General features: G+C 35.5%; 3 protein-coding genes and 1 pseudogene across 3 annotated transcripts; all 4 read left to right on the forward strand.

The window, feature by feature from the left end:
• The window catches only part of LOC142644471 (L-type lectin-domain containing receptor kinase IX.1-like), a 1,892-nt pseudogene extending 556 nt beyond the window's left edge, over positions 1-1,336 (forward strand).
• Positions 1,337-4,132: 2,796 nt separating this feature from the next.
• On the forward strand, positions 4,133-5,080 carry LOC142644472 (uncharacterized). Its single transcript, XM_075819076.1, has 2 exons — positions 4,133-4,509; positions 4,612-5,080. The coding sequence occupies exons 1-2, from the start codon at positions 4,133-4,135 to the stop codon at positions 5,078-5,080; spliced, it is 846 nt and encodes a 281-aa protein (XP_075675191.1).
• A 16,744-nt stretch (positions 5,081-21,824) lies between these two features.
• LOC142644473 (L-type lectin-domain containing receptor kinase IX.1-like) lies at positions 21,825-25,224 on the forward strand. The gene is made up of 2 exons (XM_075819077.1): positions 21,825-22,037; positions 23,224-25,224. The coding sequence occupies exons 1-2, from the start codon at positions 21,996-21,998 to the stop codon at positions 25,222-25,224; spliced, it is 2,043 nt and encodes a 680-aa protein (XP_075675192.1). The 5' UTR covers positions 21,825-21,995.
• A 43,440-nt stretch (positions 25,225-68,664) lies between these two features.
• Positions 68,665-71,532, forward strand: LOC142642087 (L-type lectin-domain containing receptor kinase IX.1-like). The gene is made up of 2 exons (XM_075816442.1): positions 68,665-69,195; positions 70,066-71,532. Exons 1-2 carry the CDS (start codon positions 68,683-68,685, stop codon positions 71,530-71,532), a joined length of 1,980 nt encoding a protein of 659 aa, XP_075672557.1. The 5' UTR covers positions 68,665-68,682.
• The last annotated feature ends 557 nt before the right edge of the window (positions 71,533-72,089 follow it).

The following is a 72,089-nucleotide window of genomic DNA, read 5'->3' on the forward strand; positions in this document are numbered from 1 at the left end:
CTAATAAGGGAGAACGAAAGAAGCTTGGACTAGTTATAATTCTAGTTCTCATAATTTGAGTGTTGTCTTCACTGTTAATGGTGATAAACCATATAGGAATTAAGTTCCTTTCCCAAGTTATTGATTTGAGACATTTCCTATCTGAATGGGTTACATTTGGATTCTCAGCCGCGACAGAGAAGACTACAACTCATACCCTTTGTTCATGGGAATTTAATTCAAGTTTGGAAACTGGTTCCAACCTAGAAGCTCCCGACCATTGGAAAAACAAGAAGTTCTGGTTACTCATGGCGTTTGATGCTGTTGGATTTGTTTTCGCTGGTGGCTTGGTTTTTGTTCTTTTTGCCTTGTGGAAGAGCAAAAGGAGGGAGAAAGAATGTGATCATGTCCTTGATGACTACATGGATAAAGATTTTGAAAAGGGAACAGGACCTAGAAAGTTTACGTCCAATGAATTGGCTCGTGTAACAAACAATTTTAACGATAAAGAAAAGTTAGACCAAGGAGGATTTGGTGGGGTTTACAAAGGATTTTTAAGGGACTCAAACTCCTTTGTTGCTGTTAAGAAACTATCAAAATGGTCCAAGCAAGGGATAAAGGAGTACACAACCGAAGTAAAAGTTACCAGTCAATTGAGACATAGAAATTAAGTGCAACTCATTGGTTGGTGCCATGAAAGGAGAACTTTTACTTGTTTATGATTTCATGGCCAATGGAAACTTAGATGCACATCTTTTTAAAGAAGAAAATGTATTAGCATGGGAAATGAGGTATAAAGTTGCTCAAGGTGTCGCCTCAGCCTTACTTTACTTGCATGAAGAATGGGAACAATGCTTGTTGCATAGGGACATAAAATCAAGCAATGTTACAAAATCAAGCAATGTTATGCTTGATTCAAACTTTGATGCTGAACTTGGGGATTTTGGGCTTGCTAGGCTTGTGGACCATGCCAAAGGGTCACAAACTACTAATTTGGCAGGCACTATGGGTTATATGGCTCCAGAATATTTCAAAACAGGTAAAGCTTTCAAGGAGTCAGATGTCTATAGTTTTGGAATTGTTGCACTGAAGATAGCTTGCAGAAGAAAACCAATCAAGCCCATGGCCCCCCGAAGATCAGGAGGTTATGCTGGACTGGGTTTGGGAGCTCCATGGAAGACAAGAGTCACTTGAAGCTGCTGACAAAAGACTGTGTGGACATTATGATGAGCAACAAATGCGAAGATTGCTTATTGTTGGGCTTTGGTGTGCTAATCCTGACTACAAGCTTAGGCCTTCGAAAAGGCAAGCAACTCGTGTGCTTAATTTTGAAGCTCCCTTACCACTTCTCCCATAAAATTTTCCTAGGCCAACTTATAAATCTTGCTCCAAGAAGTAATATATCTATGTCTTCGCTCTCTATGCGTGTCCTATGATGGTACTGATTCTGGGATGACATATCCATTCTTCAATTATAGTTACGGCCACTCCATTTCCTCATAGTTTACCTCACCCTATGCTACTTCTCCGTCAGATTGCATTTGTTGTTAAGGTTTAAATTTGTTTCAATTATAATATCATTTACTACATTATATAATTTGGGGTCCTAAAAGCCATTGCTGCACTAAGTGGATATTTGATTTAATTGTCACATTGTTGTGCCAAGTGCATATACAATATTCAATCGACACATATCCTTTATCATATTTTTGGATAGAAACATCAACTTAATTATATTTATCAACTTTTCTTCTATTGTTTATATATATTTTTCTTGGATAGAAGCACAAGTTTAGTGGTTGTAATCAACTTTTAGACTCAATATTCCTTTCAATATACTATTTTCTTATAGCACATAAAAGCTTTTGAAGTTCACATGAATTAGCAAAACAAAAGTTAATTGTCTGATACCAGTTTTTTATTTTATATTTTTTAAATTTTAGAATAAGGATATAATTGTGATTCCTTGCTGAGATTCTAAAAAATATTATACAAACTATGGCAACCAGTAATAGGGGCGGTTTGATATATTTGGGGGTCTAAGGCAAAAAATGAAATTGAGACCTTTTATATATATATATATATATATATGACTTAAAAAAAATTAAATATTATTTAAACTCCATTATCTTTTTTCTAGATGCAAAATTATTACTAATTAACATGAACCATGTAGAATTTTTTGTTTTTTATATAGAAAGTCTGTAGATACAAAAAATTTGACAAAACTTTTCACACATGTTGATGTGATAGAATGATAGTAGTAAATAAAAGAGTGATGTTAGCATGGAGGGCGATACCGTACCGTACCGGCTAGTGCACCGGTATAGGTACACCCCATATTTCATATAAGAAAAAATATCAGCTGTACTGGCGAATTTCAGCCATACCGGCTGGTAAATGAATATCGGACCAAAATTTCATATTGCTGTGTGTTTTTTTTTTTTTTTTTTGTGTGTGAGTGTGGTAATTGTGGCAGTTTTTAAAGGGCAGGATGGTAATTTAAATTCCTAATTCTAACCCTAAACACTACCCACCCAAGCAGCAACCCTCACTCTCTCTTCTCCCTCACTCTCTCGTTCTCACTCTCTCTTTTGCAACAAAAAATCCCAGCTCTCTCATCAGTACTCTCATGCCATTACTTCATTCACACATTCATGTATATAAGTTTGCTACCTTTGTTTTAATCAAAATATAAGTTTGCTGCCTGAGTGTTTGAAATTCAAGTGTTGCAATTAGAATCTATCTTGGTGGAGTCACTTAATGCATAAGGTGTTCTGATGTTCAATTGTGTTATTGGTTTTCTCAACATATTATAAGAAACCAATCGTACCCGTTATTTTTCGTGCTTTTTAATTTTTACAATCGCATTACAGATGATTAATTCATTTGTGCAGTCTATTATGGTAATTTTCTGTATCTAATAGAATTCTCATTTAGTTTCTTTCTTTTTTTTTTTCTTTTTTTTTCTTATTTTGTATGCAGCTGTGTTTGCTCTTGGTGATCTTTTTCTCTCTCAGCTGCTTTGTGTCTCTTTGTCTCTCGGCCAGTCTGTCTCTCACTCTTAGGTAAAATTTTGCCTTAATTTTTGCTATGTGGAATTATATTTCATGTGGAATGTAGATTCAGATGATGTGATAAATAACAAATTGATTACTGTGTTCATGAATTGGGTTACTGTGTTCATGAATTGTTGTTTCATTCTTGATTTTGGTTAGCTTGAGATATTGGGTTAGTATTAGTAATTTACAACTTAGTATTATTATTAATAAAAAGGTAACTTAGAATTATTAACAAATAATTGTTGGTATATATGCAGTGTGAATTATGACTAAAAATCAATCAAGTGTAGCATCTGGCTCGATTGTAAGATCTGAGGATCCAGCATGGGCTTATGGCCGTATTGTGCCGGATGCGAGAAATAACACCCAGTGTACTTTTTGTTCTAAAATAATAAGGGGGGGGAGGAATTACTAGGCTTTGGTATCATTTAGCTGGGATTCCAGGTAATGTTGAAGCATGTAAAAAAGTATCTGAAGATGCAAAATGGAAAATGAAATAGTTGCTTGAAGATTTAAAGAAAAGTAAACAGGAAAAAAGAAGAATGAGTAAACAAATTGCAAATCCCTATGATTTAGAGGAGGATGATGATGATCATGATGATGATGAAGGTAATAATGATAATGAGAGAGGGGGTTCAAAGAGTATTCATCAGTTAGTAATTATAACACCAAAGGGAAAGAAAAGGTTGGAGAAAGGTCCAACATTAAATCCTTTTTTACTCCAAGAACAACTCCTGGTTCTTAACCATCCATAAAATCTTCTTTGACCTCAAAGCAAATGGTTGAGAAGGCAAGAATGAATTTTGCAAGGTGGTGGTACCATGCTAATATACCTTTCCATGCAACTCGCTCTGTGTATTATCAAGAAGCTTTAGATAGTATAGCAACTATTGGGCCTGGTTTTAAGGGACCTTCTTATCATGACTTGAGGGGGCCTTTATAAAAAATACATGTGGCTGAAATAAATGATTATCTCTTAGATGTGAAAAATGATTGGAAAGTTTATGGGTGTTCAATAATGTCAGATGGGTGGACAAATCAAAAGAACTCTCCAATCATTAATTTTTTTAGTGCATTGTCCAAGAGGTACCATGTTTCTTAAATCTCTTGATGTGTCAAGCTTAACAAGGGATGCAGATACATTGTTTAAGTTGTTTGATAAAATTGTTCAAGAAGTTGGGGTTGAGCACATTGTGCAGTTCATTACAGATAATGATTCTGCTTACAAGTCTGCAGGAAAGAAGCTAATCCAGAAATATGGGTCATTCTATTGGCCTCTTTATGCAGCCCATTGCATTGATTTAATGTTGGAAATTTTTTCAGATAGTAAATTTTTTCCTATCATTCATGAAACCATTCAAAAGGCTAAAAAGATTACCAAATTCATATACAACCATGACAAGGTTTTATCTTTGATGAGAAGTGACTTCACTAATGGTAGGGATTTGATTCGTCCAGCCATCACAAGGTTTGCAACTGAGTTTTTAAGTCTTCAATGCTTGACTAAGTTCAAGAAAGAACTTAGGCAAATGTTTACTTGTGATCAATGGGTTGAATCTTGATATGCTAGAGATGTCATGGAAAAGGAGGTGGCTGCAATTGTTTTGGAAGATAAAGAGTTTTGGTTACAATGTCAACAAATAGTGAAGATTAGTGAGCCTTTGGTTAGATTACTACGTCTTGTAAATAGGGATGAAAAACCATCAATGGGATATTTGTATGAGGCAATGGATAAAGCAAAAGAGAATACAGAAGCAAGGTTAAAGAATAAAATTTCTGCATATATACCATTTACTAGTGTCATTGATGCTAGGTGGGATAAACAACTCCAGAGTCCATTACATGCAGCAGGTAGTTATCTCAACCTTGGAATCTTCTTTAGGCCTTCATTTAAGAAGCAAAAAGAAATTACAGAAGGCATACTTAGTACCATTACAAGGTTGGTTCCTGATCCTAATGAGCAAGATAGTCTTAGTTCTCAAATTGAAGCATACAAAAACTCTTTAGGTGACTTTGGAATGCCTATGGCAATCCACTAATGTGAAAAACTAAATCTAGGTATACTATATGTATCTATACATACATATATATATATGTGTGTGTGTGTGTGTGTGTGTGTGTGTGTGTTTCATTTGAAAGTTTGTTATTTGTTTTGTACTAAATTAATAGTTTCTTCTATTTTTGGAAGTTGCTTGGTGGAAACAATTTGGAAATGACACTCAAGAATTACAAAAGTTTGCAATTCGATTGCTAAGTCAGTGTTGTAGTGCAACTGGTTGTGAAAGAGCTTGGACCACATTTGAGTTTATCCATTCCAAGAGGAGAAATAAGCTTGAGTATAAACGTTTGAATGATTTAGTATATGTTCGTTATAATCTATTGTTACGAGAAAGCTATGTTCTTAAATATATTCAATTTTTATTTTGAATGATTAGAAAATGTCATTAATATATGATATTGATTTTGGTAGGAACATTAGAAGGATAAAGGATTACTTGGATCCTATAAGCCTTGATAATATTGGTTTAATGGAGGATTGGGTAGCTGAGGAATCTAAATTTCTGTTACTAACTGAGGAAGATGTGAATTAGGCTAGCATTGAAGAACCATTAGCAACAATAACTTTGGAAGATGATGATAATGATGATGATGTTGTTGTTCTTGATGAGGATGATGGTGACAATGATGTTGTGTTGACAAATGCTAATACTCATGTATATTATGGTACTGATGTAGATCATTTTGATGATGGGAGTAGATGATCCTATGTAATTTGTGTTAACTTGATTATTTGTATTTTTTTTTTTGTATGCAATGAACAATTCATGTTTTATTTTTTTATTTTAAATGTCAATGAACAATTGAAGTAATGTTTTATTGTAAACAGGAGGTAATGTTTTATGGTAAATAGTTTTATGGTAAATAGAGATTTTGTGTGTGTGTGTGTGTGTGTGTGTATTAAATATACAAAATAGTGGTAAACCCGAAACGGTATACCGGTATTGACCGATACCAGAAATAAATCGTATCGGTGGCCAAACCAGTACAGCCTCCGGTACGATATTGACTTCCTTGTGCCCAACACACAAATCGACCATCCATTGCCTAAGTTTGGCACCCAAGAAAACTTCGTAGAGAGAAAAAATGTAAATGAAAGATTATATATATATATACACACACACACACATATATCCTTCTTCTCTACTCCATTACTATCTATAATAATGAAAACAAATAATGGAGTTGGATAGGAGTTTCATATTTAAACAGTATTAGAAGATTGGGACTAATTAACAAAGGTAAAACTCTTGACCTAATTTGAAGTAGGATTTGTCATAATATATTAAAGTAAAAGTTCAATAAGTGATCCAATTAATATGTCATATAATTTAGTAGGTTTATATTAACAATTTATCTTCCCTTCTTGCTAATGACATGTATAAATATGTAATGTAGTATAACTAAAACTATTTCTCCACATATTATAACACGAATTATATATATGGAACATAAATATCTTTTTTTCAAAATTTTAACTTATAGCTAGCATATTAGCACATCGTGCAAGACACCAAATAATTCCTATAGAAAGAATGAAAGCTACTGCTTGTTTGGTCCAATAATTTAGATGTACAAAACAAACTATAAAAAGTCTGGAAGATATGTAATAGTTTCATGGGTTACAATTGAATGTTATACTGTCGAGTTTCATCACCTCCACAGAGAGAGAATGTTGAATTTGCCCTTCTATTACCGTATTTGACACTCTCTTTATATTCTCCTAAGAGCACTTGTAGTAGTGGAGCTAAATATAGTTATTTTAGCTCCACCAAAACACAAAAATTAGTCATACAGTAGTAGAGCTAAAGGTTTTTTTTTTACCTTCATTGCTACAGTGCATAGCTATCTATGGCTGTGCACTGTAGCTGAGAGCTATTTTTTTTTTTTTTTAATTCTCACTTCCTATTAAAATATTATTTATTTATTTGTTTTTTTTTCCTTTTCTTTATCGTTCAGAACTCTCAACTCTCACCTCTCTCTCTCTCTCTCTCTCTCTCTCTCTCTCTCTCTCTTAACTCTCTCTCAACTTCCTCTCACAGCTGGCAGCCCACCCCTATGCTATCGACCCACGCCACTGGCTCATGCCGCAGATCCACGCCGCCGATCCATGCTGCCGACCCATCTTGCCCTTACTTGGTTGCTTTTTTTTTCCCCCTCTTCTTCTTGCTGTGGGCTGTAGGCTGTGGTGTGGTGATGGTTGTGGTTGTGTGGGTAGATTGGTGTCAATGGGTGGCTAGGTTCGTCGGCATCAGTGGGCTGTGGTGTGGTTGAATAGTCGGCGTCGGTTGGGTTCATCGGCGTTGGTGGGTTGTGGTGTGGTTGGTGTGCTGTGGTGGGTCAGTGTGGTTCATGAGTGGGTCGCTGGGTTAAATACGGTGTCTGTCTATGTGGGTGAGTTTGTGGGTAGATTGGTGTGTTCGTGGTGGTGGCTCGGGTGGGTTTTGTGGTGGTGGGTGTGGGTGTTACCTAGTGGGTCTGGTGGGTGTGGGCTTGCTTGATTTTTTTTCTTTGTTGTGGGCTGTGGTGGTGGTGGTGGTGGTGGTTGTGGTTGTGTGTATGGCTGTGATGGTTGTGTGCAGTGGTGGTTTGCAGTGGATATATTATTTTATTATAGTAGATATATTATTTTATTGTAGTAGATATCTTATTTTATTGTGATGTTTATATTATTTTATTGTGTTAAAAGCTAAAATAGATCCACTGCTGCAGCATGTGTGTAGGTAAAATAAATAAAGTAACTTTTTGTGGTGCCAAATAACTAAATTTTTAGCTCCATTGCTGTGGATGCTCTAAGAGCATCCACAGCAAAAAGTTACTTTATCTATTTTAGCTACTCATTTTACAAAACATGCTGCAGCAGTGGATCTATTTTAACTTTCAACGCAATAAAATAATATAAACATCACAATAAAATAATACATCTCCTATAATAAAATAATACAAATCCACAGCCACCACAAACCAAACCCAGGAACCCGAAAATCCAGCAACCCAAAACTGAAACTCACCTCGCCGGTACGCCGAAACCCACCACACCGATACACCGGAACCCACACCGAGACGCCGAAACCCACCACGCCGAGACACCGGAACCCACGTCGAGACGCCGAAACCCACCACGAAGCCCACCACGCCGATACGCCGAAACCCACGCCGGTATGCCGAAACCCACCACTCCGATCCACAAGCAAGCACTTCAGTCCACGGAAAGCCACTTCGATCCATGAGGCCGGAGCACAATCCACAACCCAGCGGCGGAGTGGAGTGGCGGAGTGGAGGCACCGAGATCCTCACTGAAATCATCAATACTGTGAGATGATCTCTCCATGGAGGGAGAGAAGGAAAAAAGAAAAAGAAAAAGGGAGAAGAGCAGACGTACGGGTAAATTTTATTTAATTGAAAAGATAAATAAAATAATATTATTTTGGTATAGATGTGAGCTACAGTGCACATTTATCTTTAGATGTGCACTGTAGCTCAAAAGCTAAAATTTTTAGATATGCCTCCACTGCTGTAGCTCTAATTTTTCAGTTTGTAGCTATAAAAATAACTTTTTAGCTTTTTACAACCAATGCTGTAAGTGCTCTAAGAAGCCATAAAAGCTATAGGAACCACGATCGTCAGTTTGAGCTTGTACCTTCCTTGTTTGCCATTCTTAATGTAGCTTGTCAACCACGTCTCCAGCAGGCAAAAATTGTGGGGGTGTTTGGTACACCCACTTAAACACACATTTTTAGTTTTAAACAATATTACACGCATTTTCATACACTTTTTCATCAACACGTATTTTCACACATGTTTTCATACAACAAAACACATGTTTTTAAACACATTTACAAAACACCCCCCAATGGTTACACCCAAGGGAGTCAATCTCGTATCGGAGGCTGTACCAATTTGACCAGTGGAACGATATATTTCGGTAGCGGTCAATATCAGTGAATCGTTTCAGGTTTACCGTTATTTTTTATATTTTTATATATATATATATATATATATATATATATATGTGTGTGTGTGTGTGTGTGTGTGTGTGTGTGTGTATTATAATAAATATAAAAGTTTACCATAAAACATTACCTCAATTCAAAACAAATTATTCATGGTTTTAGACTTTAGCATCAATTAAAAGAAAAAAAAACACAATATAAAAAATAGAAAGCTTAATTGTTCATTGCATACTAAGAAAACAAATAATACTAATAAGTTAATGCAAATAAGTTATCATCATGCCTTTACAAAAATTCAAAAATTACAAAACTAAAAAAAAAAAGTTTTTTTTTTTTTTTTAGTACCAGCCGGTATGCCTGGTACCAGTTGGTATTGCCCGAAATTAGCCGGTATGGCCGGTACGGCCGGTACATGACCGGTACGGCCGGTATTTAAACTGGTACGAAACATTGGTGTTTCGATACCGGTATACGTACTAGTGCGACATCGACTACATTGGTTACACCAATTAGGATGAAGTGCGATCCGAAGCATTATTCCATTCATAGAAGGATGCAAAAAGCCTTCTCTCAGAGTCTTAGTATTTCTTCTAAGAATCTAAGTAAATAGCCTACCTTTACATAACAACAGCAACAAAATCCTTAGTCAATTAGGGGCACATTCATTCACCGTTATATTCCTAAAATTAATTGTATCCAATGGGAAAATTTTGTAGCTTGGACTATAATCAAAGTATCAAACCACCCTTTTATCAACCAAAAAAAAAAAAAAAAAAAGCATCAAACCAAAACTAGGCCTCTCCATCTCTTGTATCTTGGATTGGGGTCTTCTCATATGTAGACAGAGATAGATCAAAACCTTAGGCCATTTTTGTAGTGTATGTTCACTTACAACAACATCTAGGCCTTATTTCCAAATATATATTCTGTTAGGTTCTAAAGATTTATATTAAATGTTTAGAATTATGGTTGTAATGTATTGGTAAACTAAGAGCAAAACTAGTCTAGTCTAAGTGTTTTAAGTGTGCTTAAATAGGCGTGTTTCAAGATTTCAAAGTCCAGCTGATTGTAGAAAAGAGAAGTAAAGTTCTTCCTTTCTTGACCGATCGAGAAATAGACCCGACCGATCGAAAATCGCAGATAGGGTTTTTTGCAGAAGGCTATTTCAGTCCAATCACAACAAAAACGTTTAGGGCTTCACTTAAACTTGTACACATATAAAAAGAAAACCCTAGCTACATTTTGAAGAATTTTGGAGAGACTTATGTGTTACTTTTTGTGAGATTTGAGAGGTTTTGTACCTTCTAACTACACAAGGTTCTACCTGAGCTTAAACTACAATTAAGGATTGGTAGAACTAGTTGCTGCATTCAAGATCAACTACTGATGGTGATCTGAAACCTTTGAGTGGAGTCTTAAAGTCACAAGCAAGGGTGTGCTTGTGTTGCTGTTAATCTAAGAAGAGAAGGAGTCTGTGGATTCGAAGCTTGCATGTGGTTATGTTAGTAAGTTACTACATGAGGTAGTATTCAATTTAGGGTTAAATCTTTTGTAAAAAGTTCAATTCTCTTATAGTAGATTTGGTTTACCTTAAGGATAGTTAGGTTAAATCCTTCCCAGGTTTTTACCTTGAAACGGGTTAGTTTCATTAGTTTTCCTGAGTAATCATATCGTGGTGTTATTTACTTTTCCGCAACTTTGCATGTTATGATTTATTTGTTTTAACCTAGATCTGAAAATTAATCTAAGTAATCATCTGGTTAATAAATTAGGTTAAACAATCTGTTTTAGGGGTCTAAACAAACTCTCATATTCACTTAGCCGAATAAAAACAAAAGCAAATAATTTTATATTAAGCACGACAAATAGTGGGTTTCACTATTTCAGTTAACTCAATTAGTAAAGTCTGTGATAATTGAATAAAAGATCTAGGGTTTAATCTTCACCTACACCAAAAACTAATTAGTGTCATGGTATGATGATAAAGAGTACAATCATCAGAAGCTTTTGTACTTGCTCCATATGCATTTCAAGATTTTTGCTTACAATGATTGTCTTGTGTTGTTGTTTTCAGGAAAAACTTGCTTGTATGGTTCAAGAGCTTCACAGTTTCTAGAGTTAGGTGTGAGTGAGTTTTGACAACTGTTCCCAGCTCACATGTTAAGTCTAGAGTCTATTTTTTTGTCATGGAATAGCTAAAGGGGGAGATTGTAAGGTTGAATTTAATCAACCATGTGTTGGCTTTATTTTGTGCCAAATTAGCTTGTAATTCAACATGTAGAAATCCTGTATTTAGGTGGGAATTATGTAAGGGTAGTGTGTGAGAGAGTGTGAAGAAAACTCAAGATGTGTACAATTTAAAGGAGTCTCGTAACTGGATCTTGCGAGTGGCTCGCGAGTGGCAAGTCGCCAGAATGGCACACATGTGAAGCATGCAAGGGAGCTGAAGGGTCATGACAGCTGGAGCACTACAGTAAAAAACTTCCAGTTTGGCCAGGCAATTAGCTCGCTACTCATTCCAGTCACGAGGTTGAGTCGCCAAAATGCCCTGTTTTATGAAAACTGACTTTTCGCATTCTTCATACACCCTACTATAAATACCCTTATACCCACGAAATGTAGAGAGCTTCCAGAGAGAATTTCGAGAGAGAAACCTTGGAGAAAACCAAAATTGACTCATCCACAATCTTTATCATTTGATTCTCTGAATTCCTCTACTTTTACCCTTTCCATTAACATATCCTTGAGAGGTACATTTGCCAAATCCCTATCTCACCATACCCATATCAGTGAGGAAGTGTTTTGGTGCTTGGGAAGTAGTTCAGAGAGGACCAATTCATTTGGTTGATGCAATGGACTTATTGCGGGGTCCAATAAGCTAGAGAAGACAAGGTTCGGCATAACCCTGTTGGAGCAAGAAGCTTGGAGGGTCTTCTGCTATTCATGTATCCCAACTTCATTATCTAGTGGATTATTGACCGCTTGGAGGGCGGCGGAGAGGTTTTTCGTCGATTACTTCAGTTTCCTCTTGGATAACACATCGGCGTGTTATTTTTGTGTTTGCATCTCTCTTTCCTTTCTCTTTACCTTTTAATTGCTACTGTGTTTGCAGTTAATTATGGTTTAGAGTATGTTACCATTTTGGTTATAACTTATATTTCATATTCCGCACATAAATTGTTTGTTTATAAGTTTGTGCTGATATTTTTGTAGTTGGGGGTCTAAACGTTCATTGGTGTTTTATACGCTATTTGAACTTTCAGGAATAAATGATGGTCCATAAGTCTCATACTCTACTCCATATGTATATTGGGATATGTTTATTTTGCTGAAAGCACTGTAAATAAAGGTAAAAATTAACTAAAATAGTAGTGAATAGTACCAAAAAGTGCAGTGGGACCCATGAATAATAGAAAAATAAGCTAAATAGTAAAATAAATTAACAAAAATAATCTTTGCCAAACGAATACTTATTTGATAAGGCAGATTGACAGGAATAGTCTTTGCGATTGTAGACCCAAATGGAAAACCTTTTTGAGACTTGCTTTATGTTAATAACTGTCCCTTTCAATCTATATCTATGTTCATCTGAGATGTTGATTGTTACCCCTAGCATGCTTCCTTTGCTGGAAAACAAAAGGTGATGCCCTTAAAATATTGCTAAGAATATTCTTAAGATATGAGTGATGCTAAAGTTACAACAAATTACTATAAGCCTTGATTTTTGTATTTAAAAAAAAAAAAGCACTTAAGAAATATTTGATATGTTATTGATGTGGCACCAATATATCACATTCATTAACAAGTCAGTTTATAAATCTTTCATATTAAAATTTGATAATAGCTTTAAAATTTTCACTAAGATTCTTTGATTTGATGACTCTCCTCGTTTAATCAGTACATAACAATATAGATAAGTAATGACATAACAAGGAAGACTACATGTACTATACTTAATATACCAATGGAAACTGAATTCAAATCTCAGAATATGGCCATTAGTGTGGAAAGAAAACTCCACAATTTCTCTTCTTTTGTCTCCTTGACTATTTACACAGCCTAGAACAAAATTGTGTACTCAACAGTGTTATAATTAATATATTTCTGGCTTATTCTCCATTGCTAGTTGCTCGGTAAATGGCTGTAGTAACGAAGCGAGATTTTTATACTGATTTGCTTATCATCGGAATTCTGTATGATAGACCACAAACGTATTGACCCCTTGTGATGGATTAAGTTGATTAATTAGTCACGTTATTAATTAATCAAATTAACATGCAAAGCGCATGGTGGCACAAACAAATCACCAATTAAACTAAGTATGCAGCGAAAATTAAATGACACGGTGATTTGTTTACTAATGGGCAAAACCTACACGGCGAAAACCCCACTAGGTGATTTTAAGGTCACCACTTCCGAAATTCCACTATTATCACAACAAGCGGTTACAAGTAAATGAATCCAAAGTACCAACCTACAGTTGAACCCTTACCCCAATACCCAATTGGACTTGTTCTGCAGTGACAATTTCTCCTTTCAATGCATGGCTCCCAAGTACGTGACTAGCCAATTGCGCGGATCCTAGTACGCGACTTCAATCACCAACTAGGGAAGGTTGTTGGCTACAAAGTTTTTCAATTCATCCACACGATGAAGATCAAGAAGATGCTTGGTTACAAAACCCTACAGTGCACAGACACAGCAACTCCTTTACAAGAGAGATGAACTAGGGCAAGTACTTTGTCTCTGGTCACAACTTGCTTGAGCAAAGATTTCTCAATGCTTGTGCAACTTGTGTACCTTTGACGGCCCTTAAAATAATCATTTTATATGTCTAGGGTTAGAAGAAAAGAAGGCCCAAAGACACATCCACAGATTGGAATCAAAACAGAACTCAAAATCTGTTTTTCTTAAACCTCAACAGATAGAGGTGTCGAGCATCTATCAAGCAGCTGTCGGGCCACAGGGCTAGAACAGCTCTTAAACCTCGACACATGCTAGCTGTCGAGCTTTAATGAACTTGCACTCTTCAGCTTGTTTCTTGGACAGACTTGATGACTTCAACACTTGATCTTGAAACACAGTTTCTTGAAGCATTAAACACATTCTAAATCTACCCAATTACAAGTAAAGTGCGTTTTGTTAAAGGATTAGCCAATTACATAAACTAATGACATATGTTCTTAATACATGAAACACATATGTCCTAACAATCTCCCCCTTTGGCAATCCGTGACAAAACCACAACAAACAAATGAACATATGAGAGAAGTCATAAATCACTCAACTCATATTCACTTGTTAAATACAATAAAATCTATCCTAACACAAACTCTTGAAAAACTTTGTAAGAAGAGAGTTTATGACAAGTAGACTTTGACAACTTGTATTTCTGAAATACTTTAAACAAAACTCATCAAGGCATCTTAGTGTGAAACAGAATAATAAATTGCATACAAGTAATAAGAACCATGTGTATAAAGAAAGAAAAGAAATAACACATGTAGAGAGAGGTGAAAAATACATACATCATCACATATACCACTCGATAAACATCATGTATGTAAAAATGGTCACAAGACCTCATGTACAATAATAAATGTATCTCAAGTAGAGAGAAGAAAAGATACAAGTAATCCTCACTACATCCCTCAAAACAACAACACTCCCCTTATCAAAAATGTCCTATACAAGCTCTCCCTCTAAGTATGACTACTCTCATAACCCAAAACTACTCCCCCCCTTTTTGTCACGAGTGACAACGTGTAGAGTGTCAAGTAGACATCTCATCGGTAGAGCTAGCATCTCCATCATCATCATCTGAAGCATCATCATCATTACCATCATCATCCTCAGACGTGGAAGCCACAGGAGGTGGTAGAGGAGAAACCTCAGGAGCAAAGCCACCCATGGACGCCTGTCGCCGAGCAATGCGGCCAACACGAACATTCACCTGATACAACTCTGTAGAGAGTGTATCTAGGCGAGCATCCATGCGTTGAAGCTGCGTCATGATGTCTCCTAATGACACATCGCTCGTAGAAGAGGAGAGAGCAGATGTGGCTCGAGCAAATCGAGATGGAGCCGGACGGGAGGAGGGAGGTGCTGAATCTGTCTGTCGCGACCGAAACTGCGCCTCACTACATTTGACGGTAGCGGTGTCAATGGCAACCATGACATGGAAGTGGTCGGACACGGGAAAAGGGACAGAAAAATGGCATAAAATCCTCGTGATAGCAGAAGGAAAGATGAGCTTATCACGGGTAGTCGAATCCCTATAGACATCTATGATAGAAAGAATAAAATGTGAAGGAAAATCAATGGAAAGATCCTTAAGAAGGGATAACAGAAAATGAGCACGAAGCTCTGTGATGGAGTTGTAGTGAGAGAGAGGATACAAAACAAATGTCATTACCATGTTCAAGAACCGAGGACCTTTAGCAAAAGGTTGACATGATGTGTCTTGACACTCACCCTAATCAGAAGGGCGCTCACAAAAAGCAGAAATCATCTCGTCTTTGGACACAGTCCATAGACGCTCACAACCGGGGTAGTCAGGATGCGCAACCCTTGGAACATGAAGCACATCGGATACCAACTCCGGTGTGACTACTATGCGCGTACCTTAAACGTGAGTGTGAAAAAGAGGTACTGAAGTATTAGTTCCATGCATATTGGAGTAAAACTCCTAAATCAGCACGGAAGGACAAGTGACCGGGACATCACACAGTGACGCCCAACCCCGACTGTGAATGACATCGAGTAGGTCAGTGTCGACGAAGTCTGCTAGAACAACTTGGCATTCCGAATGAACACCTCATTGAAAAAAGTTCTCCGAGAAGTCCTTTTGGGCATCCTTATCACAGAACCGAACAGAGGAGGGAGTAGGATCAGAAGACGAAGAGGCCCTAGAACGAAAAGGGTTCTACGGCGGGATGGACTTACATTTTGGTGCCTTAAACACTACTAACGTAAACAGAAAGAGAGGGGGGAGGAAAGAAACACTCTGAAAAGTCCCAAAACAGTTCAAATATAACAAGTATATTGAAAAGATAGAACGTATGCATGGGAAATGCATGAACATGGGACATGCAATAAAACAAAACATCATGGGCTCAGCCCAATCCAATCCTACCTGCACATAATCAATTTGCACACATCTAAATGCATAATAATATAGTTAAAATGCTAATGTGATGCAATGCATGAGATTTAAAACTCATTTAGGCAAAAACCCATCCCAAAATTTCTCAAAAACTCAATCAATTTTGAAAAGCCCCAAAAATTTTCAAAAACCCCAAAACCTAGGTTTCAAGAACATGAAATGCATGTAGAATGAGGGATTAGAAGCTTACCAAGTGAAGAAAAACTTGAGGAAAGGATTTGGAGTGAGAGAGTGAGGTTTGGGAGGAGAAAAATCAAATCTATCGAGAGAGAGATTGAGAGAAATGAACATTTGATCGAACAAAACCTTTAAATAGAGGTTCAGTAATTCTCGATAGATACAGGTATCGAGAGGTGTCGAGCCATCTGTCGAGGTAGGTGTCGAGAAATACAACCTCGACAGATACAGCTATTGAGGAGGTGTCGAGAATCAAGGATCAGACACATAGAAGAAGCTCGATCGGTCCACCAGTTGTCGAGAAGCTATCAAGAAGATAGAAGTTTTCTCGATCGATCCATCAGGTGTCGAGAAGCTGCCGAGATTGCGATAAGAAAAAGCTAAGAAGCTCAACAGATAGCCAGCTATCGAGGAGGTGTCGAGGAAGTGTTGAGCCCGCTTGAAAAAGCAGTTTTTTGAGAAGAGAAAAACACAGACATGAATGCAATCACGCATGCAACTCAACCAATGATTCAATCAACATATTTGACTCTCAACATCATCTCTCAACAACAATTTTAAGCACATGAATCCCAAAACACACACATACACACTAAAAAAGTCTAACCGATTTTATATTTCAAAAACAAGTTAAGACAGTTTAGAGAGCATACATCAATGCATGTAAACCTTGTGATGGCCAAATCACATTGTACCTGCACATGTATCAAGAATAGTAAAGAATATTGCATGTTGTGTGTGAATAACATCGCAAGATTGCATAAGTGTCTCTATGTTATGACGATTTGAGATATGAGAAAATCACTTTAACTCACACATAATTATAACTGTTTGATGGGGACTATCAAATTCGAGGTACATCCTATAACTCCCACATCTCCTAGAAAACACGCTTGCAAACATATTTAAAGCATTTTGTTCTTTTTGCTTTTACTTTCTTTGCATATTTTATTTTATTAAGCAAACCATGCATGGGTATATAAAGAGAGAAAAGAAATACCCAATTATATTAAGCTTTTTGACATTGCACTTTTCCTATACCGAAGCATACAAATGTCATTGACATTGCACTTTTGCTATGCCGAAGCATACAAATGTCATTTCATGATTGACGAGCAACAGTGGTGAGATGGTTATTTATGCCTTTCTCTTAGGATTTTCTAGTCCTACCCGTCAAAAAGAGTGATACGAGTGTTAAGCTCAAGAGATCACTTAACCTTACTCATCACAAACAAAGAGCCACAAAGCTCACTTGCTTAGTTATGCATAAGGATGCTCATCTAAGTTACAAAAGATACAAAGTTTAGAAAACTCTGTTTCAATGGCTATTTTAAGGTTCACAAGAACCAATGTACACAAACACACATTGTTTTTGTATTTTTCAATTTTTTAATATTTTTTTTATTGTTATCTGAAAAACAAAATAAAGCAAAAAAAAAAAAAAAAAAACTGAAAGTAAGCAACCAAAAACATGCTAATTAAAGCAAGAACAATGCATAAAACTAGACTGACTCAAAACAGTAAAGCAAAACATACAAATAATGCAAAACAAAGACAAGAAGGGGAGAGAGAGAAAAGTGATTAAATCACTTGGAACCCTTTTCCTTCCATACCTTGGAATAACCTTTCTTTTTTGCAAACTATTGAACCAGTGACGAGGGGGAAGGATTGAAACCGTTCAAGTTCAAAAGGAACATGAGGGCTTTGAGAAGATCTCCAAGAAGAGCAAGCAAGGTTTGAAGCTGATTCTGGTTCCCAGATGCTATCATGCCATTGCTTTGTTGAGTGGCTAACCACTTATAGCAATTTGGTCGAGTGTGACCGGCAATACCACAATAATGACAGAGATACTGCTACTTCTGTTTAGGCTTTTGAGAGTTAGCCTTCTTAGTCCTAGGGTTTTTAGCTTCCTTCTTCTTAAGCTTAGGGGGTGCTCCTAAGATGGATTTACCCTTGTCTAGGTTTTCATTAGCTAACTCAGTTTTAACATCATTGTTCTCAATTTTAATGTTATTAGCAGGAGGAACAAAAACAGTAGTACTAGCAGAAGCAATATTAGAAGAAGGGAAGTCATACCCTAAACTGGTTCGATCAGAAGCAGATTTCTGAATACTGAGCATCTCATCCAGCTTTGCACTTGATGTCCTCTCCAATTGAGCTCTGACTTGAAACAGCTCCACTTCAAGCTTCTTGGTCTTCTCAGCCTAGAAATTGTTCTCGAATCTCAGTGCCCCAATAGTCTAATTGGCTTCATCAAACTTAGTGGAAAGCTCCTCACGGTCAAGTTCCACATCACTGAACTTCTTGGTGGCCAGCCTGTAGAGTTTCTCATGCTTCTTAGAAAGCTTGTACAGCTTCTCATAGGCTGTATGGATATCATCTTGATCATCCATTTTTTCAAACTTGGATTCCACCAATTCCTCTTCTTCATCCACATCTTCAACAATCCCTTCAGTAGGATTGATAGTGGCAGTGAAGGCATTCAAGATTCTGTTATCCTCATTATCGGAATCATCCTCAGGCTTAGTGTCGCTCAAGGTGGCAGCAAGTACCTTGCTTTTCCCAATGCTCTTGAGATATGTGGGATACTCCTGTTTCATGTGACTGAAGCCTTGACACCCAAAACACTTAGGTCCTGCGGGAACAATGTACTGACCGCCATTCCTAGCATCCTTCTTCCCTTTATCTTGGCTTTTGAATTGAAAAGAACTAGATTGCCTACGGTCCTTGTCGAAGCCTTTTCCATTTGCATTTTTCATGAATTTCTTGAATTGCTTGGTGATGTATGACTTCATCTTAGAATCTTCATCGTCTGAAGACTCATTTGTCTCACTGCTCTTGGCCTTCAGTGCCATGCTCTTGCCTTTACTCGTCTTGCCAATTCTTGTCAATCCTAGCTCGTAGGTTTGAAGATTACCAACCAGCTCAGTCAGAGGAATCTTGTCAATGTCCTTTGATTCCTCTATCGCCGTGATCTTGGCATGGAATCTCTTAGGCAGAGATCTGAGCACTTTTCTCACAATCTTGGGTTCGGGAATGGTTTCCCCAAGATTGAAGGCTGAGTTCACTATGTCCTTGAGCTTGGCATAGACCTCATCGAACGACTCATCTTCCTTCATCTTAATTTCTTCGAAACTTGTAGTGAGCCTTTGTAATTTCGAATCTTTGACATCCTTTGTTCCCTCATAAGTTGTCAGGAGGATGGTCCATGCTTCCTTTGCATTTTCAGTGGAGGATATCTTCTTGAATTCCTCATTTGTGACTGCACTAAACAACGTATTCAATGCCTTGCTGTTGAAGTTTGCCACCTTGATTTTAGCATCATCCCAATCGGCCGGCGCTTCCTTTGGCTTGGTCCAGCCAATCTCTACAGCTTGCCACACCTTCTCATCTAGAGACTGCAAAAAAGTTCTCATGCTTACTTTCCAGTATGCATAGTTAGTACCATCAAATGATGGAGGTATGATAAGAGACTAACCTCTATCCATGACAAATAGGGGTCAATGGATCATACACAAGGATTAACCCCAATCAGAATGTGCCTACTCTGATACCACTTGATAGGCCAAAAATGTATTGACCCCTTGTGATGGATTAAGTTGATTAATTAGTCAAGTTATTAATTAATCAAATTAACATGCAAAGCGCGTGGTAGCACAAACAAATCACAAATTAAACTAAGTATGCAGCGGAAATTAAATGATACGATGATTTTTTTACGAATGGGGGAAAACTTACATGGCAAAAACCCCACCGGGTGATTTTAAGGTCACCACTCCCGAAATTTCACTATTATCACAACAAGCGGTTACAAGTAAAGGAATCTCAAGTACCTTACCAACCTACAGTTGAACCCTTACTCCAATACCCAATTGGACTTGTTCTGTAATGACAATTTCTCCTTTCAATGCATGGCTCCCAAGTACGTGATTAACTAATTGCGTGGATCCCAGTACATGACTTCAATCACCAACTAGAGAAGGTTGTTGGCTGTAAAGTTCTTCAATTCATCTACACGATGAAGATTAAGAAGATGCTTGGTTACAAAACCCTACGGTGCACAAACATAACAACTTCTTCATAAGAGAGATGAACTAGGGCAAGAAATTTGTCTCTGGTCACAACTTGCAAGGATTTCTCAATGCTTGTGCAATTTGTGTACCTTTGACGGCCCTTAAAATAATCATTTTATATGTCTAGGGTTAGAAGAAAAGAAGGCCCAAAGACACATCCACAGATTGGAATCAAAACAGAACTCAAAATCTGTTTTTCTTAAACCTCGACAGATAGAGGTGTCGAGCATCTATCAAGCAGCTATCGAGCCACAGGGCTAGAACAGCTCTTAAACCTCGACACATGCTAGCTGTCGAGCTTTAATGAACTTGCACTCTTCAGCTTGTTTCTTGGACAGACTTGATGACTTCAACACTTGATCTTGAAACACAGTTTCTTGAAGCATTAAACACATTCTAAATCTACCCAATTACAAGCAAAGTGCATTTTGTTAAAGGATTAGCTAATTACATAAACTAATGACATATGTTCTTAATACATGAAACACATATGTCCTAACACTGTACAACCTAACTAATACATAATATGATAAGTGCTAGATTCATACATTTAAATGCTTAATTTTGCTCTTGTACTGTCCTATAGATGAGACACAAGCAGTGTGTCGCTGGCAATATTTTGGAAATCAATAAACCTAGAAACACAAAATTTTTCATAATAATTAACATTGCCACATGTTTGCTATAAGGCCTCAAACAAAATGTATTAGTTACATAGCACTATCCATTATTATAAATAACCTAAGTTATTTATTTATTTTTTTAAAGTTCTTAATAGAACTCAAATATCTTAAACTCAAGTTTCAAATTAGGCTACATAATATGTTTCATTTGATGACGTGTAAACGAATATGTTTCTAAGAACAGAATAATAAACAAATAAAATAAACCCAGGGTATCAACTAGTTTTTTTACAATAATGGCTAGTGCTATGCTCTGTCGTCCTATTTAATTATTTTTGGCATTAATTGTGGCAATGTGGTACAGTATTTTTCTCTTCTATTTTTATAAGCGGCAATTTCAGTCAAATAGAAGTTAGAAGGGCAGTAACTCATACAAGCATCAACAATGGTCCTGGTGGGAGGGAATCTTGAATGAGCCCAATATATGAGACATATGTCTCACTGACACATGGCCCCATGTCATTGAGACATATGTCTTATACGTCAGGCATATTAGATATCACCTTGTATGGAGAAATTATATTTACTAAAACAAAAAGACCAACTAAACGGTATTTTTCTCAATACAAAATTTTTTATTCCACTTTCTGTGTTCCACTTAAGGAATGATCTAGAGTTTTAGACTCACAGCATGCCCCTAGTACACTTTCTTTTTTCTTTTTCTCTTGAAACGTTAATTGACTTTTTCTCTTTCTTTTTCACTGGAAACATTGAATTACTGTTTTTTTCTTCTTTGACTGGAAACGTTGATTTACTTTGCTCTTAGAAGACTTATACTTATTATCACTTTGAATTATAACACCACTGCAATATCTGAATCCAAACCACATCACAAAAATCCATTAATGGGTGTTTACAACCTCAATGCCAAAGTTTCAATCATGGCTGTTTACACCTATGATGCACGGACACGGACACGGACACGGACACGACACGGACACGGACACTCCGATACGGCAATTTTTGAAAAATAAGGACACGACACGGCATGGACACGGCAATTAAATAATTAATTAAAATTTATATGTAGGCATTTTTTAAAATATTTTTAGACATAAAATACATTTATGTCTAAAAATTAAATTATGTAACAACTACAAATAAGCAAATTAATACCCAAAGTAATACAATAATATACATAAAGTGTTTAGAGTACAAACCAAACTACAAAAGTTTAAAGGAGCAACTGCCTCAGTTGATTTTTCACTTTCAATATTCATTTTAGTAAATCACCTACAATATTTAAGTAATTCAACTTTAATAAATAAATTAAACTTATCACAGTAACAACTAACAAGTAACAATATGGCAAATAATGTAACATAATCACAATATGGCAAATAATCTCACAGTCACACACGGTCACTGTGTGACCGTGAGAGTGGGTTTAAAAAAAAAAAAAAAAAAAACGTGAAAAGAGTTAAGATAAATAAACTACCCATCTCATATTCTCATTCACCCAACCAGCTAAACAACTCAAATATCTGAAAGAGCACAACCAAAAAAAAAAAAAAAAAAAGAGAGAGAGAAGCGTCGGACCTGGAGCTCGCCGAGAGAGAGAGAGATCGGAAGGGACAGGCGGACAGGGATGGCGTCGCCGAGAGAGAGAGAGAGAGAGAGCTCGCCGATCGGCCCGATTTAGCTCCGGCGAGAGACAGGTCAGCGGCGGAGATCAGAGGAAGGGTCGGTGGTTCTCAACTGAGAAGGGAGAGGGCCGAGAGGCTGAGAGCTGTGGGTTTCGGGGCAAATGACTGAACGAAGATGTGGGTTTCATCATTTTGGTTTAGGTGTATCATGAGATCAACGGTGGGGGTAAGTCCATATGTCAAAAATCTGTGATTTTCCTTTTTTTTTTTTTTTTTTTCACTGCTGGCGTGTCGGACTGTTGGAGCCGCGTCGGCGCCGTGTCGGAGCCGCGTCGGTGCCGTGTCGGCTCCGTGTCGGAAAAAAGAAAAAAAAAAAAAAAGAGGACACTTCTCGGACACCGGAGTCCAGCGAATCGCGGCGGTTCCGGTGTCCGACACGTGTCGGACACCGACACGTCGCCAAAAACGGCGTGTCGGTGCAACCCAGGTTTACACCCTCACGATCAAACATTTCCGATTTCCACAGCTTTTCATCCTTTTTTCTCTATTTATGATCACCAATCTTTTCTCTGTACTAACCCCATTTACATTTACAAGTGCTTTGTCCTTCAACTTCACTAGTTTTAGCTCTCAGGAACTTAACATATCATACGAGAAAGCTTACGCTGATGAAGACCAAGTAATCCAGCTCACAGGCAGCGCGCTGAAAGAAGGGTTGGCAGGTCGAGCCACTTATTTCAGACCCATGCACCTGTGGAACAAGGCCTCCGGAAATCTCACAGATTTTTCTACCCATTTTACCTTTGTCATTGATTCGCAGAATCAAACAAAGTATGCAGATGGTTTGACCTTCTTCCTCGCACCTAACGGTTCCAAACTTTCTACGGGTGCCTATGGTAAAAATCTGGGTCTCTATAACTACCCACCGTCAAACTCACTGGATAGTTGTTTTGTTGCAGTGGAATTTGATATTTGGAGCAATTTCCAATGGGATCCACCTGGGGCACATGTAGGTATTGATATCAACTCCATGAACTCTGTTGCTAATGTGCCATGGTTGAATAATATTTCTATAATGGAAGGGAAAACAAATGAAGCTTGGATTAGTTACAATTCAAGCTCAAAAAATTTGAGTGTTGTCTTTACTGGTTTTAAAAACAATGTTAATATTTTGCAATCGCTTTCTCGTATTGTTGATTTGAGAAATTACCTACCTGAGTGGGTTACTTTTGGATTCTCAGCCGCAACAGGATATAATAGTTCTGCATTACATACTATTAAATCTTGGGATTTTAGTTCAAGTCTGGAAATTGATAATAACAATACCAACCCAAAAGGTTCCAGTCTGAACCTCCCCGCTAGGAAAAGGAACACGTCCATGTTAGTTGTGGGGTTCATTGTTGGTGGAGTTATTTTGGTTGGTGGGTTGGCCATGATTCTGTTTGTCTTGTGGAAGAGGAATCGGAGGGATAAAGAAGATGATCGTGCCCTTGATGAAGAGTTTAAACGGAAAAAAGGACCTCGGAGGTTTTCATATGATGAATTGGCTCATGCGACAAATGATTTCAATGACAAAGAAAAGCTAGGCCAAGGAGGATTTGGTGGGGTTTACAGGGGATTTTTAAGGGACTTAGATACCATTGTTGCTGTTAAAAGGGTATTAGAAGGGTCTAGACAAGGGATAAGGGAGTATGCATCAGAAGTAAAAATTATCAGTCAATTGAGACACAAGAATTTGGTGCAACTCATTGGATGGTGCCACGAAAGAAGTAAAGGACAGCTATTGCTTGTCTATGATTTCATGCCCAATGGAAGCTTAGATTCACATCTTTTCAGAGAAGAAGCCTTATTGACATGGGAAGTGAGGTACAAAATTATACAAGACTTGGCTTCAGCCTTGCTTTACTTACATGAAGGATGGGAACGTTGTGTGTTGCACAGGGATATAAAATCAAGCAATATTATGCTTGATTCTAATTTCAATGCCAAACTTGGGGATTTTGGATTAGCTAGGCTTGTGGACCATGCTAAAGCATCACGAATTACTGATTTGGCAGGTACCGAGGGCTATATGGACCCAACATGTGTCACAACTCTTAGGGCTAGTAAAGAATCAGATGTCTATAGTTTTGGAATTGTTGCATTGGAGTTAGCCTGTGGAAGAAAGCCAATCAACCATGAGGCCCCAGAAGATCAGGTAGTGATGTTGAACTGGGTTAAGGAGCTCCATGAATTAGGAGAAGTTCTTAATGCAGCTGACCAAAGGTTGGGTGTACGTTTTAATGAGCAACAAATGAAGTGCTTGTTAATTTTAGGCCTTTGGTGTGCTCGCTCCGAACACGATCGTAGGCCTTCAATAAGAGAAGTAATTCAAGTGCTCAATTTTGAAGCTCCATTTCCTCTTCTCCAATTAGATACTCTCGGGTCATCATATCGCACTCCAATGGTGCTACTAATTATATGGGATGGCAACAGCAATTCCTCATAGTTTAAAGCAAACTTTGTTGCTTATCCACCTGCTTTTCTTTTGTTGTTAAAAGTTAAACTTGTTTGAACTGTACTTTCACTTAAAGTATGAGTGTTATATTTTGAATAAGTGTGGAATAAATTGAATGAGTTTACTGAAATTGTGTAATAAATGAAATTGATTTTAGAATTATTTTTGTGGTGATATCACAAGGTACCAGGCCTTTTCATGTCTCGGCACACAATAGTGGCTCCCCTCACACATAAAATGTGAGTGAGGGAATAATATATAAAGAAAATGACATTTAAAGAATATTGATATATTTTTCAGGTTTTTTAAGCAATTTTATCGTATTAAACATTTCACTTAATTTTGTGAGTGAGGGAATATAATATATAAAATTGGAAAATATTGTTTTATACTTGTTGAACACTTTAGCTTTGCAGTGGGAGCTAAAGTTACTAGAATCTTACATTGGTATATAAACTTTGCTTAAAAGGTTAAGTTACTCGATACACAGAGTTCAGAATTAGCTTTAATCAAGGTAATCTTGAACACAAAGGGTTTGTAAATAGTCGTTGATGCTGGTCATTTCTTGGAGGTGGATAAGTTCTACGTTCACCATCTAATTTCTCTATTTATTTCTTCAAACACACACACTGGCACACAAGGACAGTGCCATCCTTAGACAAGTTCTTTAGGGAGTCCATGACACCCATTAAAATTTTTAATTCTTTTATTATTATTATTATTATTATTATTATTATTATTATTATAATATAAATATATATATATATATATATATATATATATATATATATATATATATATATATATATATATATTTGAAAGTTTGGACCTAACACAATTGGCAAAAATCCAATTTACGCCCTTTATGTTTGGATGGGTTGTTATTTTCATCCCTATTGTTATTTTCATTTTTAATTTTCTCAGTCATATCACATTGGTCTTTCCTTTTATTTTCCTCTATAAATTGTTGTTAAGTCCAATAAAACGGCATTGCATCACATGCTATGATTCACACAATTTTATAGACAACAAAGGAAGAAAGAATCAACTTGAAGTTGAAATATAAAAGTACTTTGAAACCGGTCCAGGTCATCCAACCCAATTAACCGGAAACTGCTCCTTGAGAATCTTAAATAATTGTGGCTTGGCTTAGGGTTAAATCACAATTCCAATTTTCACCCCTAATTTCGAAGTTACAGTCCCAAAACAAACTGCAAGTTCAGATTTGTGCTAAAATACAAGAGCTATTTAGACCCCCCAAATTAAAAGTTATGGCTTGGTTGATTTTACTCTAACTTAAACTAAATGCGGAATAATGTAAATGCGAGCGAACAAATAATAAAACTACTCTAAGCCATATTCATCATATATCAACAATAAAATGAAAGTTAAAAGAGTAGGGAAGAAGGATGCAAGTATAAAGATAACATGGCGATGTGTTATCAAAGAGGAAACTAAAGAACTTATCAAAAAACCTCTCCACCACCCTCCAAGCGGTAAATCGATCCACTAGACAATAAGTTGGGATACACGAATAGCAAGAGACCATCCAAGCCTAATCTACCCAATGCACATAAACCCTCCAAGCTCCTACTCCAACAATGCTTCTCGGAATCGTGTCTTGTCTAACTTTCTAGATCTCGCAATTCAGTCTGATTCCATTCGCCAAAACTTGGCTTCTTCCAATACTTTCTAGCAACACCAAAACCTCATTTTACACTTAGAATGTGTGTGATAAGTGTTTGGGCTATCAATCTCTCAAGGATATGGATATGAAGAGGTAGGTGTATGAGGAAAACCACAAAGGATTTTGTAGATAATTGTGGGATAACAATTTCTAACTCTCAAGTGTGTATGCTAGGGTTTTCTCTCTAAAAAGCACTTATCACAATATATAAGTAATGAGGGTATATATAGTGTGGGTGAAGACATGGTGGAGTAGATATACCAAAATAGCAAAACAGAACGTTTCGCGGGTATTTCATGGGAATGCTTTACCCGTGAATTACTCACGAAAACCAGTTGTCATGACTCTTTGCATTCCAGTCATGTGCTCTGCACGTGGCCCACTTCGCTGGAAGTCCTTTTGCGAAACTTCTCGCGAAATCCACTTGATCTTCAAGAGTCTTTACACTCTCTCTCACACAACCCATACAATGAAATCCCACATAAAAGACAGGGTAAACATGATTGAACAAAATTATAATAAAATTTAACACGAAATTAAAGCCAACACAAAATAGTTGTAAATAACAACTTTACACAAACTAATTACAAAAAAAATAAAAGGTTCTATTATCCGTCATTTGTTAATATATCATTTTAAGAAATTTTTTATACTTTTATGAAAAATGCAAAAAACTACCAAAATAATTGGTTCCTTTTTTTTTTTAATTATTTTTTATCTCATAAAATATTTCTAAAATTATTTCATAAACTAGTACTCTAGGAAATTAATTAACACATCCCTAAAATAACATAGAAATGAAAAGCATAAACCTTATCTTTTCACTGCTTCTTCTTCTTCATCATCATCATCTTCTTTCTTTTTCTGCGTTTTCCTTCCTTTGTCAGTGCCCAAAAGTCAAGATTTTTTCCATTTTCATAAGCTGTCTACCACTATGGCAAGCACTACCCCTTTCCCATGTGAAAAGTTGGATATGTGATCACGTCTCCACCATGGATTTGCTTTGTAATTTTCATTTAATAGCTCAACTTATTGGTATTGATATGACTTTGAAATATGTGATTCAGTCTTCTTAATACTACAAACCCATCAATTCATATAATAACCACCTTTTTTTTTTTACATTGTAAACCAAACAAATACATTTAATACTGAACAAATTTACAAAAAGTTTACAATATTATGTACATTTATATCAAAGTGTGCAATATTATATGCATTTTTTTAATATACAATGTTAATCTTACTATAATGTAAACTAATTATTATTATTATTATTATTATTATTATTATTATTATTATTATTATGTTTTTTTTAACAATTGATAATATTGCATTGATTTTTGAAACACTATAATGAATGTTGTGATTTGAAAAATATATTTGAAAGATGGGCTTTATAATTATTTGGACTATTTTAGTCAGTTTTTCTATTTGAATTAATTTAATATATTTATTATATTTTAAATAATTATTAAATTAATTATAATGTCATCATAGTGGAACCTCGATCCAACCTTAACAACCTTAAACATCTTCCTATTATGGTCCTTTGGATGGTCTGAATTCAAAAAATGATAAAATTTTAATAACTAAAATGACAAATAAATAAAGTTTAGAGACAAAATTATAAACAATTCATCCAACTGTTTTATTACCATTTTTTTTTTTCAAATTTTGTATTTGCATTGATGATAAGTGAGATTTTCAGATAAATTAATAAATTTTAAATGGGTTGGAAGTAGTTTTAAATTTTCAGAAAATTGACACAATAGTAAAATAGATCTGAAATCCAATTGGGAAATTTGACATAAAATTAGAGTGCAATTAAATTAAGTGAAAATTACGTAAAAATGGCCACCAAAGTTTATACCACATTTCAGATTGGGTCCCAAGGTTTTGATTTTTTCACTCAAAGTTCCGAAATTTTGAAATCGTTTTAATGTGAAGTCTCTATCCATCTTCATTATTTAGGGGCAAAATGGAGTAGAGAAAAGCAAGAAACCATATATTTAACTCTATATATGTTTCCCCTAAGACTTGTTTATAATCAATTGTTAGCCATTTGATAGAATAAATAGAGAAAGTGGTTCACTGAAAATCGAATTTGGTTAACTCTATGAATCACAAAATTTTATCACTAGTTTATCCTTTTTTCTCTACTCCATTACTATCCACAATAAAGAAAAATAAATAACGGATTTTTTTTCTTTATTGTGGATAGTAATGGAGTAGAGAAAAAAGGATAAACCAGTGATAAAATTTTGTGATTCATAAAGTTAGATTTTTTTTTCTTTGAGAAGAACAAATAATGGATTTGGATAGGGGTTTCAAATTTAAACAATATCATAAGTATGGGACAATTTGACAAAAGTAAAACTCATGACCTAATTTGAAGTATGATATAAACGTCAGGCTTTTTATGTAATCCCCTAAGATCTAATTGGATCTTTATTGATATATAATATATTAAAGTAAAATTTCAATAAATAATTCAATTAATATGTCATAATGTCATATAGTTTAGTAGGTTTATATTAAAAATTTATCGTTCCTCTCTTTTGATTAACATGTAAATATGCAATGTAATATAATCGAAACTAATTCTCCAAATATTATTACATATAACGAGTATTATATATGGACTATAAAGACTTTTTTTAATAAACATTTCAAATTGATATTACAACATATGTGCATATTGCGCAAGCCATCGACTAGTTCCTATAAAAAGAATGAGAGCTACAGTTTGCTTAGTCCAATAATTGAGGTGTACAAAACAAACTACAGGAAGTCATAAAGCTATGAAATTGTTTCATGGGTAGCATTTGGATGTTATAATTAATGTCAAGTTTCATCACCTCTACAGAGGGAGAATGTTGAATTTTCTCTTCTATTGCCGTATTTGACACTCACTTATAAGGCATAAAAGCTATAAGAACCCTGTTTGCCATTCTTTATATAGCTTGTCAACAACGTCTCCAGCGGGCAAAAATTTGGAAATTATTATGAGTCAGATACATTTGGTAACACCAGCATTATTCCATTCACAGAAGAATGTGAAAAGCCTTCTCTCAATACTTCTTCTAAGTAAATGGCCTACTCAGTTTTTGGTACGGTATTAACTCTATTAACTACACACACAAAGTCCCAAGTCAATTAGGGGCACATCCATTTATATATTCCAAGGGCAACAAAATATGGGGTTTGGAATAAATTCAAACTGAAACTAGCCTACTACTTGATGGCTTAAACGAGTATTCATATGTACAGAGAAAACTTTGTAGAATTGACTCATTGATTACATTATTACCTTTTTCTTTTTTGAAATCTCAAGGGGCTAGGCCCCTCTGGGCCCTAACGTGGGTTCATCCCTAACTATAGCTATAGAGTTTTTTGTAATATAGATTTTTAAATCAATTATTTTTTATCATTTTAAGCAATTAGAAAATTATAGCAAATAGTACTCTAAAGTTCTTGATTAGTAAAACTTGAATCTTATGTTGTAATAGCGGAAGCTCAATTATCAAATTGTTATAGAAAAATGCTATTGAATTGCACTTGCATACAAGATTGATTGTGAAAATATTATGTACTTTAGAAAGATCTCTAAAAAATGAATAATAAGAATGAATTTAACTTAAAAGGAAATATACACATGCACACACAATATTATGTGCTTTTGACCTACACCCACTGACTGTAAATTTTACTAACAAATATGGAAAATACAAATGGAGCATGTAATGACACTCTCACTAAATCCAAACTCCACTACACTCAAGCCTACAATCTCTCACAAATACAAAGAGAAGTTATGTTTTTTCTCCGCAATTGCTGCACCACTCCTCTCTCCATATTTACAAGTCAACAATCTGCATCTAACATATACAGAGAGCATATACAGAGAGCAAAATCACCAAATGTCAGCCAAGGTGCATGCAAGAAAGTCAAAGTCCGCAAGCTTGTTCCTACAAGAAAGTTACAAGGATATTGCATTCCATTCCATGTAGACATGTTACAAGAATCAGCTTGTGCTTGTGTTGACATTGCATGCAAAGGAGAGACGTGAACCCCTAAATTTCAGCTTTTCCTAAAAGACTATAAAACTTAAAGTAAAAGCTCTTGGCTACTAGAGACCCTCTTTTTTTTTTCTTTTTCTTTTTTTTCTCTAAAAAGAGTTTCAACGTCTAAAGCTTTTTCTGGTTGTTCGTAAATGAATGTCCATAGGACTCATGCCAAGGTGCATGCATGCACTATTCCATATGGCCATCAATCTTGATGAGTAACTTCCAATCCCTATTGTCCACTTCCTTGTTACTGAGATGTTTGGACTCCTGATATGAAGATGGGGATGTGCTAAAAGTTTCTTGGTACCTGCATATAGATGATTTTGGAAAGTGAGTATAACCTAAAACCCCTAAATTTCAGTTTTTTTTTTTATTTTATTTTTATTATTATTATTATTTTTTTTTTTAAAAGACTAGAAAACTCTTTTTTTATTTTTTTTTATTTTCTAGAAGTTGTGCATAAATGATGGTCCACAGGACTCAAGCTCTACTCCATATGTTAGACAGATGAGTTAAGATTCGAAATATAGTGTATGGACCATACTTATTTGATAAGGCAAATTGACAAGAATGTTCTTTGCGATTGCAGACCCAAATGGGAAATCTTTCAAGGATCAAAAACCTTGAAACAAGTATGAAAACTCTTCAAAAAAAAATTATTTTAACGATCGAATTTATCCTTGATAACTTTTGAAGCAAATACCATCGCAATAAAAATTTCAACGGCCTTCGTAATGTACAGTAACTTTTTTTGAGTCACTCAATCTTCAAAATAAGGTTTTTCTTTTTTAAAAACAATAAAATAAAATAACCACAACCATGCACATGTACTTTAAGAACCAAGTACATATACGTTACAAAAAGATTATACCAAAACACAATATTATTTAACCTATTTCAAATCGTCAAATGGTGACAAAATTTGAGTAAAAACTAAAACTTACAAATGTTTTTTTTTTTTTATAATTGTAAAAATGAGTAATATTCCATAGCTTTAACATTGAGTACTGCCTCAAAAGTATGAAATTTTGGATTATCAATATTAGGAGTTTCCAGGATAATGTGTGCCCCTTATATTTGTACCTCTCCTCAGTTGCCTGCAATGGTATATAAAACCATTAGTGGGACATATCAGAGATGAGACAGCAACAACAATAAATAAATAAAAATTTATTGGACCAACCGTGACAAAAGAGAGTATACAAGTGAATTAATTTTAGTAATCTAAGCTAAAGAATAAGGATCTTGGTACATCCCAATAAGCAACTTTGCTAGAAGCACAAAGACCTGCAAAGTTTCCACTGCTATGCTGGGTTACATGCAAAATTACAATGTCAATATATAAGAATATAAATAAGATTTTAAAAATAAATAAATAAAACACTTACACATCGCATGTATTCAGTGATGATAGCCACGTTTTTTTTAGCCGCGTTTGCAAAACCGCGGCTATAGCTATCCTATAGCCACGTTTTTAAGAAATGCGGCTATAGACTTAACCTATAGCTGCTTTTTTAAAATGCGGCTATGAGTTAAGTCTATAGCCACATTTGTAAGTAGTTTTAGCCACGTTTTTAAAACGCGGTTATAGGTTAAGTCTATAGCCACGGTCATAAACGTGGCTATAGGTCTAGCCATATATATATATATATATATATATATACTTATTTAAAGGAGGACCTATAGCCACGTTTTTTAAAACGTGGCTATAGGTCTAGCCAAATATATTTATTTATTTAAAGGAGGACCTATAGCCACGTTTTTAAAAATGTGGCTATAGGAAAAAAAACCCAGATGGGTTTCTTTCAGCGTAAACAAAAATGGAATATGCCATAGAATATTCTATGGCATATTCCAAAATGTTCCATAAAAATTAAAAAAAAAAAAAAAAACTAAACTAAACTAGCTGAATGACCGACTTCAGCGTAAACCAAAAAATGGAATATGCCATAGAATATTCTATGGCATATTCCAAAATGTTACAAAAAAAAAAAAAAAAAAAAAAAAAAATACTAAGTTGATTGACCGACTTTAGCGTAAAAAAAAAATAGAATATGCCATAGAATATTCCTAGAATATTCTATGGCATATAGTAAGCTGTCCCAAAAAAAAAAAAGAAAAAAGTCCGAAGATTTCAAATTAAGAAATCTCAGACACTCCCTCTCGTCAAAAGCAAAAATGGCAGTTCTCTCAGTCATTCAAAAAAAAGCTCTCTCATTCCAAAATCTTACAACTCTCTCAATCTCTCTCTCATATGTGCATGTTGTCATTGATCTATGTTGCTGGAGATCCAAAAAGTGCTGACCCACACTGTTAATCCCTTTTTCCCACTGATGCTGTATGAATGGGTTTGTGAAAATATGAGGTTTTGTTCATTGTTCTTTGAGTTTTGTTCATTTTTGTTCCCTTTAACTTTGTCTTTCTTTGTAGTAGATTTGAAGGTTAAGTCTCTCTTTGGTATAGACTTGAAAATTTTAAATCAATGAAGTTAAAGTGCCTCAAAAAATTACCTCTGTTTGCTTTATTTTTCTCTAACCCATGGCCAAAAATTATTTTCTTTTGTTTGATTGTGCTTTGATTAATTTTGGGTTTGAGCATATGGACTCTTTTTGGACCTGTTTCTGTTATAGGGATTTTTGTATTTTTGAGCTTGTACTTTTGTTGAAGGAGATGTTCTGTTTGTGTTCTTGCACTGTTTTCTTGTATTTTAGAGCATGTTGTGTTTGTATTGTGGGCATGTTGTGTTTAATTAATTTTGAAATTTTCTGGGTTTTTGTCTGAATTTGAATTTGCTGGGTACGTATTGTGGTTTTGAATTTCTTAATTTAATTAAAATTAAAATTAAAATTTTAAAGTTTGAAAGCATTAATTTTAAAAATTTTAATTTTAATTTTTTTTTTAAATTTTGATTACCGAAAATTAATTTTTGATAATCAAAATTTAAAAAAAAAAAAAAAAAAGGGTCTATAGCCGCGTTTTTTAAATGCGGCTATAGGTTGAGGATTTATTGCCACGTTTAAAAAATGTGGCTAGAGTATGTGCTATAGCCACGTTTATAAAAACGTGGCCATTGGGCCGGTCCTATAGCCGCGTTTAAAAAAATGTGGCCATAGACCCCTCAGCCCTATAGTTACGGATTTGAGGCCACAGTTGAAAACGCGGCCTAAAAAAACGCAGCTATAGGCCAAATCAGGCTATAGCCACGTTTTTCTAAGCTATAGCCGCGTTTTAAAAACGCGGCTATAGAACGTTTTTTTTGTAGTATTTGGTGCAACATATATGGCAACTCCAGGGTTCTCACATTCTTTAGGACTTGTTTCAGCAATGCTTCTTGATTTATGTCCACTAACATCAGATGAACCTGTAGACAAACAACTTTCTAAATGTATTATTACGTATTCACACTATACAAAACCAAAAATGAAAGAAACACAATTAGTTGGGAATGATAAGGATTAATAACAAAACCATAGGCTTTTTTATTTTTATTTTATTTTTTTGAGGACTGCTTTCAAATGATTTTGCTTGCTAGCACAAGTGTGCCTGTTTCAAGTCTCCTCTGCTTCAAAATCTCCTTCCAAAGTCAGAAATGGAATGGTCTTAACAATGGCTACAACCTGCAGTATTGTCCTTCCTGCATCCAGTTTTATTGAATATCTAAACTTCGAACAAAGACCTTCTATAGAATGATCACTTGCAAAGTGATGCCAGCTATTCTCAAAACACAAGCGCTCATCACTTTGTCGCAGTCTGACATGCCAAGACTTTCCCCTCTGATCTCTGAGAATGTCCTTTTAATTTGGTATGGTTCCATTGAAGTGTTTGATAGAGCTGGAGGCCAGTATGGGCTGCAATATAAACCCACACCTACCCATTTATTGGTGTTTGTTTCGACCCATTTTAGTAAACCTCAAAAAAGTGGGTCGAAACATATCAAAAATATTTTGTAGTCCTTGCAAACCGATGTTTGGAACACAAAACATATGTTGCCCTTGAAATAATGTTAAGAATATTCTTAAGATAACAATCACTACAAAAAAAAAAAAAAAAAAAAAAAGTCCTATAGGACAATGTGGCTACAGCTCCTGAAAACGTGGGTATAACACAATTCGGCCTATAGCCGCGTTTCCATCCGTCTATAGCCGCGTTTTCATCCGTCTATAGCCGCGTTTCTAGAAATGCAGCTATAGCACATGACCAATAGCCGCGGTTTTAGGATACACTTTAGCCACATCTTTTAGGATACACTTTAGCCACATCTTTAAAAGCCGGCTATAGGGACAGCTATAGCCATATTTTAAAAATGCGGCTATAGCCCTTTTGTTTTGAATTGGCTATAGCAACGTTTTTTAAAACGCGGCTATAGTTTTTTTTCCCCTTGGCCAAATGTATCACACCGGCTATATATGGCACCCAAAAGCTCTATAGAGATAGTAGGGAGGTAAAGCACCCAGCAGACAAGATATCTATGCCTAAGAGATAGATCAAGCTGACATAACAGACAATTTTTTTATTACCTTGTTCTCCATTCCAATTTAATTGGGCTAGGAGGTGCAATGTGGTCCAAAGACCATAGGGAGGATATCATACATAATTACACATGATGAATCATCCACAGGTGCAAACCTCCAAAAATGCTCAAAATATTTTTCGAAATATAACACTTAGATTGTCAAAATGAAAAAAGTTCAGTTCAAGTCCCTAAACAATTACAAGGGACCAATACAACCTCACATAAAAGTCGGCCTTCTCAGACACTCAATTTGAACACAGCCAAATTGCACCTTTAAGACCACGGACCAGTTGATGATTAGAGATCCAAAATTTGACCACTTTGAGAACAAAACTAGCAAACCTTTCTCAGTGCTGAAAATGCTCTTTAGATAACCATGATGAAGTATTCAACAATACCACCAGCAAAGGATAAGAAAGAAACCTTAGGATATTTATGGATGAAAAACTCGAGACAGTCCAGTTGTTCCTCCCAGAATTGTCTTAGCTGGTGATTCCAAGGGCCAGTTTTTAGATGATTCTTAATAACGGACGAAAGGTTCATATTTTCATTTAATCTGAAAAACAAAATTACATCAGTGTTTCAAACAAAATACACAGTATTGATCTATGAAGTTACAGACCAATTGACTCATGCTAACAGAAGGATAAGAATTAACAAGAATAATTAGTTATCCACGGATAAGAGCGGGTAAGATAGCTTACCCATGGTCATGTAAAACAACATCTGTCGAGTGAAACCGCCACTCAATGGTCCACTCAATGGTTTTTTTCCTGAAACAATCATTAAGATGAATTGCAAAATCTGATTAAAAAAACATCCACCAGCACAACAGAGAATCTTAGTTCATTTCCTAAGATCAATAATGAACCAAACAAACAACTTAAAAAAAGAAAAAAGAAAAAAAAAAAGAGCTTATCAAAATTAAAACTGTACACAAATTCATTCAAATATTACCCAAACACAGTAGTGGCTCCAATCAAAATCACAATCAAACTCACACAAACAAAAAATTAACAATTACCTGGCGAGTCCACGAAAGTTTGGTTTCAAGAAACTCGTTTCCTTCTTCACTGTCAAGGCGTAGCTGACGACGAGATGGTGGCTAAAGAAAAATTGGAGCATGTTACAAAGACTGAGAAAAATGAAGGATGACTTGGTAGAAATTGAAATTTTCTTTTAAGTTTCAGAAAGGTATTTCACATTATTATTTCATAAGTTTTCAGTAAAAAAAAGAAAAATCCCATTAACACCATAAATAGTTCTATAAGAGAAGAGAGGCAAAAGGATGGCGGGATGTCATACCATAATAAGTTGGGAAAGTGCTGGTCCTCTTGATGCCCTAGAGACCTTTGACAGTTCTTTTTCTATATCCTCCAGTATACAAACAAGTGAAGGACAGCTACTTGTAAATCATGTACTCATATCTGAATCTTACAACACAACAGTATAACCAAGAAGCTCAATGGGCCAAACCAACCTTTGTAAAATCCACAGGACAGTAACGCTTGTTTTTCTTCTTCACAACCAGAAGGTCTGACTGTAGACACAAGCAGATAATTAGAAAAAACTGAGGAAGGACAACTAAGACCCAAAATTTTCTCCCACCAACACACTCATGCAAGAAAATTTGGTCACTTAAATTGCAAAGGCTGAGAACAGCCATGCTTACAGTTTTAGCGTTCTATTGATTTGGCATGTGAAGGTTCCATTTAGTAAGGTAGTCTCCAGAGTATAGAAATTTTATATGTAGTCAATGATTTTGCATATGATATACATTGTCAATGTAATACTACTAAAAAATTATCCATATCACTTGTTTAACTATAGATGAATCTACAGAAATATTTAAATATATAGAAGACAAGGCTGAGACAAAAAACCAACCAGCACTCAGAACAAAAGTGTCATTTAAATTTTGGTTTTTTCTTCTTATTTTCTCCTTCATTTCAATTCCTTTCTCTCCAAAGTATTTCATTTGAGTAGTGGACACAAATATGTAAGCCATTCATATGATGCATAAAAGAGCTGGTGTTACTTAAGCACTCGTTCTAATGTATCTCTGCTTTTACAATTGGGCATTAGATTCCAAAGTAGATTAACAAACCTGAAAAAGAGGAAAAGATAGACCGTTCTTGTCCATTTGCTTACATTGTTAGCTGCATCAACATTATCTTGACCCATCACCCTTGTCAAAAACAAAACCAAGTTCACTCCAACTCCAAAGAATGGCAATGTAGCCAGCCCTTGATTCACCGAATAATTATTTTCTAATACAACAAAAGACAAGTTAGCTTTATTATCTTTCATGATTGTTAATAATACTAGACATTGATTAAGGAAACATGCAGTTTTATATGTCTCAAAGATGGGTCAGCTATAGTACTTATATATACACAAAGCACAATGATCAAATATATGTACTTGTTGATTAAAGAAAGAAGGTTTTTAATGGCATGATATAATATAATAAGAGCGATTATAGGTATACATTATGTACTTGTAGTGTTGGTGGTGGATGTGATATTTGTGCCATTTATAATTAAAGGAACTGGTGCGGACACAAGATACAGACCCCTAATTATACACACATATGGGAGGAAGAGCAAAAAGAAGACGGCCCAACCTATGGCCTTATGGATGGAGCCTATTAGCTATTGGGCTTGAGATTAAGCAAGCTCGAACATTTAATAATTAGGGTTTTGTGTTGTTAGCTATTTAAACACTTTTTTTGATTATTGTAACACAACTTTTGAGAATTATAAAAAAACGTTTGTTTTCTTTTACACTAGTGTCGACTCCAGTTTGCTTGGTGCTGACTCCAAGTAGCCCTTAGGTGCTGACTCCTAGGGTTTATCCTATTAGTTTTCTGTTCTATTATACTATTGTGGTTGTCCTACATCAATTTTGGTATTAGAGCAGACTTCCGGTCTGTTCAACACAACCGTAGACAACCACGTCAAAGCAAAGCCATCAAAAAGAGCAAGCCAACCATGACAGTACCTTTCAAATTTTTGCCCCATGAGATCTTAAACAAGCCCAAGCCAGCCCTTGCAATCCGTGTATTCCCCCAGGCCCCACGAAGGACCCAGCCGCTAACACCCACTACCGCGAAGCCCAACAACCACCAACCGCCGCGAAGCCCAACAGCCACCAGCCGCCACGAAGCCCAATAGTCACCAGCCACCAGCCGCCGCGAAACCCAGCACTTCACCCTTGACCACCGCTGCTGAGGACGTCGACCACCGCTGATGCCAAGGCCGAGACGGGCAACCTCCAACTCCGCTGATGACTCCGGCAACTCTAGCCGCTACCTCTGTCGATGGCTCCAGTCGATGACTCCACCGTTTCTTCTCTTCCTCTTTTAGTTCTTTTTTGTTTCTAGTAGCCTCCTTAGTTCAGTGTTTATGTTTGGGAGTTGGGTTAGCAGACTTTTGTTTTAAGCTATAGTTCTTTTATTGTATTTCAAAAAAAAAAGAAAAAAAAGAAAAGAAAACACTGTTGCTGTGACAGCCCATTGCTTGTATTGGGCTTGAATTGTTTTCACAGGCCCACTCAGCCTAAGTCAATTCACTACTTGAGGAGCAGATCGTGGCTACCTAGTGCAATACGTGGAGCCACTGACTAGGGTACAATTCTGACTCTATTTTTTTGGTGGATTCAATTTTGTCTCATTAAAAAATATTATCTTTATGTTTTTTTATGTGCATATCCCACCATACTCCATTATCCTATCCATTTTGTGCTCAAATTAATTGTTTTACTGTTTGTGTCTTCTTTTAGTACCCACTCTAAAATTTACAAAAAAAGAAAAAAACCAATTTCTTTGAAATATCTGATTCTTATTATTAATTGTGGAGCTTATTGGAATTTGACTTTTATTTGGGCTATCTCTTAATATTGTGACCACTGTCACTATTTGTTTGCAATTCCTTCCTTCGATTCATCGATCTAATCTCTACATGCACTCTTGCTTGACCTTTAATTTTACATTGTGAATTGATTACTTGAATTTTTGGGAATCTCAACTGCATTCATAAATATTGTGTTGCATGCATCTACGTAGTGGTCGCATCATGTCAAACCTTGAACCTCAATCCACTTCCGAATCTAGGCCCTCTTTAGAGCAAACTATAGGAGACCTAGCAAAGAGTGTCCGTGATTTGCTGGATAGGGTAGAGCGAATTGAAACATTTCAAAGAGAGACCATTAACCATGAAGGAGATAACATGCTTGGGCAAAATAACAATGGTCACTTTAATAGGGCTCCACACTTTGAACATGATCACTATAATCACTATGGTCCTAGGGATTATGATGATAGGATGTCTAAGGAAAGGATAGAAGCACCCACCTTTGATGGCTGCCTAGACCCTTGGGTTTTCCCTGATTGGTTATGTCAAATGGAGAAATTCTTTGACTATTACCATTGGGCTGAGAATAGGAAAGTGAGGTATGCTAGGATGAAGTTAATTGGAAGAGCTGATCTTTTCTAGGAGGACCTTGAGGAAACCCTTAGTCGACGACGTGAGCCCCCCATTATTGATTGGATGGAGATGAAGGACGCCCTCTCGAGGAATTATCTTCCTTCAACTTATAGGAGCTCCCTCCTTGAGGAATGGAATCGCCTAAAACAAGGCACTGCTTTTGTGACCGAATACATAGAGAAATTCAGAGGCGAATTTGAATAGTTGAGGAAGAGGTTGTCACACTCAATAGGCTCAAGAAAGGTTTAAATGCTAACCTACTAGGTGAGATTATCACCCGAGGAGTCACCACCTTAAGAGAAGCCTATGACCTTGCTAGGAATTGTGAGTTAGCATCCAAATCTATCTTTTGGCAATGTTCTGAGCTTCGAAGCATTCCTCCCAACCCTCAACCTTTGGGTAGCAAACCTAAACTTGCCTTACCCCTTAAGGTCAACCCCAATAGCATCTCGATAGAAAAAGAGGACAAGGGAAAATGTGTGATTAATGAGCCCTCAAGATTAGGCTCTCGCTTCCAATGCTTCAAATGCAATGGGATTGGACATGTCGCAGCTAGATGTCCCTCTAGGACCCTTGTCATTCAAGAGGATGATGAAAAGGTAGAAAATGTTGAAAAGCTAGTGTATGATCCAAATGCTGAAGAAGTCCAAGATGTTGAGGCCAAATGGGAAGATGATCCCAGCTACCTCACGTGCATTAGAGCCATCTCTCCCCAGGTTGATGATTCCAAGGCTGTTTTTGGTGTCCCTAGAGTGAATGTGGTAAGGTGTGCTTTGACAGAACAAAGGGAAACTGATGATTGGCAAAGAAGTGCCATCTTCTAAACTTACACTAAGTGTGGAGACAAAACGTGCAAGGTTATTATAGATAGTGGGAGTTGCATTCATGCGGTGTCCTCTAACGTTGTTTCTAGCCTAGGCTTGAAATTGATCCCACACCTTAACCCATATAAAGTTTCTTGGGTGGATACTTCCTCCATAGCTATAAAAGAAAGATGTGTTGTCCCACTACAATTCCTCACCTACAAGGCAAAAATATGGTGTGACGTAATTCCCATGGAAGTAGGGCATATTATCTTAGGTAGATCTTAGATTTATGATTTGGATGTTACCCTTCATAGGTGATCCAATTCTTGCTCATTTATGTTTGGAGGCAAGAAGATTATGCTTAATCCTTTGAAACCCAAGCCAATCGACATGAGCAAGAAGCCAGAAGTGCCGAAGGCGAAAGGTCTGAACATCATAAGCCCAAAGGCATTTGAAAGGGTAGCAGTTCAGGAATCCATTGTGTTTGTCTTAGTTGCTAGGGAATTTCATGGAGAGACCTGTGAGGAGCAACCTGAAGAAGTGAGGTCCGTGCTCCAGGAATTTAAGGATGTTTTCCCTGAGAAACTCTCCAATCATTTACCGCCCATGCGTGATATCCAACACGCCATAGATTTTGTGCCAGGAGCGACCCTACATAACTTGCCCCATTATAGGATGAGCCCTGTAAAACATGTCAAGTTGCAAAGGCAAGTAGAAGAACTACTTAGGAAGGGTTTTGTTCGTGAGAGCATGAGCCCTTGTGCAGTCCCTGCATTCTTAACTCCAAAGAAAGATGGGACTTGGAGGATGCGTGTTGATAGTCATGCCATCAACAAGATCACTGTGAAGTATCGTTTTCCTATCCCTCGGTTGGATGACATGTTGGATATAAGGGCTGGAGCAACGATCTTTTCCAAGATAGACTTGAAAAGTGGCTATCATCAAATTAGGGTTCGTCCTGGTGATGAGTGGAAAACTGCCTTCAAGACGAAGTATGGTTTATATGAGTGGATGGTTATGCCTTTTGGATTGTCCAATGCTCCTAGTACCTTTATGAGAGTGATGACTTAAGTGCTCAAGCCTTTTATGGGAAAAATTCCTGGTTGTGTACTTTGATGATATCCTCATTTATAGTAAGTCTAGGGAGCAACACTTAGATCATCTAACTCAAGTTTGTACAACCCTTAGGAAGGAGAGTTTATATGGTAACCTCAAGAAGTGCTCTTTCCTTACATATAAAGTTGTCTTCCTAGGTTTCATAGTGTCATCTAAAGGAGTTTCTGCTGACCCCCAGAAGGTTCAAGCAATTATGGATTGGCCCGAGCCCAAAATTATACATGAGATTCGAAGCTTTCATGGGCTCGCTTCCTTTTATCGTCGATTCATCAAAGGATTTAGTACCATTATGTCCCCCATCACTAACTGCTTGAAACATGGGGAGTTTATTTGGACAAAAGCTGCTACTAAGGCCTTCAAGGAGGTGAAACAGAAGATGACTGAGGCACTTGTCATGTGTCTCCCTGATTTCACCAAGCCTTTTGAAGTGGAATGTGATGCCTCAGGTATTGGCATAGAGGGAGTACTTAGTCAAGAGCGCCACCCAATTGCCTATTTCAGTGAGAAGTTGAATGATGCTAAGCAAAAGTACTCCACATATGACAAAGAATTTTATGCCATTGTACGAGCTCTTTGGCACTGGCACCATTACTTGTTGTCTCGAGAGTTTATTATCTACTCTGATCATGAAGCTTTGCGCTATCTCAATTCCCAAAAGAAGCTAAATTTTAGGCACAGTAGTTAGGTTGAATTTCTGCAACGCTACTACTTTGTGGTGAAACATAGGGCGGGAGTTGAGAATAAGGCTGGAGTTGAGAATAAGGCTGCTGATGCACTGAGTCGAAGAGTGTCTTTGCTATCAGTCATGAGTGTTAAGGTCACTGGGTTTGAGCAACTTAAGGATGACTATCAATCATGCCTAGATTTTGGGGAGCTCTACACTAGACTAAGTAATGCTTCACATCTCGTCTTGGATGATTATACCCTTCAAGATGGTTACTTGTTCAAAGCCAACAAGTTGTGTATCCCTCGGTCGTCAGTGAGAGATTTCCTAGTTTGGGAGATACATGCAGGAGGCCTTACAGGTCATTTTGGCCGAGATAAGACAATTGAGGAAGTGGAACGTCAATTCTATTGGCCTGGTCTTAAGAGGGGCATTGCCAAGATAGTTGGTCAGTGTCGTACATGTCAACTAGCCAAACATTGCAAGCAAAACACTGGTCTGTACACGCCTTTACCTGTGCCAGATCGCCCGTGGTAGGACGTGAGTATGGACTTTGTGCTAGGTTTACCCCGCACCTTTAGGAAGCATGATTCTATCCTAGTAGTTGTTGATCGCTTCTCTAAGATGGCTCATTTCCTACCATGTTCTAAGACTTCTGATGCTTCTAAAATTGCAAAGCTTTACTTTGATGAGATTGTCAAGCTTTATGGTCTCCCCAAAACCATAGTGTATGATAGGAATGTTCGCTTCATGAGTTATTTTTGGAAGACCTTGTGGCATTTAGTAGGCACCAAATTGAAATTTTTCACGACATTTCATCCTCAAACTGATGGTCAAACTGAGGTGGTTAATCGTAGCCTAGAGAACCTCCTTCGGTGTCTAGTGGGTGAAGCCAATCGGAATTGGGATTCAATTCTTCCTATAGCCCAACTTGCATATAATAGCTCTGTTAATAAGTCTATAGGCGTTAGCCCTTTTAAGGTTGTGCATGGATTTACACCTAGGAAGCCCTTAGATCTTTTGCCCATGTCCCCATATGTTAGGATTTCTGAATCTGTTGAGACATTTGCACGACATGTTCATGATTTGCATACTGAGATTCCCAAAAAAATTCAGTTAAGTAATTCTCAATATAAAATTCATGCTGATACTCATCGGAGTCATGCAAAGTTTCAGGTAGAAGATTATGTCATGATTCGGATCTGACCTGAACGGTTTCCCTTTAGGACCGTTAAGAAATTGTAGGCTCGTAGTGCCGGTCCGTTTAAGGTATTGAAACGAATGGGCCCAAATGCATATGTCATTGACCTTCCTCATGATTATGGTATTAGCTCCTCCTTTGATATTGAGGATCTAGTTGCTTATAAAAGCCCTACAGCTATTCCTGATACTCCTTTTGATGAGCCTTTGCTTAATCCAATTGATGCCCCTATGCCTACCCCTTTACCCTTAAATTTGCCCTATGCACATAAAGAATCTATTGATGCTCTTTTAGATGAGAAAATTGTTTCTACCAGGGATGGAGGAGTTCACCGTTTCCTAGTTCGGTGGCGCAAGTGATCAGATTCTGATTGCACATGGATTATTAGAGATGAGCTACAACGACTGGATCCTGACCTACTGGAGTACCATCAGAGCTCTTTAGCTTTCCACTTGACGGGGTCAAGTTCCTCTCACCTGGGGGGAGTTTTTTTACAAAACACCCTTAAGTCATTTTTATTTGATTGAGACCTTTTCTGGCCCCAATCCTTATAGTTTAATGTTGCTAATCATTATTTTATTGAATTATGATAAATTTAACTAAGGGGAATGATCAAAATCAAGCCTAGGAGCTTTTATTTTTTGTCTTTCTTTTCTTGTTTTAATCTTATTTTTTGTTTGGTTTATGTTTATGCATGTTTTCCTAGATTAGTATATAGTTTTGTTTATGTTCTGAGCATGCTAGGTTGTTAGAATTAGGGTTTTCTTGCTTGTGCTCTATTTTCCATTTCGTGTTCTGGGTTAGGGATTTGAGTAAGTCCCACGAACGCATGCCATGAGCATGCGTATGCAGGCTTCGGGCTACGTACGTAGGTACTTACCCAGAAACCCTAATCCAAATTTCTTGTTTGTTTGTTTTATTTGTTTCACATGTTTTGTCCCTTTTCTTTTAAAGCCTTTTTCACATGTTTATACGTGCTTGTGTCTCTTATATGTTTAATATGCTTAGATTAGGGTCTCTTTTATTTTCTTTCTTTGATGCCATGCCATTCATTCACATGTCTATGCATTGATGTCATAGGTGCTGTGTTGTTGAACGGTAAGTAAGGTAAGTCATGCACTCACGTGTACATGCATATTGTATGATAACATGGTTTGATGATGAACATGAATATGTTTGGTCGAACAATATAATCTTCATGTCCCCAATATGATTCTTTGATATTTACATGTTGCTGCCTTGTTTTTAGATGCATGATAGGGTTTTTCACATGCTAGATGAATGCTTGGGTTTCTTTTGTATGTTTGACTCTCTTTTGCTTTAGGATAGATATGTATGTGTTTTGGGATGAAAGATGTCATGATTGTATGTTAGATGTATGCTAGTGTGTGTGTGTGTGTGAGTTTATGATACAAGTGTTGAATTAGCTTTTAATAAGGTTAAGGTATAAGAAACAATGATGGGAGGCCAACCTTAGAGTTGGGCGATCTTGGGTGCCTAACACCTTCCAAAGTGTGTACCCAAACTCCAAAATCATACTCTGGTAGTAAGATCAAAAGGTCCTTTCTCGAGAGGATGCTATATATATGGTTCCTAAACCATTGCAAAAACTAGTTTGTGACTCCAAACCCCCCCTTGTGTCCACAATACCGCAACCAATGATTCGTCATTATTGCCATAGATTATTTTACAAAATAGGTGGAAGCCGAAGCCTTGGCAAATATCTGAAATGTGAACGCGAAGAAGTTTATTTTGAAGAACATCATGACTAGGTTCGGGGTCCCCGAAACATTAATTTCAGACAATGGATTACAGTTCGACAGCAAGACTTCCCGGAAGTACTGCGGCAACCTCAGGATCAAGAATCGATATTCCACCCCTGCGTACCCCAAAGCAATGGGCAAGCAGAGGTAACAAACAAAACAATAATGGCTGGACTCAAGAAAAAGCTAGAAGGGGCTAAGGGAAGATGGGCAGAAGAACTTCCGAACGTACGGAGGGCTTACTGTACAACTCCCAAAAGGTCTACGAGGGAAACACCTTTTTCAATGACCTATGGCACCGAGGTTGTGATTCCATTCAAAATAGGGTTAAGTAGTATGAGGATCTCAGACTTTGCCCTAAAAGAAAATAACGAGAAACTAGCCGAGGACTTAGACCTGTTGAAAGAATGAAGGGAGATGGCCTTGATTAGGTTGGTAGATTACCAACAGAAAATGGCGCAAAGATAAGAGTGAAGTATGAGGCCCAGGAATTTTGTTGCAGGGGATCTGGTGTTGTGAAGGGCAATGGGAAGTATGAAAAATCTAAATGCCGAGAAGTTTTCCTTGAACTAGGAGGGCCCTTATCGAATCACCGCAATAGTAGGGGCTGGTACATACTACTTGGAGGATATGGAGGAGAGACCGCTTCCCCAACTATAGAATGCATGCAATTTGAAGAAGCATTATCACTAGTGATAGTTGTTATAAATGCCTTATGTTGTAAATAAGTTTGAAAGGAAAAGTCGCAGGAAGAATCCAATTGCTTTTTGTTCTTTGCTTTGGTTGTCATTTGCTTGGTTATGTGACGTACCATTCAATCGTGAGAACTATGGACAAAAGCCTATTGCTCGGCCAAACCCCGATCACCGACTAGGTGAAAACCTTAAAGAAATCTTCCTAAGGACAGAAGCCTATTGCTCGGCTTGACCCCGGTCACCAACTAGGTGAAAACCTTAATAAAATACCTATAAGGATGGAAACCTAGTACTTGGGCTGATCCTGGTCAACGACTAGGTGAAAACCTAAATCACTGCCCATTTTGATGGAAAATGAGTTCCCGTAAGGCTATTTGCAAACTGTGGTAGGGCTATGATTATAACAAAAGGACCAGTGACAAGTATGTATGCCGACCACCAACACTTAAGAAAAGAATTTGGCAATTGAACTTTAAATTTAGATGAAAAATAAAAATAAAATAAAAAAAGAGAGAGAAGAAAAAAAAACTTAAAAACATAACTGAGCGTACATGCATACGATGATCAGAATATCATTCAGTACACAAAGCGAAATACAACTTAAGAACATGAAACCTGGTAAAAATAAAAATAGTAATACAATAATAAAATACAATAATAAAAAGAAGACAAAAAATGCTTCACAATTCAGCATTTTCACAGCATGATCATGGGGCTATAGGGGATACAGAGGTAAGTTCACTTGACATCATGGCGAGAAGTGCTGGGTTAACCTCAGGAACATTCTGACTTTGGGGAGCAGTGTGGGTGGCCGGGTTGTCCACATTAATAACCACCATGTGGGAGTCGATTTGCCTAGCTAGCTTTGCCATGTTGAGGCTATCTTTACCTTCCTCATCCTCTTCTTGCTCTGCTACCTCCGCGGTTGGTGCTTGAACAAGTAGATCAATGAGCAGAGGAATATGAATGGGGTCCCTAAACAAGGAAGTCTCTATGAGGTTGATGGCATTTGTGGTAGCCATCCAACTGTCAGCAAAGCGAAGTCGCCGAGCGTAGAAAACCACCTTACTGTAGGAGTTCTCGGCATTGGTGAAACCCATATTGTATAACGTCTGCTCACTCCTCTTCATCGTTCCCTTTAGATCAACTAGCTCCTAGTCATAAGCTGAAACTAAGCTCTTGGCTTGGGCCAACTTAGTTTCCGATGCCCCCAATTTGTACTGTAATTCCTCAGCCTTCTGCTCAGACAAGCCCCGAAACCTCTCGGCCGAATCCAGTCTTTGCTCTGCAGTAGTTAGCTCGGCAACCTTTTCACTCAAATCGGATTCAGCAACCTGTTTGAGGGCTTTTCTCTTTGTCGACCTCCTCCAACACGACTTTTAGCCTACCGTCGAGCATATGAGCCAATTGGGAGGAGGGATTAAAAGATAAATAAATGTAGGTAAAGGAAAATATAGAATAAAGTAAAACTGAAAAGTGACACTTAAAAAAAAACAATAGAGAGAGGTAAGAAAAAAGGTTCTTATGGCTATGGTATGTCACTTCAGCTTGAGGGCAACATCTTCATCCTGACAATCTGTGTAATGCTGCATGTCCTCAGGCAAAAGTAAGGCTTGACCGAGGCTATATACGACTTGGTTCCCCAGCCCATTCCTCCAAGTCTGTACGTAGGAGTCAGCGGGCAGGGGTTTGTCCCCTATTATGAACGAGTTGTGCCATCCCGAGGGGTCGGGGTGCTGAAGTGGAGGGAATGTTAGACCCAACTACTACTGGTTGGTTGGAGAGCCTCGTCTCCGAAGGAGTTTCCCTAGTCGGCAGAGTATAGGCGGTGATAAGGATTGGAGAGGTGGTCTGCTTGACAATGGGAGCGTTGGACCCTGAGAGGGGCTCATCCGTAGTTCTCTGCCTCTTTTTGTGTGAGCACAAAACAGGTAAGGCAGTTTACTGAGGGGTTTACTGTGGGACTGGTTGATCCTCTGCTTGTTGGGCGCCTAGGAACTAATGCTCAATGTTTAAATTGCTTCTTTGAACCATGTTTTTGGTTCCAATTTGGCTTGGTTTTCAATAGGAATGTGCTCAACTCTACTGTGAAAGACTAAGTCGCCTAAACCATCTCGGGCCAGCACTAGGGATCCCTTCCTTATAAACCGAGGACCCCTCTCCCAACAAAAGTCCCATAGGCAGTAATCTGGGTAAGCAGACATCGATGTATGATAGCAAAGGGCTACTGACCGTCAATGTAGGCCTAGGATCCTGGTAGCTAATGTAAGAAGGAATGCAGCCGAGGATCAAGTTCGATGCCTACAACTGCCCATCAAAGTGAACAAAGATTTTCGATCGTAGAACGAAGTTTAGGTCTCTTATGTGTACGACATGAAGGTCAGGTTTGAAGCATTTGGAAACTGCATGACAAATCAAAAACAAGGTCGGTAAGATCAAAATCAGCAAAGGCAAGAGAAATCTTGTATGTCTAATAACTTATGTAGTGTAGGCAAAGACAAGACGAAGATAATTAATCCTACACTAGACGTGCTTGAGAAGTAAGAATACCGATTGATTTCCCAGGGTGAAGTGGGGCATGTGAGTTCACCTGCAAGCCAATTCCTGCTCACTTTTACAAACTCCCCTGCGGAGTTCTTATTTGAGTCAGGGAGGCACAATATCAACCTCGTCATGGGATTACAGATCTTTATGTAATGACCAATTTTGTTGCTACCGCGGATACTATACATGAAGTTTATGTCGTGATGGTTGAGTTCTAGACTGTAAAGGTTATTCAAATGAATTACGCTATTAACTACCCTATAGAAGTTAGGGAGGCATTGGTCGGGGCTAAGACCATAGAAGCTAAGGCTCTTGAGTAGTATGGGGTTCATGAGGAATCTTACTCCACCCTCAAGAATCGACATTAAGGGAAAGATAACTACCCGAGGCAGTTTATCATTTTCAATATTCCCCTCAGGGCAGAACTCAACTTCAACATCCTGGGGGATATTAAACCTATCCCTAAAGACTATTGGGGTAGCCGGAGTTTTAAGAAGATATGAAAAACCCATTTTAGGGATAACTAAAAGGATACTAGGAAAAGTAGGGGAGTGATTAGAGGACTTACAATGATTTTCGTATGGGAGAATAGTCTTGAGAGGATGGCTGGGAAGGACTAAGCAAGTGAGGAGTTAGAAGGAGAAATGAAATAAAGATCCCGACTTAGAGAGGTTAGATCGAATATATGGGGAAAGGGGCATTAAATGCTTTTGGAGGGAAAAATCATTAAATGCTTTTTAAACTGAAATTTTAATTTTAAAATTTAAAAGAATTAATATTATTTCTTTTAAATTTTAAAAATTAAAATTACAATTCTAATTAAATTAAAATTACAAATTTAATTAAATTAAAAAAAAAATACAAAACAGAAAACATAAATAAAACAAAATACAAACACTAGTTTAGCAAATTCAAAATGAAACACAAACCCACTCAGAAAATTTCAAAATAAAAAACAACATGCTCACATGCAAACAAGAACCACAAAAAAAGAAAAAAAGAAGCAAGTAAGCAACTCCACCCCACCACTGTCTCTCTTTATCCAACATGCTCACATGCAAACAAGAACCACAAAAAAAGAAAAAAAAGAAAAAAAGAAGCAAGTAAGCAACTCCACCCCACCACTGTCTCTCTTTATCCAACAAACCCATCACATTCAGCCACCAATCACCAACTTGTAAAAAGAAATCATCAGATAGACTTTGAATTTTTCACTACTTTTTTGGTTCTATTAACAAAGATATTATCACACTTGAGATCTCTATACCTATCAATAATAAAAAGCCAAAGAATTCACAAAAATCAATCAGAAATCTTAGAGACCCACGAAGCAAAGTTGACAGCAAATTGGGAATAGACCAAAATGATTATCAAAAAAGGAATAGACCAAAACAATCATTAAAAATTTAAGAAAAAAAATGTTTATTTGCAACTATACAACCAATGGCATCAAACACAATAGCACTCCTTCAATCACAAATCCCATAACAGTAGCACCATATACAAATTTGAACAAAATCAACTACCAGCAACACCATCGACAAATTCAAAACCCACTAACATTAACACCACCATAAATAAAATAGGTTAAATAAAATCAAAATGGAGAGGAAGGGAAAAGAAGAGTGAAAGAAAAGGGAGAGAAAATGGAGACTTGGAGATAAGGGAGAGAGAGAAAAAAATGAGAAAAGAAGAAAGATGCAGGAGGCATGGAGATTAGGGCTGTAAAGAAAGTTAACAAACTGAATGGACCGACCGAAATTGCCTGAACCGAGTTCAAATTTTTAGTTTTTTCTCAGTTCGATTCGGTTTGGTTTCAGTTTAAATTTAAAAAAAAAAAAAACCGAAATTGATCGGTTTGGTCTCAATTTTAGTGAAAATAATACCGAACCAATGGAAACCAACCGATATATAGTATGATATGCATTGATAATAACTTAATTTTGCATATTATATCATTTTTAGAAAGCATTATCATACTTATTTTGAGTTAATTCATGCATTTTATATTTGGTCTTGGAATAATGGTGAATAATCAATTTTGTGCTTAATTGAATCTTATTGTGAATTTGTTTTTTGTAGGAGAATGAAATTAAATTAGTGGATTTGTGCAAAGAAGAATGCTAATGGACTTTAAATTTACAAGGGCCATGATGAACTTAAAGAAGGCCAATCCAATTAAATTTAAGTCCAATTGGAGAAAGGAATCAAAGGAAATTTGCATCAAATCGAAGTCCTATTCGGATTAGGATTCTAGCCTGCACATCATTTAGTAGTTTTGGCATAACTTTCGGTTCAGAAGTCCAATCGATATGATTCAAGTTGGGCTGGAAATTTAACTTAAAGGGCTACAACTTTTTATTTTACCAAAAGTCTGAATTCTGACGTTAAATGTGCCAAAATTGTCGATTAAGTGAAGCCTAAAAATCTGAGATTTTTTCCAAACGGGAATTCAACTTGTACTAGAATTCCTTGACCTATTTAAAGGCTCTTGAGGGTAAAATTCAGGGAGGCTAGTGCTAGGACTGGGGCTGAAAATAGAGTGCGACTACTTTTTTGGTTTTCTTCCATGACAGTTAGTTTTATTTTATTTGTCTAGTTTAATGTTTATTATTTCATTTTTGTGTTTTCTTTCAATTACCATGAGTAGCTAAATTTATAATTAGGGTTAAGGATCAAACCTTGTTAAGGATTATTAGTAATATTTATGTGATTTTATTTTTCCCACAATAGCTGTTCTTTAATGATTTAAATTGTTCTCGCTTCGTATCAATTGACTAAGATGAGATTCTAGATATGAGTTCAATCATGTTTTTCTCATGATTTAGGATTTTTCTTAATTAATTGAATGCTTGGTTTATTATTTCTTGAATTTAAAATTGGATATCTCTTGTGATTTGTTTGGCTACGGATACAATTGTTGATTTGATTTTATACTTAAGAAGCGAAGAAGAACATGCTTTAGATTTTTAAACATAAGTTTTAATGATGATATTTTCCATGATAGCAAGATTGATTTTTAGATTATCATGTAGTGGTTGAGAAAAATTAATGATCATAAATATATGCTGATATGACTTACAAGGCAGATTCCAAAACCTTAATTCATTTCCCTTGATTGTTTACATCTTTTTAATACTTTATATCTTTTGCTTAGTTTAACTATTTGCTTAATTTTATTATTTTCTTAGATTATTTAATTTCAAAACAACCAATTTTTGTTAAACTAGATTAGGATTAATTTAGTTAAGATTTAATTAATTTTCCTACATTCATTCAAGTCCCTGTGGGTTCGACCTCGTTGTTGTCAAACTATACTTCGGTATGGTTCGTACACTTGCGTGTATTTTAAAATTTCACAACATATTATTATAGGTAAAATATGGTTAATATATGTATGTTGCCTTAGTGGTTAACAGGCATGCCACGCATGTTTTCCAAATTCTTGTCCTAGGCTCAAATCTTTTGATCAGCTTTTTATCATTTTTTTAAAGTTCCTTTATCAAAACTACATCGTTTTGGGTTTTAATTAAATCTAGACATCTAAGCCCTAGCATCTCTTTCTCATTCAGCCGCCTATCCCCTCAATCATTTTTCCTCTCTCCTCTTTGCAGATACTCTCTCTCTCTCTCTCTCTCTCTCTCTCTCAACCTAGCTCTTTAGCCACCATCTTTTTCTCTTAGATGATTGGCCATTGGAGATCAGAAGGCTCTCTAGTGCTACCACTCTCTTGGCTTGGATTTAGTTTGTTTGGGTTTATATTTCGGGTTTGTTATTTGTTTCTTTGATTTGGTTTATTAGGTTTGTTGTTTGTTTCTTTTATCTGGTTTTTTTTTTTTTCATCTTTCTTTGTTTACTTTCTTAGAAATATATGAGGCAAGGAAATCGAATAAACCGACTGCACCGACCGCTGTTTTCACGATTCAGTGTCTTGTGGTTTTCTTTTGCCTTAGGTATTGGTTTTGAAGTTGGCAAAACCAAGGGTATCGGTTCAAGGCAAAATATGGCCTTCACACCATCTGAAACCAACCGATTACAGTCCTATTGGAGATAAAAGGGAGAGATAAGGGAGTGGTTATTTTGAATGGGTAGGTGGGGAAAATTTTAATGAAGATAGAGGGGGTAGGTGGGAAAAGGTGGGGAGTTTTTTTTTTTTTGGGGGGTTGGCCTTTTAAATTTTTTTTTTCCTGGACCTATAGTGGTGATTGCAAATGCTGCCATAGGCCCAGGATCTATAGTGGCATTTGAAAACATTGCTATAGGTCCTTTATTTTAATTTTTTTTTAGTGCTGGACTATAAGCTTTTAACATTTTTAATTTTTTTTGTGCTAGACCAACAGTGGCGTTTCCAAGCACCGCTATAGGCCCAAGACAAATGGCCTATAGTGGCGTTTATGAAACGCTGCTATAGGTCCTTTTTTTTCGTTAGTTATTTTTTTAAATGACCTATATGAAATGCCACTATAGGCTCTTGAAAATGCTACTATAGGCCTAGTGTTTTAAAACGACACTATAAAACCCCCTAAACGTTGCTATAGGTATGCCTACAGCAGTGTTTTTAGGAAACGCCTCTATAGAATACCTATAGTGGCTTTTTTGCAAATATCACCCAAAAAAAAAAACAATGTTGTATGCAGCTTTTTTTGTAGTGACACAACTTAGACACTTGACAAGCTATAATTAATTGTGTCAAACTGTGGTTAAATGTGCCTCCATAGAATAATTGTTCAGTAATCTCCTTTCAATAAAGGAATACTTGACCTAACAAGATCAGTATAGTCTCCTATGAACATTTGTGGGGCTAAAATTACATCCTATGAGGTTTAGTGAAATGACTGAAGTGTCCACTCCATTTGTTGGAACAATACTAGTCCATTTTAAAAGCTTCCAATAATTTATTTTAGAATGAAACTTCCTCATTCGTTCTTCAGACTGGGTATCAACGTGCATCATCGTCGTTGTCGTCGTCGTCGTCGTCGTCCTCTTCATCGTCGTCATCATCATCGTCTTCTTCTTTTTGATTATTATTATTATTTAAAAAAAAAAAACAAAAAACTTAAGGGAATGAGTAGTTCTATGCCTTTGGGTCCTATTTCAAAAAAAAAAAAAAATTTTGGTTGAAAAGTCCGGTGGCGGCTTTAAGAATTTTTTTTTATGGTGGTCACTAAGAAATTTCAATTGTACAAAATTTAATAAAGCGATAACTTGAATACATGCTACAATTGCGAGTCGAGTCATTGAGGAGAGCGAAATTGTTGCGACTGTAAAACGAGAAATAGTATAACTATCATCACCATCAAGGAAAACTCACAACCACAATATTTTTCTTGAGACCATTTTAAAAAAAAAAAATGAAATTAGAGATTATTTTTATTGAATAGGTTGAATGAGCTTTAAAATTGAATGGTTAGTGATTTTTATCTTTTTGTTTTATAATAAGCATTTTGTTGAATAATTTTTTCACTTGGTCTTGTATTGTTTTTGTTTGGTTTATGTTTGTTATTATTTGGGCTACTATTTATTATTGTTACTTAAGTTATTTTTAAAAAAGATTAAGGATTATGTTTGAGAGGGTGGGGGGGGGGGGGGGGAGGGGGATTAATTTTGGAGTATTGCAACATCCATAAATTTTTTACAATAAATGTTATGCAAAAAGCTGTTCTTGGTGGGTAAAAAAAATAATAACATTAGTATTGGGCTGAAATTAGAATTAGTAACAACTTACCACATTAAATTTGTTGTGAAATTATTGTGAAAATCTTATGAATGTAGCTTTGCTCTTACTTTTGCTGAACCCAAAATTTTGTAATTCTCATGTCAGAGTAGTCAGCATTTTTATTAGGGTGTTCACAATAGGTTAGTTTATCATATAATCCTGTGACCACCTGACTTGCATGTGCAGCCACAAGTGGAAAAGTCCTATTTCAATTTGACATTTCTCTCTCCTAGAGGCGATAAGGTATGGGATCTTTCTCCTCTTCTTCTTCCTTGACTTAGTGATAAGTCCGGTCCATTTCAGCTTGCTAGTTATCACCCTAATTAATTAATGAATAGCAATTTTGTTTTTCGTAGAAACTTCCTACAACCACATTACCAAAAATAATAATAAAAACTTCGTACAACCACTTGTTAATTTGGTCACAAAAAAAAAAAAAAGAAAAAAAAGAAATAGAAAGACCACTTGTCAATTTTGACAAGCAACAAGGCCGAGGAAATAGGTAGTTCCATGCCTTTTGGTCCTATTTCAATTTTTTTTTTTTTTTTAAAAAAAACCACTAGGCATTTTATACACACACTACAAAAAAAAAAAAAAAAAAAAAAAAAAAAAAAAAGTGGGCTTAGGAATGTTGACTGACTTTGCTCCTATACAGTACACAACACTAATGGTTTGTTTGGATACCGCTTATTGATGAAAATATTGTAGTAAAATAATTTTTAAATGTGTGAATAGTACCGTGAGACCTAGTTTTAAAGAAATTTTTTCTAAAATCCATACTTGTGGGTCCTGTGAATAGTGCACGGGACCCACAAATAAAATGCAAATGCTTTTGTATCCAAACTAACACTTAAGTTTCGTTTGGGATTTGCTTATTTTGCTGAAACTGAAAACGTTTTTGCTAAAAGTATGGTAGATAAAAGTAAAAGTTAGCTAAAATAGTACAATGAGACCCATAAATAGTACCAAAAATAGCAATGAGACCTATGAATAATAATAAAAATAAGTTGACAAAAATAATCTTTACCAAACGACACTTAATTACTTATTTAAGTTACGTTGATTTATGGTAAAACTGCATGCAATATCTCAATTTTTCAATCTCAAGCACTCAAAAGTTTCAATAATGGGTATTTACAACCTCAATACCAAAGTTTTAATCATGGTTGTTCACAACCTCACGATCAAACATTAATCCTACTAGTAAGTTGCCCGTGCGATGCACGGATAATTTTGTGATATTTTATGTAAAACAGTTTTGAATAATGTTGTACATAAATTATAAAGAAAAAGTAAACTAAATTAGTGTAAAGAAACATATACATTTTGAGATATTAAAAATTGGTTTAGTAGCTTCACTGCATATTTGTAGCCTTCTCAAGGTAAGATTTTTTTTTTTTTAATTATCATGAAACCAAAAATAAAAGCAAAAGAGTAACGGGACCATGAAATAAACTAATTTGTGTTGTGTTCACATATTTCATACTATGAAATAAGAGTATACCCAACTCTCTGACTATCTTCCACTCATCGATAGTACGACATTAAGACATGACGTGGGCAAGTGTGTATGCAGGGTCTTATAGATGATTTAAAATTAAACCATGGTAGAATATGACTTTACATTGCGCACCAAATATTCTCTCTACTTATATACCAAAAAAAAAACTAATTAACCAAATTACCTAACCTAAATCATATTTAAGCCCCTAATTTAAAAAGAAAAAAGGATTACCCGTAGGGGTTTAGGTGTCTTGATGGTGGTGGGAGGTCAGTATAACGGAGGTGGTGACCCCTCAGATTCCTCTTTCTCTCACTTTCAAATGTTTTGTTAGTCTCAAGTCTTTTATTTTGGTAATATATAGTCTCAGGTCTTTTAACAATCCATAACATTTTTGTGTCTCTCTATCTCTCTCTAGAGTCTTATCTCGTTAGTTATTACTATTAGCCCTTACTTTTTTTTTAAAAAAAAAATACTAAAACAATGGGTATGCTAAAAAACATGAAGAATAGTGAAAGGTGCGGTGTAAGCTTAGGCAATGAATGAGATATTAATGAGGTAACAGTAAAATAAGATAATGTGAACTTTTGGATAACAATAAAAAAAAAAACTTAATGAAAGAGGTTAAAAAGACTAAATGCAAAATTAGAATGCCACTTGGTAGGACCTCATGCACTCTCACATGAGGTCTCTAAGAGAGACATTTTGTAACAACTTTAATTCTACAATATTTATCCAAAAAAAAAAATTACTCATTCTTTGAACTGAATAATTATTGTTGAGTTCTAAGACTTTAGGTTTAAATGTATTAGAACTTCAATTTGTAATGTTAGCAAACCATGATCAAAATGCTTAGTCTTGTTTTAGACTTACTCAAAGTATGTTTAAGTTGTAAAGTTGGAATCGAGTATTCTGCAGGATTTACTGTGTAAATCTGTCTGGCTCGATCGATCGAAAATTGTTCGGGGGCCTTTTTCGGTTGCTCGGCCACGTGTGGTCCTTTGGAGAGGTGACCTTGCTAGGCCCAGGTTCTTTTTGGTGAATTGCGTTCCGGAACTCAACATTGGACCACGTGATCTAACAGCTATCGGTGTACTTTTAAGCCTAAAAAACCATCAAAGCCAAAGTCTAAGAATCATGATAATGGTTGAACAAATATGTAATATGTGTTTGATATAATAGGTTTGATTAGTAGTTGTAATAGTAGTTGAAATAAAGTATTATTTATTTAGAAGTAAAGTAATCATGTACTCAATTATGTAAATTTAAAGATATGGAAGCAAAGTCACTCATCTTCGTATAGTTTGTAGCCCAGCTGTGTAGCATCAGGAGTTGATAGGATTCCAGCAAAATGCCAGCGGTAGAGGCTAGTTAAGCTTGCCCCTCTTATCATGCATTTAAATGAGTTTTCGCCTTGGTTAATAGTTGTAATAATAGTTGAAATAAAGTAATATGTATTTAAATGTGAAGTAATCATATACCCAATGATGTATATTTAAAGATATGAAAGCAAAGTCACTTATTTTTGTATGGTTTGTAGCCCAGTTGTGTAGCATCAGTGAGCTAATAGGATTGTAACAAAATACCAGCGGTAGAGACTAGTTAAGCTTGCCCCTTTTATCATGCATTTAAATGAGTTTTCACCTTGAAGAGTGTTGCCTTCCATGAGAAGGGCTTTTGTATGGAGTATTTGTGCCTTCTAAGAAAAAGGCTTTATGTAAGATGGATTTGTGCCTTCCATGAGAAGGGCTTTGATATGAGATCTTGGTGCCTTCTAGGAGAAGTACTTTAGTATTAAAAGTTTATGCCTTCCATGAGAAGAGCTTTTTTAAGAGAGATGGAGAAGAGTATTGATATGTGCTTATAAGTAGCAAAACAATAGAACTTCAGAGTGAGAGAGTATGAGAGTGAAGTTTAGAAGAGTGTAGTGTGTTATATGTAACAGTGTAGTAAATGTGTATGAGATTATGTAAGAGAAGTGGAGAAAGAAATGTTTAGAGATATAAGTGTTTTGTGGGATGTAGTATTTGTAATATGTATGATATATGGAAGTGTGAGAGATATGGTGGTTAAAGATAGTAAATATATGAGATTATAACCGTTGGAGAAGTTGTAGAAATTGCTTTCCAAGAGGAAAGATTTTTTAAGAGAAGAGTATGGAAATGTGTTTAGGTATTTGGAGATAGGAGCAGTAAGATAGGTGTATTTTCTGAATATGGAGAGTGAGAGAATGAGTATAAGAAAGGTAATAGTACTGTAGTGTGTTTAGCAATGTTGCTGGGATTTACTACTGGGATTTTCTGCTGGGAGGATGGATGAGGGCTTATGAAGGGCATTTATAGGCTAAGGGTTGAAGAGTTTAGTTCTTGATTTTGAAACTAAAAACTCAGAACTTCTTTAAGAGCTTGAGAAGATAATTAGAGGGAAAGAGAATAGAGAAGTTTTTTGAGAGAGTTGTTCTTCTCCCTTGGTTCCCTTTGAGGTGTTATGGGGGGTTCAATTTAGTTGAGTTTAAGGGGATTATTTTAGCAAATAATCTCAGCTAGAATCTTTCCCCGATAGCAATGAATCTTTAGAAAATCCATCTTAAGATTTAGGCAAAAATGGTATGTTTAGCTTTAGGGTATTCATGTTGTTTCGGGTAAGAGCTGCTGGGGAAATAGCAGTAGAAAAGGAAGGTATTTTGGTAAGAAAAAGATAGTTATTTTAGTTAGTTTTGGTTTTAGCCAAATGAGGAAAAATCAGTAATGCTTAGACTACTGGGTCAACTGTGACAGCTGTTCTGAAAAGGTTGTCCCAACTATCAGGAAAAGCTGTGACAACTATCATGAGATAGCTATCATAGGATAGTTGTTACTTTGGGCAGAAGCAAATGAGGTCAGTTGGGTGATTTTAGACTACTAGAGAGGACATTCAACATTTACTTTATGGATTTGGCTAAAAATGGTAAGATCTCTTTCAAGGGTATCTTGCTATTTTGGGTATAGCAGTTGGCAGCTAGGATTTCAGCATTAAATAGCTGATGATATCACTTCTAGCCAAGTGTCAAGTGTTGAATACACTGCTGGGATTCTGCTAGAAATGTTCCCCTTTTAGGTGTTTGTGTTTTTGGTGCAAGGTTCCATTACAACACATTTCAAGTAAATAATAGAAGGATTGGTTGAAAGTTAATGAAGTTTTAGAGATTTAGTTAAGGTCTCATTGTGTTACAACACATTTCAAGTAAATAATAGCAGCATATTATAATTATTTTTAAATAAAAAAAATATAGAGATATATAACATTTTCCGTGAGCTAAAGCAGTTGCGATGGAAGTGAAGAGTGGATAGTCTTTTCTTTTCTTTTTTTTAGCCCTTGAGTATTTTGGATTGTTTCAAATGAGTAATGGCTCCTCTAAGGCTCCTAAATTTTTTGGTTTATTGATTTTTCTATGTATAACTTTGATTCTCCTTTACCTAATAAAGTTTGGAATTTTCTGTAAGTAAATATTTTCTTCAAGAAAAAGAATAGAAATCTCCCTTCACGTTCATGCTCATGTTGATGTTCATATTTGTATATTTTGCAATAATCAATAAGTTGTTTACTCATTTTGTGAATTATCAATTGTAGTTAAGAAAAAAAGTACAAACACAATACTATTCAATTAAACATATGCGAAAAATTAAATCTATTAGATTAAAAAAATGGACATGAAAATGAAAATTTCACAAAAAACTTCTTAAATAGAATTAAAATAATTTTTACTCAATATTGTTTATCAAGCAATCATGTACTAACTAACAACATTCCAATCATTACATGTATACGGGGTGATGAAATGATTGTTCATCAATTTTGGTCGGCCTTAGCGGGATTTGTCTAGACATCAATTTTCGCTCTTGCCAAAAGTCCAACTTACTTTAGGTGGAAGGTTCCTTGATTATTACTTGTATACAAAATTCCAGGATCATTAAATTGGAATAAGTCCCTTACTAGCCTAACCAATTGGAATAGGATGAAATTTCTTCCCATCCACACCAAACATTGTGGACACTACAAATTTTTTTTGCATCTCATAATTATACGTTGTTGAAAGGTGTCATCCAAGTCCAACATGATTGAGAGTTGTAATTGAGACTATGACCCAGAAACTTTACTATTCAATACTTTACGAGAAAAATTAAACACTCATTTAATGTAACAGGAGACCATGGAATTTGACATTGTATACACTGGGGTATGTTCTTCATGTTGTGAAATTGTTGTAGGTACTAAAAACTCTAGTTTGATTAGTTGGCAAGTCATTTTCTTTAATTGTGAAAAGTCTACAATGGAAAACTTTTGTGTTCCAAAAATAAATGTTTTGGAGAGAAAATTGTTAGCCCCCTCATCCCCTTGGGACCCCCTATTTGTACAAAGGAAAAAGGGTCCAATATTCCTAAGTGTGACTTAGTTACATGGATTTTTTGTGCAAATGTGCCTAGAATTCTTTTAAAAATTTGATTATAATTTTGAACTCTACTTTGGTGACTTTATATGATTTTTGTGGTTTGATTTTGATATAGTAAAGACATATTAGCCAAAAGAAATGAAGGTAGCGCTATTAAACAAATTTGTACTTTTATATTAGCAATTACAGATGGCTAATGCAGTATTGTCATTTGTGGTTGTGGTATGAATAAACGGTATATTGTTTAAGCGACTAATTGAGCCAAAGACATTAACCATATTAAAAGGGATTAGCAAATTTTTCTTTCTCATTTACCATTTGTGGTATGCCTATGCCTTTTACACATATACTCAACTGAAGTACCGATTAGGATTTCCCTTAATTATGATAAACATATTAATTTTTTTAAAAGAAGTTTTATATTTATTAAATGATATATATATATATATATATATATATGTGTGTGTGTGTGTGTGTGTGTGTGTGTGTGTGTGTCGAGAGCCGTGTAACTGAATTGGCACCTTCCCATACACAAAGTGTCTAGGGTTTAAGGGAGAAAAGGTTCAAATTGCGGGAGTCAAGGAAAAAAGGTTCAAGCTGCAGCGTTAGCAGCATATTATAATTATTTTTAAATAAAAAAAAAGATATAGAGATATATAATATTTTCCTTGAGCGAAGGCAGTTGCGATGGAAGTGTGGAGTGGATGGTTTTTTCTTTCTCTTTAGCCCTTGAGTATTTTGGATTGTTTCAAATGGGTAATGGCTCCTCTTAGGCTCCTAAATTTTTTGGTTTATTGATTTTTCTATCTATAACTTTGATTCTTCTTTACCTAATAAAGTTTGGAATTTTTGTAAGTAAATTTTTTTCTTCAAGAAAATGAATAGAAATCTCCCTTCATATTCATGCTCAGGTTGATGTTCACAAAATCTATTAGATTATAAAAATGGAAATGAAAATGAAAATTTCACAAAATATTTCTTAAATAGAATTAAAATAATTTTTACTCAATATTGTTTATCAAGCATTCATGTACTAACTAACAACATTCCAATCATTACGTGTGTACGGGGTGATGAAATGATTGTTCATCAATTTACGTCGGCCATAGCTAGATTTGTCGAGACATCAATTTTCTCTCTTGCCAAAAGTCTAACTTATTTTATGTGGACTATTACTTGTACACAAAATTCCAGGACCATTAAATTGGAATAGGTCCCTTACTAGCCTAACTGATTGGAATAGGATGAAATTTCTTCCCATCCATACTAAACGTTGTGGACACTCCAAATTTTTTCTGCATCTCAAAATTATACGTTGTTGAAAGGTGTCAGCCTAGTCTAACATGAGTGAGAGTTGTAATTGAGACTATGACCTAGAAACTTTAATTTTCAATACTTTGCGAGAAAAATTAAACACTCATTTAATGTAACAGGAGACTATGGAATTTGACATTGTATACATTGGTGTTTTTTCTTGATGTTGTGAATTGTTGTAGGTACTAAAAACTCTAGTTTGATTAGTTGGCAAGTCATGTTCTTTAATTGTGAAAAGTCTACAATGGAAAACTTTTGTGTTCCTACAATAAATGTTTTACAGAGAAAATTGTTAGCCCCCTCATCCCCTTGGGACCCCCTATTTGTACAAAGGAAAAAGGGTCCAATATTCCTAAGTGTGACTTAGTTACATGGATTTTTTGTGCAAATGTGCCTAGAATCCTTTTAAAAATTTAATTATAATTTTAAACTCTAATTTGGTGATTTTTATATGACTTTTGTGGTTTGATTTTGATTTAGTAAAGACATATTAGCCAAAAGAAACGAAGGTAGCGCTATTAAACAAATATGTACTTTTATATTAGCAATTACAGATGGCCAATGCTGCATTGTCATTTGTGGTTGTGGTATGAATAAGCGGTATGTTGTTTAAGCGACTAATTGAGGCAAAGAAATTAACCATATTAAAAGGGATTAGCAACTTTTTCTTTCTCATTTACCATTTGTAGTATGTATATGCCTTTTACACATATGCTCAACTGAAGTACCGATTAGGATTTCCCTTAATTATGATAAATATTTTTTTTTTAAACAAGTTTTATATTTATTAAATGATATATATATATATATATATATATATGTGTGTGTGTGTGTGTGTGTGTGTGTGTGTGTGTGTGTGTGTGTGTGTGTCGAGAGCCGTGTAACTGAATTGGCACCTCCCCATACACAAAGTGTCTAGGGTTTAAGGGAGAAAATGTTCAAATTGCGGGAGTCAGGGAAAAAATGTTCAAGCTGCAGCATTAGCAGCATATTATAATTATTTTTAAAAAAAAAAAAAATATAGAGATATGTAGTATTTTCCTTGAGCGAAGGCAGTTGCGATGGAAGTGTGGAGTGGATGGTTTTTTTTTTTTTTTTTTTAGCCCTTGAGTATTTTGGATTGTTTCAAATGAGTAATGGCTCCTCTTAGGCTCCTAAATTTTTTGGTTTATTGATTTTTCTATTTATAACTTTGATTCTTCTTTACCTAATAAAGTTTGGAATCTTTTGTAAGTAAATTTTTTCTTCAAGAAAATGAATAGAAATCTCCCTTCATGTTCATGCTCAGGTTGATGTTCATATTTGTATCTTTTGCAATACTCAATAAGTTGTTTACTCATTTTGAGAATTATCAATTGTAGTTAAGAAAAAAAGTATAAACACAATACTATTCAATTAAACTAATGTGAAAAATTAAATCTATTAGATTGTAAAAATGGAAATTAAAATGAAAATTTCACAAAATATTTCTTAAATAGAATTAAAATAATTTTTACTCAATATTTTTTATCAAGCAATCATGTACTAACTAACAACATTCCAATCATTACGTGTATACTGGGTGATGAAATGATTGTTCATCAATTTTGGCCGGCCTTAGCTGGATTTGTCTAGACATCAATTTTCTCTCTTGCCAAAAGTCCAACTTATTTTAGGTGGACTATTACCTGTATAAAAAATTTCAGGATCATTAAATTGGAATAGGTCCCTTACTAGCCTAACCAATTGGAATACGACGAAATTTCTTCCCATCCACACTAAACATTGTGCACACTCCAAATTTTTTTTGCATCTCATAATTATACGTTGTTGAAAGGTGTCATCCAAGTCAAACATGATTGAGAGTTGTAATTGAGACTATGACCTAGAAACTTTACTATTCAATACTTTGTGAGAAAAATTAAACACTCATTTAATGTAACAGGAGACTATGGAATTTGACATTGTATACATTGGGGTTTGTTCTTGAGGTTGTGAAATTGTTCTAGGTACTAAAAACTCTAGTTTGATTAGTTGGCATGTCATGTTCTTTAATTGTGAAAAGTCTACAATGGAAAACATTTGTGTTCCAACAATAAATGTTTTGGAGAGAAAATTGTTAGCCCCCTCATCCCATTGGGACTCCCTATTTGTACAAAGGAAAAAGGATCCAATATTCCTAAGTGTGACTTAGTTACATGGAATTTTTGTGCAAATGTGCCTAGAATTCTTTTAAAAATTTAATTATAATTTTAAACTCTAATTTGGTGATTTTTATATGACTTTTGTTTTTTGATTTTGATTTAGTAAAGACATATTAGCCAAAAGAAACGAATGTAGCACTATTAAGCAAATATGTACTTTTATATTAGCAATTACAGATGGCCAATGCTGCATTGTCATTTGTGGTTGTGGTACAAATAAGCGGTATGTTGTTTAAACGACTAATTGAGGCAAAGAAATTAACCATATTAAAAGGGATTAGCAACTTTTTCTTTCTCATTTACCATTTGTGGTATGTATATGCCTTTTACACATATGCTCAACTGAAGTACCGATTAGGATTTCCCTTAATTATGATAAAGATATTAACTATTCTTTAAAAGATGTTTTATATTTATTAAATGATATATATATATATATATGTGTGTGTGTGTGTGTGTGTGTGTGTGTGTGTGTGTGTGTCGAGAGCCGTGTAACTGAATTGGCACCTCCCCATAAACAAAGTGTCTAGGGTGTAAGTGAGAAAAGGTTCAAGCTGCAGCGTTAGCAGCATATTATAATTATTTTTAAATAAAAAAAAGATATAGAGATATATATTATTTTCCTTGAGCTAAAGCAGTTGCGATGGAAGTGAGGAATGGATGGTTTTTTTTTTTTTTTTTTTTAGCCCTTGAGTGTTTTGGATTGTTTCAAATGAGTGATGGCTCCTCTTAGGCTCCTAAATTTTTTAGTTTATTGATTTTTTCTATGTATAACTTTGATTCTCCTTTACCTAATAAAGTTTGGAATTTTTTATAAGTAAATATTTTCTTCAAGAAAAAGAATAGAAATCTCCCTTCACATTCATGCTCAAGTTGATGTTCATATTTGTATATTTTGCAATAATCAATAAGTTGTTTACTCATTTTGTGAATTATCAATTGTAGTTAAGAAAAAAAGTATAAACACAATACTATTCAATTAAACAAATGTGAAAAATTAAATCTATTAGATTAGAAAAATGGACGTGAAAATGAAAATTTCACAAAAAAATTCTTAAATAGAATTAAAATAATTTTTACTCAATATTGTTTATCAACCAATCATGTACTAACTAACAACATTCCAATCATTACGTGTATACTGGGTGATGAAATGATTGTTCATAAATTTTGGTCGGCCTTAGCTGGATTTGTCTAGACATCAATTTTCTCTCTTGTCAAAAGTCCAACTTATTTTAGGTGGACTATTACTTGTATAAAAAATTCTAGGATCATTAAATTGGAATAGGTCCCTTACTAGCCTAACCAATTGGAATAGGATGAAATTTCTTCCCATCCACACTAAACGTTGTGGACACTCCAAATTTTTTTTGCATCTCATAATTATACGTTGTTGAAAGGTGTCATCCAAGTCCAACATGATTGAGAGTTGTAATTGAGACTATGACCTAGAAACTTTACTATTCAATACTTTGTGAGAAAAATTAAACACTCATTTAATGTAACAGGATACTATGGAATTTGACATTGTATACATTGGGGTTTATTCTTGTTGTTGTGAAATTGTTGTAGTTACTAAAAGCTCTAGTTGGATTAGTTGGCAAGTCATGTTCTTTAATTGTAAAAAGTCTACAATGGAAAACTTTTGTGTTCCAAAAATAAATGTTTTGGAGATAAAATTGTTAGCCTCCTCATCCCCTTGGGACCCCCTATTTGTACAAAGGAAAAAGGGTCAAATATTCCTAAGTGTGACTTAGTTACATGGATTTTTTAGGCAAATGTGCCTAGAATTCTTTTTAAAATTTAATTATAATTTTAAACTCTACTTTGGTGACTTTATATGATTTTTGTGGTTTGATTTTAATTTGGCAAAGACATATTAGCCAAAAGAAACGAAGGTAGCGCTATTAAACAAATCTGTACTTTTATATTAGCAATTACAGATGGCCAATGCTGCATTGTCATTTGTGGTTGTGGTATGAATAAGCGGTATGTTGTTCAAGCGACTAATTGAGGCAAACAAATTAACCATATAGCAATTTTTTCTTTCTCATTTACCATTTGTGGTATGTATATGCCTTTTACACATATACTCAACTGAAGTACCGATTAGGATTTCCCTTAATTATGATAAACATATTAATTTTTTTAAAAGAAGTTTTATATTTGTTAAATGATATATATATATATGTGTGTGTGTGTGTGTGTGTCGAGGGCCGTGTAACTGAATTGGCACCTCCCCATACCCAAAGTGTCTAGGGTTTAAGGGAGAAAAGGTTCAAATTGCGGGAGTCAGGGAAAAAAGGTTCAAGCTGTAGTGTAAGCAGCATATTATAATTATTTTTAAATTAAAAAAAAAAAAAGATAGAGAGATATATAGTATTTTCCTTGAGCGAAGGCAGTTGCGATGGAAGTGTGGAGTGGATGGTTTTTTCTTTTGTTTTAGCCCTTGAGTATTTTGGATTGTTTCAAATGAGTAATGGCTCCTCTTAGGCTCCTAAATTTTTTGGTTTATTGATTTTTCTATCTATAACTTTGATTCTTCTTTACCTAATAAAGTTTGGAATTTTTTGTAAGTAAATTTTTTTTTCAAGAAAATGAATAGAAATCTCCCTTCATGTTCATGCTCAGGTTGATGTTCATATTTGTATCTTTTGCAATACTCAATAAGTTGTTTACTCATTTTGTGAATTATCAATTGTAGTTAAGAAAAAAAGTATAAACACAACACTATTCAATTAAACTAATGTGCAAAATTAAATCTATTAGATTATAAAAATGGAAATTAAAATGAAAATTTCACAAAATATTTCTTAAATAGAATTAAAATAATTTTTACTCAATATTGTTTATCAAGCAATCATGTATTAACTAACAACATTCCAATCATTACGTGTATACGGGGTGATGAAATGATTGTTCATCAATTTTGGTCGGCCTTAGCTGGATTTGTCTAGACATCAATTTTCTCTCTTGCCAAAAGTCCAACTTATTTTAGGTGGACTATTACTTGTATACAAAATTCCAGGATCATTAAATTGGAATAGGTCCCTTACTAGCCTAACCAATTGGAATAGGATGAAATTTCTTCCCATCCACACTAAACTTTGTGGACACTCCAAATTTTTCTGCATCTCATAATTATACGTTGTTGAAATGTGTCATCCAAGTCCAACATGATTGAGAGTTGTAATTGAGACTATGACCTAGAAACTTTACTATTCAATACTTTGCGAGAAAAATTAAACACTCATTTAATGTAACAGGAGGCTATGGAATTTGACATTGTATACACTGGGGTTTGTTCTTGATGTTGTGAAGTTGCTATAAGTACTAAAAACTCTAGTTTGATTAGTTGGCAAGTCATGTTCTTTAATTGTGAAAAGTCTACAATGAAAACTTTTGTGTTCCTACAATAAATGTTTTGGAGAGAAAATTGTTAGCCCCCTCATCCCATTGGGACCCCCTATTTGTACAAAAGAAAAAGGTCCAATATTCCTGAGTGTGACTTAGTTACATGGAATTTTTGTACAAATGTGCCTAGAATTCTTTTAAAAATTTAATTATAATTTTAAACTCTAATTTGGTGATTTTTATATGACTTTTGTGGTTTGATTTTGATTTAGTAAAGACATATTAGCCAAAAGAAACGAAGGTAGCGCTATTAAAGAAATCTGTACTTTTATATTAGCAATTACAGATGGCTAATGCTGCATTGTCATTTGTGGTTGTGGTATGAATAAGCGGTATGTTGTTTAAGCGACTAATTGAGCCAAAGAAATTAACCATATTAAAAGGGATTGGCGACTTTTTCGTTCTCATTTACCATTTGTGGTTTGTATATGCCTTTTACACATATGCTCAACTGAAGTACCGATTAGGATTTCCCCTAATTATGATAAACATATTAATTTTTTAAAAAAAACAGGTTTTATATTTATTAAATGATATATATATACATATATGTATGTGTGTGTGTGTGTGTGTGTGTGTGTGTGTGTGTCTGTCTGTCTGTTGATAGCCGTGTAACTGAATTGGTACCTCCCCATACACAAAGTGTCTTGGGTTTAAGAGAGAAAAGGTTCAAATTGCGGGAGTCAGGGAAAAAAGGTTCAAGCTACAGTGTTAGTAGCATATTATAATTATTTTTAAATAAAAAAAAGATATAGAGATATATATTATTTTCCTAGAGCTAAAGCTGTTGCCATGGAAGTGCGGAGTGGATGGTTTTTTCTTTTTTTTGTTAGCCCTTGAGTATTTTGGATTGTTTCAAATGAGTAATGGCTTCTCTTAGGCTCCTAAATTTTTTGGTTTATTGATTTTTATTATGTATAACTTTGATTCTCCTTTACCTAATAAAGTTTGGAATTTTCTGTAAGTTAATATTTTCTTCCAGAAACATAATAGACATTTCCCTTCATGTTCATGCTCATGTTGATGTTCGTATTTGTATCTTTTGCAGTACTCAATAAGTTGTTTACTCATTTTGTGAATTATTGATTGTGGTTAAGAAATAAAGTACAAACACAATACTATTCAATTAAACTAATGTGAAAAATTTACTCTATTAGATTAAAGAAATGGACATGAAAATGAAAATTTCACAAAAAATTTCTTAAATAGAATTAACATAATCTTTTTCGCTGAGAACGTTGACTGACTTTTTTTTTGCTTTGATTTATAGTACAACTGCTATATATTTCTATCCCAACCACACCTCAAAGTTCCATTAATGGTTGTTTTCTTTTAAAGTTTCAATCATGGCTGTTTTCAACCTCACGATCAAACATTTCCGATTTCCACAGCTTTTAATCCTCTTTTCTCTATTTATGATCACCAATTTCTTCTCTATACTAACCCCATTTACAAGTGCTGTATCATTCAACTTCACTCATTTTTATTCTCCAGACCCTAACATAGTATATGAGAACGCTTACGCTGATAAAGACCATGTCATTCAACTTACGGGCACCAATATGAAACTATGGCTTAATGGTCGAGCCACGTATTCCAGACCCATGCACCTGTGGGACAAGGACTCCAGAAAGCTCACAGATTTCTCTACCCATTTTTCCTTTGTTATTGATAAGCAGAATAATACTAACTATGCAGACGGGCTGGCCTTCTTCCTTGCACCTAACGGTTCCAAACTCAATGCCGCTGCTTTAGCTGGCAATCTGGGTCTCTTTATCCTAGGGTCAAAGCCAGAGGAACATCCTTTCGTTGCAGTGGAATTTGATATCAGCACCAATACCTGGGATCCGACTTGGTTTGTGGAGCCAGTGCCGGCTCAAGGCCTAGGCAACTTAGGCCTAGGCCTAAGGCCCCACAACCAAAAAAAAAATTCCCTACTAAAAAAGGCCCCATTTCCATTTGTAAATGCCCAAAATTTTATAAAAATATAACATTTTTTAAATAATTAGTACTTTTTTTAAAAGTGATGTTAAAGATACTACAAATTTTACTATAGGTTTAAGTTTAAATTTAACTAACATGTCACCAATCACATAAAAAATTAATTCAAACACAAATAAATTAAGTTGTTGAATTTTATCAATTACAGTCACTATCACATTATATTGTGAACATTTTTAAAACCAATTGTTCATTTCTAACAAGGCTTCCAAAATAGGAGACCAAGAGAAATTAAAACCAATTGAAACCCTAAAATGTTTCAAAAAAAATGCTGCAAATGTGATAGAACATCAATGATGACTAATCTCCTCTAATAGTTTGTGATCTAAATTTTTGTAAACTAATATCTTACAAAACCACGCACCAAATAATATTTATCTATCTCTTTCTCTTAAAAAGAATATATAAATTAAAATTTAGGTTACAACTGTACTTAACTATGCATAGTTATATATCCAAGTTATAGTAAGTTTCTTTTTTTAAAAAATAATATTTTTTCTAGTTCTCTTTGTTTAAATTTATGGTTTAACTATGATATTCAATCCTTTGTATGAAATTAACCTTAGTTTAATTATTATTATTCATCAATTTCTGTATTTACATCAAATTAGTCTTAATTTAATTTGTATTATATATATATTTATTTAATTAATGTTTACATATAAAAAAGCCTCATATAAAACTTTCGCCTTAGGCCCCAAATTTTGTTGGGCCGGCCCTGTGTGGAGCATATAGGTATTGATATCAACTCCACGGATTCTGTTGCTTTTATGCCATGGTTATTGGGTAGTAATTCTATAACGGAAGGGAAAACAAATGAAGCTTGGATTAGTTACAATTCAAGCTCAAAAAATTTGAGTGTTGTCTTTACTGGCTACAATGTTACTGTAAATCAGTCACTTTCTATTATTGTTGATTTGAGAGAGGTCCTACCCGAATGGGTTACTTTTGGATTCTCAGCCGCAACAGGAGGTGCTTCTGCTCTACATACTATTAAATCTTGGGATTTTAATTCAAGTTTGAAAATTGATAATAACAATGAAGGACCCAGTCTAAACCTCCACTCTAAGAAAAGGAACACATCCCTGTTAGTTGTGGGGTTCATTGCGGGGGGATTTATTTTGGTTGGTGGGTTGACCATGGTTCTGTTTGCCTTGTGGAAGAGGAATCGGAGGGCTAACGAAGATGATCGTGCCCTTGATGAAGAGTTTAAAAGGGAAATAGGACCTAGAAGGTTTACATACGATGAATTGGCTCGTGCAACAAATGATTTCAACGACAAAGAAAAGCTAGGCCAAGGAGGATTTGGTGGAGTTTACAGGGGATTTTTAAGGGACTTTAACTCCGTTGTTGCTGTTAAAAGGGTATCAAAAGGGTCCACACAAGGGATAAGGGAGTATGCAGCAGAAGTAAAAATCATCAGCCAATTGAGACACAAGAATTTGGTACAACTCATTGGATGGTGCCATGAAAGAAGTAGAGAACAACTATTACTTGTTTATGATTTCATGCCCAATGGAAGCTTAGATTCACATCTTTATAAAGAAGATACCTTATTGGTGTGGGAAGTGAGGTACAAGATTGTACAACAGTTGGCCTCCGCCTTGCATTACTTGCATGAAGGATGGGATCATTGCGTGTTGCATAGAGATATAAAACCGAGCAATATTATGCTTGATTCAAATTTCAATGCCAAACTTGGAGATTTTGGATTAGCTAGGCTCGTGGACCATGCTAGTGCATTACGAACTACTGATTTGGCAGGTACCAAAGGCTATATAGACCCAGGATGTGTCACAACCCGAAGGGCTAGTAAGGAATCAGATATCTATAGTTTTGGAATTGTTGCATTGGAATTAGCTTGTGGAAGAAAACCAGTCAACCACGAGGCCCCAGAAGATCAAGTAGTCATGTTGGAGTGGGTTCGGGAACTCCATGGAAGAGGAGTACTTCTTGACGCAGCTGACCAAAGGTTTGGTGGACAGTTTGATGAGCAACAAATGAACTGTTTGTTGATTGTAGGGCTTTGGTGTGCTCACTCCGAATATGATCATAGGCCTTCAATAAAAGAAGCAATTCAAGTGCTCAATTTTGAAGCTCCATTGCCTCTTCTCCAATTTGATATCCCCAGATCATCACATCATACTCCAACAATGAATGAAGCTACATCTTTGTATTCAACCTCCAATGAATGATACTGATTCTACCGGATGACAACTCCGATTCCTCATAGTTTAAAGCACACTTTGCTGCTTATTTACCTGCATTGCTTTTGTTGTTAGAAGTTGAACCTGTTTTAATTGAACTTTCATTTAAAGTAAGAATGTTAAATATATATATATATATATATATATATATATATATATATATATATATATATGTCTGTACGTGTCAGTAATATTACAAATGAGTAATATCCCATAGCTTTAACATTGAGTACTGCCTCAAAAGTATGAAATTTTGGATTATCAAAATTAGGAGGTTCCACGATAATGTATGCCCCTTATATTTGTACCTCTCCTCAGTTGCCTACAATGGCATATAAAACCATTAGTGGGGCAAATCACGGATGAGACAGCAGCAACAATAAATAAATAAAAATTTATTGGACCAACCGTGACTAAAAGAGAGTATACAAGTGAATAAATTTAGTAATCAAAGCTAAAGCATAAGGATCTTGGTACATCCCAATAAGCAACTTTGCTAGAGGCGCAACTGCATGCAAAATAAAAATGCAATATATAAGAATATA

The sequence above is a fragment of the Castanea sativa genome, chromosome 7 (genome assembly GCF_040712315.1).
Source record: "Castanea sativa cultivar Marrone di Chiusa Pesio chromosome 7, ASM4071231v1".
In the NCBI taxonomy this organism is placed as follows: Eukaryota; Viridiplantae; Streptophyta; class Magnoliopsida; order Fagales; family Fagaceae; genus Castanea; species Castanea sativa.

Excerpts from the sequence above, each read along its gene's own strand:
- LOC142644472 (XM_075819076.1), top strand. The coding sequence starts at position 4,133 with ATGTTTCTTAAATCTCTTGATGTGTCAAGCTTAACAAGGGATGCAGAT. Across the intron at positions 4,510-4,611 it reads ATTCGTCCAGCCATCACAAG|AGATGTCATGGAAAAGGAGG; the intron begins GTTTGCAACTGA and ends TTGATATGCTAG.
- LOC142644473 (XM_075819077.1), top strand. The coding sequence starts at position 21,996 with ATGGGTGTTTACAACCTCAATGCCAAAGTTTCAATCATGGCT. Across the intron at positions 22,038-23,223 it reads CCAAAGTTTCAATCATGGCT|GTTTACACCCTCACGATCAA; the intron begins GTTTACACCTAT and ends GGTGCAACCCAG.
- LOC142642087 (XM_075816442.1), top strand. The coding sequence starts at position 68,683 with ATGGCTGTTTTCAACCTCACGATCAAACATTTCCGATTTCCACAGCTT. Across the intron at positions 69,196-70,065 it reads CCTGGGATCCGACTTGGTTT|CATATAGGTATTGATATCAA; the intron begins GTGGAGCCAGTG and ends CCCTGTGTGGAG.